Source organism: Podarcis melisellensis, assembly GCF_964234715.1.
Source record: "Podarcis melisellensis genome assembly, chromosome: 2".
In the NCBI taxonomy this organism is placed as follows: Eukaryota; Metazoa; Chordata; class Lepidosauria; order Squamata; family Lacertidae; genus Podarcis; species Podarcis melisellensis.
The window spans coordinates 98,273,433-98,345,521 of NC_138529.1; the positions used below are offsets into that span (position 1 = coordinate 98,273,433).

At 43.9% G+C, this 72,089-nt stretch overlaps 1 long non-coding RNA gene across 1 annotated transcript; it reads right to left on the bottom strand.

The window, feature by feature from the left end:
• Positions 1-5,053: 5,053 nt before the first annotated feature.
• LOC309365378 lies at positions 5,054-29,574 on the bottom strand. Its single transcript, XR_014166076.1, has 3 exons — positions 24,219-29,574; positions 19,564-19,674; positions 5,054-5,230 (listed from the first exon to the last, which is right to left on the bottom strand). It is a non-coding gene; the product is annotated as an uncharacterized lncRNA (long non-coding RNA).
• Positions 29,575-72,089: the final 42,515 nt, after the last annotated feature.

Here is a 72,089-nt window from a genome sequence, read left to right on the forward strand (position 1 = left end):
CCTTCACACAAATCGACAACTTTGTTGTAAAAATTTGACTTTGGGAGGGAGAGGCTGAAGAGTTTCCCAAATTCCTGCCCAAAAATACTCACTTTTTTGCACCTGTTTGCAGTTCGCTGTTCCACAGTTCAGCATCATTTTTTGTGTGTGCAGGGAAGAGTCTCTGTTGCCCAGTTTTGCCTCATCAACACATGGATGGCAATGTTATTTGCTACAGGAATGCAATGGAGAAGATGGGGCCAAGAGGCTTGTCCCTGCTCTGCTTGTCACGTGGTGTAATCATCGGTGGCAGAGAATACCTGATTAGCACTTGATTTGGAGGGCAGAGAGGAGAGAAGGGGCGTGCAATTTAATTGTTGAAGCAACTCATTTCATGCTCCCTAAGTTTCTGAGTTTTAAACTGAAGGGAGTCACATGATTTGAATACTATTCATTTAGAATCCATTTGAGTAAAACACCGCTCTTCCCGTTGTTCCGAACTGGCAACTAATACACACTGCCAGCATTCTTGAAGGCTGCCATGACACTGCTCTGGGTCACCGTTTCCCTTTGGAACCGTGATGAGACATGAAGGATGAATAGCCTTTCCTGCTATACCTCCTGATTTCCTACACAGCCCTCCCCACACCATTATAGCTAACTAGGTATCATTTTATTACAGAAACTCCTGCTCTGGCTTCTTCCTTGTGGACACCATCTCCTCTCCCCCCACACCCCCGCTTGTCCTTTCCTCTCCTCCATTTTGCGGTTCCCCTCCATCCTTTTACGAGACACAGCAACCTGAATGAGAAATGTTCTGCTGGCAGTGATGCCGAGCTTATCCCGAGAGGTTAACTCTTTTTAGAAAAAGCTCTTGGATTATTAATATAACATCCACTTTAAAAGAGCCACTGGCAAAAGATACCGAGAGGGATCTTGGTGTGGCGTTACAGTTGATGAAGAGGAAAGTTGAACAGTGCGAAAGCTCCTCCATTATAACTCTGCTGTGAGTTTGAGCACAGTTCGCAAGCTGCCTTTGAACTCTTTATGGCTTTTGAGTTCCGGGTCTGAGATGTTTGACGCTGCTCAGAATTATAATTGAAATCCTGTATCAAGCATTTCTGTTGCTTACCTTGGTGAGCTTTGGAGAGTTATAGTTCTGCCAGCTATGCCTTGGTGGAACTGGGGCAATGGATTCAGCCAATCATCTGGCAAGCAATATATTAAGGCAAGCTTGTCTCTGTGGAAACTAAAGAAGGCCCTGTAGCAAGGGGACGAGAGAGTATTTTGCATGTCTAGGTGTTTGGTACCTCTTTCCGTTCGTCTAGCAAGAGAATTCCATTCTGAAGCTGTCTGCTGTATTCGACTTAGCCAAACTGGAAAGCATTCAAGTGTTTGCTCAAAACTGAAACTGCCATGAGCTCACTTTGAGAGACACCCCTTTGCTCTTCTATCGATTGCCTCGCCTCAGCTTCAGTCTGAGGAGGAGGTGAAGAAAAAAGGAGGTGGATAAAGAAACATTTTTGTTTGTCAGTGTGGAACTTGGATGGGAATATGCAGAAGGTACATTAAAGGTTAGGCATGGAAAGGCATTGCCAAGGCTTTGCATCCCAACTCAGTTCTGCTGGTGAAATGGAGCTTCTGTTTCTCCTCTCACCAAATCTGCTCTGGAGGATTTGCCAACTCTCAGGGACTGATTTTGAGAGTGTGAGAGCGAGCGGAGGGAACAAGAGAGGAAGAAATTCCATTGCACGCATGCAAGTCTCTTGTGCCAACAGAGCTGAAGCCTTGGATGTGGCCCACTGTTGGTGGGTATGTTTTGTTTGCCTGGGTGGAAAATAGCCCTTAGAGCAGGTGTGGGAAACCTGTGGCCCTCCAGTGAGGCCAATGGTCATGCATGATGGGAGTTGTTGTCCAGCAACATCTGGAGGGGTCACGTTCCTCCTGCCCCCTGACATAGTGGATGATTGTCAGGTTTCTTTCAATATACGGTACTCCCGTGTGGCTGATTCAAGCTTGCAGGAAATGAGTCCTGCTAGCTAATGGAAGTGAAAGCTGGACCATAAAGAAGGTTGATCGCCGAAGAATTGATGCTTTTGAATTATGGTGCTGGAGGAGACTCTTGAGAGTCCCATGGACTGCAAGAAGATAAAACCTATCCATTCTTAAGGAAATCAGACCTGAGTGCTCACTGGAAGGACAGATCGTGAAGCTGAGGCTCCAATACTTTGGCCACCTCATGAGAAGAGAAGACTCCCTGGAAAAGACCCTGGTGTTGGGAAAGATGGGAGGGCACAAGGAGAAGGGGACGACAGAGGATGAGATGGTTGGACAGTGTTCTCGAAGCTACCAGTATGAGTTTGACCAAACTGCGGGAGGCAGTGGAAGACAGGAGTGCCTGGCGTCCTCTGGTCCATGGGGTCACGAAGAGTCGGACACGACTAAACGACTAAACAACAACAATTTATTGCCTATATTTATTGTCACACTCTTCAAGAAGCTCACTGTGGTGTGCATGGACTGCTGCCCCTACTCTTGCACTGCCCCATATGCCTTCAGACAGTCTGTTTTCCCCTAAGGGTCACTCAATAAACTCCATGGCTGAGTTTGTGATTTGAATGTTGGATGCGGGAGTCCCCACTACTGGCATGACACAATACTGTGCTACCATTATGCCCACCATTCTACTGATAACCAGCAACATGTTCATAAGCAAACAGCCTCCCCCCCCCCCCCAATTACATTAGATGTCTTCTGGATCCTTAACAGAAAAGTTCTCATTTGAAATCCTACCTATCCCCAAATCCTGGGCAGTTCTTCTTCACCAGCTGTACGAAAGCCCCCAATTCATACTGCCCAGGAGACCAAGGATTAAAAACACCCACTGCCTGGTGCATCCTTAAGCACAATGCAAAGATTGTTGTGAGAAAAAAGCATGAAAAGCAGTGGATTTGTGAAGTTTTGTTTGATGAAGAAAAGAGTCTATGGAACCACTGGTATGGAAGTGTTTTGAGAATGTGTGGGGTGTACCCCTCACGGCTAGCATCTACTCTCCTTTCCATTCCCTATTGAGCCTGCTAACTTGTTTGTTAATCTATCTGAAACATCTAATAGCCTGCTTATAGGCTTTTCTCTGGGCTCTTAAAGCCGGATGGTTAAACAGCCTTAAACTGGTATTCTGGCATGACTGCTTAGTGTGTGTCTAACCAAGTGGGATACAACGAAAGGAGCATTCTGTTATGTATGATTTTGGGGAAATGCCCAGCTGTGTGGGTCTTTCTGTGGCTGGCACAGATTGTGACAGAATGCTCCATTCTCTAGCCACCCTTTCTATTCTGAACCCACCCGCAGTGCTGTTCTCCTCAGAATAGCATAGGAGTTAACGTTGTCTTCTAAATTGTCTCTTTAGCTACATATGCATGGAATTATGACATTCAGGTGGTTGCCCACATTATGGACATTGTTATAAGTTTGGGAGGGAGACACCCCCCCAAACCCAATAAAATAATGAACGTCAGAATCTAGCTTATATTTTTTATATTGAAGGGAAAATACAGGCTGCAGCAGTAGACTAGGCCAGGCCACACTGGTTGATTGTAGGCCATTATGAAACAATGGCCAGGCATCCAAACATCAAAGAAGGTGTGTGAGTCTGGGCAAAACAGAGGTTGCCAAGACGATGGGAAGGAGTTGCTGAGAAGAAGAAGGGAGAACAAAGGTCCATGAGCTGCTGGACAGGTTAGAACTCCATGCGGAGGCTAGAGGGCCAGAACCACCTTATCTGCTGGCTGGAGAGACTGCGACCCAGAGACTAGGGAGCATGGCTAGCTGTTCTAGATGCAAGCTGGTTGATTCCATGAGGGAAGCAGAGAGGGACACTCTTGAGATGACAGTGCTTCAAGATCTGCAACTCCCCCCACCTACACTCAGGTTGTACATATGCACATAAAGTCACTAAAGTCTCTGTCCCATCTTGATTCACAATGGAAACATGACCTGGGTGAGCGCCTGGAACTCCCTGGAATTTGGCAGAGGTTGGGGGCTGGTGTGCCACTGCTGCAACAATATACTGCATTGGCCCGAATATAAGCCTCACCCAAATATAAGATGCACATTTAAAAGTCATGGGGGGGGGGAGAGAAAAAGACAATACCTGAATATAAGCCACTCCCTTCCCTGCTTTCTCCCTTCCTGGCCTTGGGGGAGAGGACGGGTGACTACGCGTGGGGCGGGCGCTGTTTGCCCCATGCTCCTGGCTGCATACTGGGTAATTTTTGTAAGGTCACAAATATAAGCCACACTTTAACTTTTCATGGTCGGATTTTTTTTGGGGGGGGGATGCGGCTTATATTCGGGCCAATGTGGTACTATAGGAGCTGCTGGGATCTGTGTGCAGCTGCCCCATGGAATACAGCTGGCTGCTTTGTGGTGAAGTACTTCAGGCCCTGGACTGCCTCCCCCCTTCCAGGCTGGCCTTTGGAGCCTACTAGACAGAAAGGAGTATGGGCAGTGCCTGAGCTCTGCCATGTTCCTATGTCTTTGGTTGTTCTTCAATCCTGAATTCGGACTTGCTCCTTCTCCTGTCTCCTTCGTCCTTTTGGTTCCAACTCCTGCCTCCCTTCTGCTTTCTCCTTGGGTTCTGACTTACTCTTGGGTCCTGAATACTGCTCTGCCCCACAGCCCCTGGTTCCCAGCTCCTGGCTCACCCAAGACCGCTCTCATAGTGGAGCCCTGAAAACTGGGATGTCAGATTCTTTGACAGCTGAAAACCTGCAGCTGAAAAATACAGTGTGCAAGGAGAAGGGACAGAAACCAGATCATAGCCTTAGATTTCAGTGCCCTCTGCAGCGGTCAAACATTTCCCAAAGCACACCAAGGATGCTGAAATGTTTTGATGCGCAGCAAGGTGACCAGGCAAATTGAGTTGGTGCAGTCCTGAATCTCTGCTAACTCCCACCCTAATCACTATTGCTAGGGCTGGTAAAAGAATCAACATTGCCAAGGAAATTCATAAATAAGTTTTGTGAGGTTTCCTTTATTCCTGGCTCTTGCTTTTTTTTTTTTAAAAAAAGCAGAGCTCCCCGCAGCGTTCCACTGGCCTTGAAGTACTTTTGAAGATAATGTCACTGGGTAGCCCTGCTGCAAAGCAATACTGTTGATGTGCAAATGCGCTTGGCTGCAGGGAAGCATACAGGCAACATAAAGCAAGTTTACCTGCTGTGCTGGACTCTTGGAACAATCTTGTTTCACCCTAAATTTAAAAAGGAGAAGAAAAGGAAAAATGGATCAGAGGAAGAGGCTGCTCGGTGCACCGAGAGATCTAACAGGCTTCTTCAAGTAGCTGAATTAGTTGGATGACATACTGTGAATACAGCTGTTAATTTATATTTGGAAAGCGGATACTAAATTAAAAGAATTTGTATGCTTTTGCAGCATGAATTGGTGTGTGTGCATGTGTGTGTTCAGCTACATCATCAGTAGGGAACCTCAGACCTGGTGACTGAATACAAGGAAGATGCAGGTCACCTAGGTGTGTGGGATGGGATTGTTAAACTACTCTGAGAATTGTAGTTCTGGGAGGGGAATAGGGGTCTGCTAACAACTCTCAGCACCCTTACCAAACTACAGTTTTTAGGATACTTCGGTGGAAGCCAAGACTGTTATAGTAGTACAACAGGGCTTTTAATGTAGGGTGCAGATCTGGATTAAGACCAAATTAATGCATGAAGGGGTTAAGACCACAGAGTAAGCTGTCCTGCCAGGCTTAGCTCACCTTGGCAGGAACTAGGTTTATCAAGCCTTTGTTCCTCCAGTCTCCTGATGAACTCAGCATGTGAAGAAGCTAAGCTGATTCCTTCAACTTAGCTGCATGGCTCTCACAAGCCACTCTTGAGTTTCTATACCCGTAATTTAGGAATTTTCTCCACTTTGGAACTAAACTAAGTGTTACTTCCTGTGCAACTTTTTATGAATGCTGTACGGAAAAGCACATGAATGTGACCATTGGAGAGTTGGTAAGTAAACCATTTTTAAATTACCAAATGCATGGTGTTTTTCTATGTTAGAGGGAAGTTTTTGGCACTCACAAGAGCATATTTAAAAGGTCTAACAGCCTATATTGGATCTTGGCATCCAGGAATTCTCCTTTCTATATTTTCCCTTGCACCAGCAGTTTGGTCACTGAAAGGACAAATAGATGAAATCTCTGTAGTGGTACCAGTCTGAGAGATTACCACACTCTTTCCAGCTCAGATTGGAAAAGCAAAGGTCTATCTAGTCTAACATCTTGCTCCCTAGAATGGTGAAGCCCACAATCTTGAAGATCATATTACCATAGGAGCAACAACCTGCCAGGAGACAGCAGGCAACTGAGCAGGTCAAATGAATTACTCAGGATCAGAAAGCATTATTTCATTTTACCTTTGCATGACATTTTCCCATTGCAATTAACTTCTTGGGATTGCCATTGGATGTTAAAAGATGAAAGAAAATATTCCCTTCAGTACATTGTCTCCAAGTTACTCTGCATCAAAGACAGCGCTGGCCATAAAACCAATACAATAGCCCAGTGTTTTATCACCATCTGAGCAAGCAAAGCTGCTTTCTCAAGTCTGTCTAGGATCAAAAACAAATTGTTTTGCTCCTTTCATTCACACCCCAAGGTAGGTGGGACTTCCAAGAAAGGTGTTATGCAGTCCAAGTTGCGGAGCAGCAGGAGAGAGTGCAAGGTTGTGGTTGTTGTTGATGCTGTTGTTCTAGCTAAAATAGGGGCACTATTTCCTTTCAACCTTTCCTAGTTTCTTAGAGGCTTGGAGTGGGAGAGGAATCCCATGAAGTAACTCCATGACTGAAGTGTCTGAAAGGTACCTTTCTCTCAGTTAAACCTAATAGCTATCAGCATGGAGAATCTTGCTAGGATGGTGTCGTCCTAGCATGAAGAGTCTCTGCTGCTGGGTGACCTTGGGCTAGTCACACTTCTCTGAAGTCTCTCAGCCTCACTCACCTCACAGAGTGTTTGTTGTGGGGAAGGAAGGGAAGGAGAAGGTTAGCCGCTTTGAGACTCCTTAAAGGGAGTGAAAGGCGGGGTATCAAATCCAAACTCTTCTTCTTCTATTTGATTAGTCTGGACGATATTAAAAAATGACTTTCAACATCACTTTGATGTCTCATCAAAGGAAATTTCAGCAGCCTCTATGGAAACCATATATTGATTTGGCCCTCAGTTGTTGTGGAGGCCTCAGTGGCGTAGCGTGGGGGGTGCAGGGGGGGCCGGGCGCACCGGGCGCAACATCTGGGGGTTAGGGAAATCCACGGGTTAGGGGGCGCAAATCCATGGGTTAGGGGGCGCAAATTACTTGCTTTGCCCCGGGTGCTGATAACCCACGCTACGCCACTGGGAGGCCTAGCTTCCCACATGGTAGCAAACACCAAGTGGAGCAAGTGAAGCGCCTGAGGCACAATTCAATGCATCAGTGTCACCACTGACAGTAGCCAAATGAAAGGATTTCAAAGATGCACCAACACCGCCTCCTTGTTTTAAACAAACCAGCTCTTGGTTGGATGGGTCTCGATTTTGACGGCGATCCCACCTTGTTTTGGGGTGAAAGTGGTCCCCCACTCTGCTCCCAGCATTGCACACTGGAATATGTAGCCAGGCTGTTAGTTGATTGCTTTATTTCTTAAGTGAAGCATTTTGATTTGAAAAATGTTTGCAGAGTCTTCTTTCTCCCAACAGCCTTGCCAGGGCAGTAGCTGTCAATGTCACAGATGGTGACCTGAGGAAATGTGGCTTGCCCGAGGCCACACGATAACTCGAGCCATGCACATCTGCTAGCGGGTGTGGATAGGATGGATATCCCTATCCAAATGGAAAAAAAACAAACCTCCAGTCAGATCAGGGGAGCCTTGGTGACCATTGCAGTACAGTCTGCAGGTACAGTCAAATCAGCTGCACGCATGGAAACCTGTTTTTGCAAATGTGTCTCCCTTGCTGGATTGGGGTTAAATGAGTCCACAGGAGAAGCATGACTTAATGATAGGTTCCTCAAGTTCATGTCAAACTCTTTAGCCATCCTTCTCCATGTGGACTTTTGACAGTCTACTCAGCCCTCTTTGGGGTTTCATTTTATTCATATATAAACCATCTGTCCACTGTGAATTGAACTATGACAGGCTGGCATTTGCTTGATTCCGTTGTCAGATGCAAGAGCAACGGCTGTCATTCCATGTCATGGAAGGATGTTGGGCCAAAGACAGATATGAAGCATGCTTTGCCCGAATGCTTAAATAAAATAGGAAAGGATTCTCTCATGAGCTGAAGTGGCTATATGTGCTAAGTGGGAAATGCATATGGAAATGGTGGTTCCGATAGGAATGTAAAGCAATACTGCTTTTTCATATATTACAGGTCTTTGGGTTTTGTTTGTTTTTCTGCTGGAAATAAGAAATATAGTGTTTATTGTTGCCCTACCTCCTATTTTTTGAGAGAAACATTGGGTCAAATAAGGGTGCAGGTCAGCTTTCCCTAAGCTGGGACCCTTCAAATTTTCCAGACAGCAATATAGACTACGATTCCCATCGGCCTAATTGCACAAAACTGTTTCTGCCATAGGTTTTTATTTTCCCATGGGCAAACCAATATTTACGTGTCCTGTTCAAACCCAGTTTTCCCGGGGAACTGCCAGTCCTGTCAGTGTTTTGCAGTGTTCCTTCCTACTGGCGTGGCTGGTTTCTCTCCACAAGAAATGGAGGGAAGGAAGAGGCGGGAAATAGTGCCAAATTATCTCTTCCTTTCTCAGCTCCCTGTCACCACTTTGATTCCCACGTTGGCCAGAAACTCTACATACCCGGTCGATAACAGTTCCTCGCCCCTTTGGCTGAGCACCCAGCCGCCTGCATAATTTGTCCTCAGCTGCTGCCGAATTCCTTGCTTGCCCTATTTTGTGCTTCGTGCGGTGCTGTGTTTTGCATCGCTTTCTGGAAACGTTATTCGGTGCTGAAATCCATGTGTGGTTTGCGAACGCAAACCAGCCCTGTCCTTTCGGTGGTGTTAATTATGTATGCAGCTCCTGACTGCGACGTCCAGGGGAGGACTGTAGCTTACAGAATATACTTGGTTACGTTTTGGAGCCCTGTAACAATGATGCCCTTTATATCACTGCCCAGCACCCTTTGCTTCCCCTGCATGTCACGTTCTGAACAGCTCTGTCTCTCATACACTATTTGGTAATATATGAGATAAAACAAATTGCAAATATGTTGCAGCTGCAGAGGGAGAGACAGAGAGACACAGAGAAAAAATCACAGGGAGTGGGGGAAATCAGAATCTGGAGCATTTGAAAACTACTATAAAAACGACACTCTCAGCTTTAGAGTCTAAAGCTTTGGTTTTTTCCTGCCCTAGTCATGAATGTCATCTGTGCTTCTCTGCATAGGGAGCAACCTAGAATAGAGCCCAGTTGGCTCCCTTAAATAAATAATCTTATTATAATTTTAAAAACGCATTGGAGCCAAGTTAACACAGTAATTCTAAAACATGAAACATTTTTGGCCAGAGTGTAAGATGGCACAAAAATAGCAGAATATTTTGTTTTGCATGAGAATATTGCAAAATATGAAATTTCTATAATGTCCTTAACCATAGCAGGTATCGCTAGCCTTTCTTGGCCCAGGGCCACATTTGGAAAGCTAAGGAACTGTTGCGGGTACCAAAAATATACCCATTTCACAGAGGGGAAAATGGTGATGCTTAGAACCCCCCCAGCCCAAACTCCTGTATGCACCCCAAAATAAACAAGATACAAACAAAAATAAAACTGGGCAACACCACCTCCAAACAAAAAAATCAATTTTTAAAAAATTAAGAATTGGGAGGAGCAAGGGAGAGTGACTGAGGGTGCTGTTGTGATGTCCTTTTAGTGACCCCATAACTATATTATTAGGATATGTGAATTGCTATGTTGAAACTGAGGATAGATGTTTGATAATAACACTGCCAGTTGTGGGGAGAATACAGATGGCTAAATACTGTAAACAGGATCAGTTGCCAACATTAGAAATATGGAAGAGAAAAAAACCAGGAATGTTATGCTAATGCACAAACTGAGCTATTTCAAACAGCTTTGGGACTGAAAACTTAGCTCAAGCGAACCTTTCAAAGACAGCGGGTTCTCTCTCTTTTTAGTCAACGTGGTGTTCTCCAGATGTTTCTGGGACTACAAGTCCCATCATCCATGACTATTGACCATGACAATATCTGGAGGTCATCACATTGGCGAACCTTGTATTAGATACGGGATTGGACTAAGCCACCTGAAAATGGAAGCTGCTACTTTGATCTATGAAGGATTTCATATAATTAGATCCCCCCCCCCTTGTGGCATACAATAGCACCTCGGGTTACGCAACCTTTGGGTTACGTAAGCTTCAGGTTGCAAAAGTGGCAAACCTGGAAGTATTGATCGGGTTTTGACACACATGTATGCTCCGAAGTGGTCTACCACTGCGCACATGCGTATAACACTGATCCCCGGGTTGCGAAAACCTATGATCCGGCCGGACCTCCGGAATGGATCCGATTCGCAATTGGAGGTACCACTGTATCTGGAATTTTCCATGGTTTTTTTAAAAAACAACAACACCTAATTTCTTTCAATGTACATTAAAATGTAAGGCTGTCACTGTGCAGCCTCATTTAAGAATTTGTAGTACCTCATAACTATCCTAAAGGTAAAGGGACCTCTGACCATTAGGTCCAGTTGTGACCGACTCTGGAGTTGCGGTGCTCATCTCATTTTACTGGCCGAGGGAACCGGTGTACAGCTTAATCATAGAGTCATAGAATCATAGAGTTGGAAGAGACCACAAGGGCCATCGAGTCCAACCCCCTGCCAAGCAGGAAACACCATCAGAGCACTCCTGACATATGGTTGTCAAGCCTCTGCTTAAAGACCTCCAAAGAAGGAGACTCCACCACACTCCCTGGCAGCAAATTCCACTGTCGAACAGCTTCCAGATCATGTGGCCAGCATGACTAAGCTACTTCTGGTGAACCAGAGCAGCGCATGGAAACGCCGTTTACCTTCCCACCAGAGTGGTACGTATTTATCTACTTGCACTTTGACGTGCTTTCGAACTGCTAGGTTGGCAGGAGCTGGGACCGAGCAACAGGAGCTCACCCCGTCGTGGGTATTCGAACCGCCGACCTTCTGATCTGCAAGTCCTAGGCTCTGTGGTTTAACCCACAGCGCCACCCGCATCCCCATAACAATCCTAGAATTACACAAAGTCAGGGTAGTGGAGGGGAGTACAAGAGTAGGCAGGTTGGACAAGAACAGTGGCCATGCCATGGGTGTGAGAAGGCTGGGGGAGGGAAACACTGAGAGGGGAAAAGTGGTAGTTTAAAACGATGACGGAAGTTTGAGTGAAGCAGGGATGGAGGCAACTGAGAGGAAAATTGTAGGTTTGTAGGTTTAAACCACAGCAGAAGTTTGAGTAAAGTACTAGAGAATGTTTGAGGACCCACATCCTTTATTTTTCTCACATGTGGCAGATGACGAATGGAAGAAAGACTCTCCTCCTGCAAAAGAGGGGAGTGGTTGTGGGCGGGAGCCGGTCTCTGCCTCAAACAGCGGGCGTTAGCCCCCTGCCTCCCACTCACCTGGCTGGCTCCACGCCCACGGGCAAGCAGCCAACCAGGTGCCTTCGAGGGGGCGTGGACGGCAGCGCAAATCACTGCTGTGCCAGCCATGCGGCCTCATTCTTTGTCATCCCGTCGCGAGTCACAACTTTCGTGGTATTGGTGGGTAGGTTAGGCATTGGAATAAAGTGTTGTGGTGTGTGGAAGAGCTAGCTAGGTGTGGCCCTTCGCCTACGCCTTCAATTTTTGGGTATTCCGTTAAAGGAATCTGGCGGTCGTGTATTCTGTCCGATGCCTGCGTGGCGGGGGGCCATGGCACGACCCTCGGTGACATCAGGGGAGAGCTTATAGTTGGATTAGCATCAACAGGCTCCACCTACTGGTGAATAAACCCCCCTTTTAGACTCACCCCTCTCCGAGTGGGTGGAGTCAACTGACGTAATCCAATGCCTAAGCCAATACCTTTTCACTTGCTGTAATCAATAAAGTTGTGGCCTTTTCTTGCCCATTAACCTTATATCACGTGTCCGTGTGTTTTCATTCCACTATGCGGGGATCGGGTCCTCGAACCACAAGCAGAGGTTTGAGTACAGCGAGAAAGGAAAGGACATGGGAAAGGGAGAAAAAATATGTTTTAAACAACAGCAGAGTTTTGTGTGGAGCTCCAGGGCATTAATGTCAGGGAATAGCAAGAGGGTTAGTGAGTGGAGCAATCAGTGGCTCAGCTCATAGTACTAAAATATCTTTCTAATAAACTTTGAGTTTGGGATAATCCCAGAAAATATGCATGAAATCAGCTTTATCAGTGCCATATATCCTACAATTTTTTATTTTTTGGTCCTAACTTTTCTTATCCTTTCAGGTGTGAAATGTCTCTGAAATATAAACTTTAAACATTTACACACATAAACACAGCTGAAGCAGTTATTTTCTCATTTTTCTTCAGATAATTGAGTTCCCAACACTTTCCCATCTTATTTCAAAATTACGATCCATGTGCTTTTTAGACTCCAGCAATCTCTTATGAATTCCAGATAATAATTTTTCCTAGTAAACCTTTGTCAGACATTTCATATTTAATATTAGACAATTATATAATGTTATTTTTTTAGAAGACTGAGAATGCTATAAATTAGTTGAAAATATTGGGATCACGAAGAGTTCTATCTCTTCGTATTATTACAAATTCCCTGGCGTGTTCTCACGTAGCTGCAACTCTATTGTATGCTTATATTGCCATCACACTCTTAAAGAAGATTAGTACACCAACTTTGGAGAATAGTTTGTTAAAAATCTTTCAGCTCAGAGGATCTACAAAACATGTAACCTGATTAACCAGATAAAAAGATAGTCTGGGCAGGGAGACTCTCTATTACTGGAGGGATAAAGTCCCTCTATACTCCTGGGCATGTTTACACTGGTACCTCAGGTTAAGTACTTAATTCGTTCCAGAGGTCCATTCTTAACCTGAAACTGTTCTTAACCTGAAGCACCACTTTAGCTAATGGGGCCTCCTGCTGCTGCCCGGCCACCACTGTGCAATTTCTGTTCTCATCCTGAAGCAAAGTTCTTAACCCGAGGTACTACTGTATTGGCATTGCCAGTGGCCTCAGAAAAAAAGGATTGTAAGGAATCCCACCTACTTGCTCTGAGCACCTGGGCATAAGAACTTGACAAGCACACTATGGCCCCATTGGGTCAGTGTGCATGCCAAATTTAAATGCACGCCCAGTAACCCCCGCCTCTGCCTCAGACGACTATCCCGCCAGCTCCTAACTTGTTTTTTCCACCTGGACTAACAGCCACAGGAGGCAATCAGTTCCAGCTAGTTCACCTCCTTCCCAAAACATCTTTATTGAATTAAAATACAAATACATATACTTACAGTGGTACCTTGGGTTACAGACGCTTCAGGTTACAGACGCTTCAGGTTACAGACTCTGCTAACCCTGAAATTGTACCTCGGGTTAAGAACTTTGGTTCAGGAGGAGAACAGAAATCGTGCGGCGGGAGCGGGAGGCCCCATAAGCTAAAGTGGCACCTCAGGTTAAGAACAGTTTCAGGTTAAGAACGGACCTCCAAAATGAATTAAGTTCTTAACCTGAGGTACCACTGTACATACATAAAGATAAAAAAGAAAAGATTAAGACAACAAACAAACGAAAGGGGGGGGGAGAACTGAAAGACTTTTATTTAGAAATTCAATGAGCGATTGTATAATAATGCAAATTCTTGTTTTGTATGTGTGTGTTTTCCCCCTTCCCAAAACAAACAATAGCTCAAAAAGAGCTCTCTAAGAAGAGGCTACAACCCATAACAGAGAAGTAGACACCCACCATCCCAGTAAAAGTGGGGAAGCTCGTAATGGATTGTCCCATGTGGCATGCATGCTCTCTGTGAGACAAAATAAAGGCTTTAACCAGGCTTTTTTGGGGGGCGGAGGGGGGTAGCCCCTATCCACCCTGGTGGGGTGCTCAACCACTTTCCATACATGTCACTCCAAGAGCACCAATGAGACCAACTACGTACCTGAACCCTGTGTCCGGATTCAACATGCTGGCAAGGATCTTGATTCCGGTCTGTTGGATGAAATCAGTCTCACCCAAGTGGATGACGAAATTGTGAGGCAAGGTTGCCTCCAGGCAATGAAAGCTGGGCAACAGTCCCTCCCAATGCAACCCCTGCCTTGTCACCCACTGACAAGTAGCCTGGGCCGAAAGGTATCCCTGTATCCCAATGGCCAGTGAAGCAGCTGTTCTGTATACCCAGAACAAGATGGAGTGTCCACACAACATGACTGACAGCATCCAGCAACATGCCTGGGCCAGAATGGCCCATAAAATGCTACCAAAGCAACAGCAGAAAACAACTGTGACTTGTATAAAGGAGAACAAAGGAACTAGAACTGAGGCAGAAGCAGCATTAAGACATCCGGTGTGATAGGTCTGCATTTGTCAGGGACAGGCAGGAACGCCTTGTCCCAACCTTCTAACGTCTTCTTAACACAGAAGTCACCAGTGAAGTTCTTCACCCCAGAAGCCTGGAACCAAAGAGCTAAAGCAGCAAGATGCCCTGCTATAGTAATGACTGCCCCACCCTTGTCTTTCAAGTGCACCACGAACTGCCTCAGATGGCAGGGATAATTTCTGAATTCACAGTCCATTTCCCCCCATTGCCCAGAAGCTTTCATCATACTCTTTGGATGATGTGACAAGTACTAATCGGAGTCTTGGCCTAACCTATTATTAGAACCTTGAGAAAGGAAGTCCACTTATTTTTATTTATGTGCTGGGTCTTAACAACATGGTAACAAATTCAATCTGTCTGTGTAATTAATGCAGAGGCAGTACAGAAGCCTAATGCTAGCAAATGTGGCATTTGACTCAACAAATTGAAAAGTAATGATAAAAGGTGATTAATGTTATAAAAATGCAATTACTGCTTGACATTAGGAAGGTTTTTCAGGGCTTCCCCTAGTTTGGGAAGATGTGAGCTGTATACAAATGGCACTTTACATTGATTGCTAGCACCAAAGAAACTGTAAATGTTTTATGATATGTCTCACCCCAGGAAGAAAAATGGCAGGCAAGGTGTGACTTCTAATTCATTTACTCCTTGGCTTCCTCTTCATTGTTGATTGAATCTATGCCTCTGAAGCCTTTGACATTAAACAATTGGGATGGGTGAGATGGTTTCTAACTAATTTCAGGTTCTCTTGAGCATTTATGTGTTTGGAGGCTCATCTCTGACCTTTCATTCCACCCTCCTGTCTTCTCACCTGGGGGTCAGAGGAAAGGCAAGCATGAGGGGCACTCTGCTGTGTGAGGTGGACCATGGGCAAAGTCCTTCAAGGTCATCCAGGTTGTGCCTACTATGGAACTCTTGGGAAGTTCATTGGCTGGCTTTTGGAAATGCTCTCCACTTTCTCCATTGATGAAATGGAGACGCGCCACCCACTTGGGACGTGGCTGGTGCTGTGGGTTAAACCACAGAGCCTAGGACTTGCCAATCAGAAGGTCTGTGGTTCGAATCCCTACAACGGGGTGAGCTCCCGTTGCTCTGTCCCTGCTCCTGCCAACCTAGCAGTTCGAAAGCACGTCAAAATGCAAGTAGATAAATAGGTACCGCTCCGGTGGGAAGGTAAACAGCGTTTCCATGCACTGCTCTGGTTCGCCAGAAGCGGCTTAGTCATGCTGGCCACATGACCCAGAAGCTCCCTTGGCCAACAAAGCGAGATGAGCACCGCAACCCCACAGTGGACCACGACTGGACCTAATGATCAGGGGTCCTTTACCTTTTACCTTCTCCATTGATGCGGTACCAAGGTTGATGCACCTGCAAGTTCTTAATGCCCTGGTCCTATCAGACTAAAGGTTCAGATCCAAGAGGTGTCTATCAAGGTGTAATGAAGAAAACAGAACCTACAGCAGTGTAGAACTGTAGCAGGCAGCCAAAAAGGTGGGGGAAGTAAATTGGCATAGATGGCAGTTGCACACAGAGTGCTTTTAACTAAAGAAGCCTTTAAACAAAGAAGTAAGAATTGTTCAGATTTAAGAGCAAAGTAAGTTTCCGTAGAAACCTGAAAACCCACTAGTGATGAGGAAACAGCTCAATCAGCCTGGGCCACATCATGTAGCAGGTGGCAGTATTTTCTTCTGGCTAGATGCCTTGCAGGTGCGCAAGAGGAGAACTTAAGAGGCATAAGGCTTCAGTAGCTCCCTTTTATGGCAAAATGCTACCAACCAAATGCAGGGCTTCTGGATCTCAAGGTTTGGGACCCGTGGGGATCTGACATTTTGGGAACAAATAATCCTGTGGATCTGCCTGAGATGTTAGACATGAATGCGTCAATCAAACACCCATCCTTCCAAGGAAAGGAGCACTTCACCTTTGCCAATCCTAAGAACTGTTGCGTGTGCAAGTCCCTAGGATGGGCTATGTGCTTCACTTCATAATTTGTTTTTTGTATGCATGCATGTATATGTGTTAAAGGTACACAGAACTCTTGCCAGCTTGGGAGAATATGGGACATCAGAGCTGTATGCAGTGTTTCTGTAGCAAAGGATAAATCAAATATTCTCTGTGTACAAGCCTCTCTGTGTGTATGAAATGAATATTTGCCTGTGGTTGAGCTTTCCCCTATATGCTTTCTCTGTTCCTTTCCTCAATACTTTACAGGCCTTCGACAAAACAAAACAAAATAGCAATGCTGTTCATTCGAGAGAAGGTAATAATATGCTATTCAGTATCTCTTGCCTCGTAGGAACTCCCCCAGCACAATCTCCTTTTCATCAGAATTTGAAATATGAATACTTAGCTTGATGGAGCACATCTGGGTGGGTGACAATGCATAATAGAGGTCAAGAAGGATTGTATTGCCTGGTCCACTTCAGTGGCCAGGAGCAACCTGTCTATGGAGGAGGCATACTTATGAGATTATAATGGCAATTTGTAAAGCTTTTGCTTTTAAGCATCACAATTGAATCTGTTGTACAGGCAAAGCCGGTGGCTGCTATCCAAAACTTTGATAAATCACTTTATTGCTGACCTAATGAGTTCTTCATGACAGGAAGATTTCTGCAGTGGCTCACTCAACAACCTATTTTCTGAACCAGCAGTCATGACTGGAGAGCGAGAGAGTGAGCAAGGGAGAAACGTGCTGCTTTGCAGAGATTAATCTGAGACCTGATTGGTGTAGCTCTTGAATGCCAGATGTTCCTCCCCCTGTAAAAGATCTGTCAGGCCGGGGCTTAATTTATCTCCACCTCATTAGCTGTGAGTATCACTGTGGAAACAACCGTATTTCTCGAAATAATTGCAATTAATGTTTCGGTCCTTTCCAGATAAGGCTCATTTTTATTTTTAGGTATTTTTTCTTTTTTCTAAAACTGCTGCTGCATTGTATTCAGAATTTTAGAAATCTCTTGCTATAGATTGCTGGTTTTAACCTTTAAAGCCCTATACGGCCTAGGACCCTCGTACCTATGGGACAGCCTCTCCTGGTATGTCCCACAGAGGACCTTACAGTGATCAAACAAAAACTTCTTGGAGGTCCCAGGCCACAGAGTGGTTAGGCTGGCCTCAACCAGAGCCAGGGCTTTTTCGGCTTTGGAACGCTCTGTCACAAGAGACTAGGGTCCTGTGGGACTTGACACCTTTCTGCAGGGCCTGCAAGACAGAACTGTTCCACCAAGCCTTTGGCCAAGGCACAGCCTGACCCCCACCCCCTTTGGTAACCCTCACAGAACTCTAGCCCAATGGTTGCCATCAATTTGATTTGAACTGATTTTATAATGAATTGATTTTAGAATGCTGTATTATTTTACTGTTGTTAACCACTCTGAGCCCAGCTTTGGTTGGGGTGGACGGGATATAAATAAAATTTATTATTATTGTTAGATGAACTTCTGTGGAGGTCCAGAAATATCATAAACAAGGACAGGGATAAACTTCCCATCGCCTCATAATTATATTAACTGAAATGAGCTTTAAAGTTAGGGGATAGAATATCCCTTTGGGGTGGCATTGGCTCCTTTCAGGGGACAATTAGAAGCCCAGCCCAATCCATTACAGACACAGGTCTTATGAAAGGGTTTAGGGAGCCTCGGTTAATACATTGTGCTATCCCCAATTCCTCTCACTTAATCTCCCTATGAGTTGGCTTGCTTTCACTGGTTCCACTCAATTCTGAATACTGGTTCTACTGGTTTGACATTTTGTACAGGCTGAAGCATCATACCTCCCTCGGTTTGAATCCCTTTGTGCAACTTACATTGTTTGTTGACCCCCTTATCCTTCAGTCAGTTGAATGGGGTGAAGATGAGCATCGTTAGCCCCCACAGTGGCTCTGTGTGACGAAGGCTGCTTCTGTGTACGGACCTCGCTTGCTGGATATCTGATCGTTGCTGCCTGTTTTATGATTATTTAAGAATATGATTGACTCTTGATTATGTGCTCCTTTGAAGACTGTGCGTATTGTGTGCTGGCAGCTTGAAATATCGGGTAGTTTTATTACAGAGAATGTGCGTAGCGGGTTGAATTATGCCCTGGCCTATGGCTTGTGCACTCATAAGTCAACTGAAATTTATCCTGTTTACCTATTTCTCAGCCATAGCTTCATGTTTCAAGGACTAATACTCATTTTATCGCTGCCTCCTCCGATATGTATCTTCCTCCACCTGCCTCCTGTATCTCATCACAGCTTGATGCTCATCCTCCTGTTGTTTAGTCGTTTAGTTGTGTCCGACTCTTCGTGACCCCTTGGACCAGAGCATGCCAGGCACTCCTGTCTTCCACTGCCTCCCACAGTTTGGTCAAACTCATGCTGGTAGCTTCGAGAACACTGTCCAACCATCTCGTCCTCTGTCGTCCCCTTCTCCTTGTGCTCTCCATCTTTCCCAACATCAGGGTCTTTTCCAGGGAGTCATCTCTTCTCATGAGGTGGCCAAAGTATTGCTCATCCTCCTGGAGGACTACAATTCCCACCAGCCGCAACCAGGATGCCCAGTAGTCAGGGATGATGGGTGTTGTAGTCCAACAATGCATGGATTGTCTTCGTTGGTGTTGTTGTCTCTCACTTTTTTGAGAGAGAGACTTCTCTTGTTTGAACCATGCCTGCCTGCACACCCTTCCTCTGGCATCCACCTGGAAGAAATTCACACGACAGTCGCATACATTAGATCCCTGCTTGATTTAAAAATATCCCCCTCTCTCCAGACACCAGTGAGTGTGCAGATGCTAGGCTGATGTTGCTGTTCTCTCCCCCCATCTCCTGCTGCATGCTGTAATAGATGGTACTCAGTGGGTTATAAATATTTTATACGAGCTGCCACATTAGCAAGGTTGTTCCACAAACCAGTCACAGCAACACATTCATTTGGGCCTCTTTTACGTTTTCATTGTTATGTGAAGAATGTTTATAAAGACTTGTCTAAACAAAAGCTTACAGATGCTGCAAGCTGCCCTGGAGATGCTACCAGGATATACCTCTTTGGAGCGATAGCACCACATAAGATCAGGCTGTGGAAAATTGTGCATTCTTTTTTCCACCTGCAAAACTGAGCCAGAAAATGCATTTTCTTTAACTTCTGTGCAAAATGATATATGCCTACCTCTGCGGGTTCGGTACACACACAAAGACACATTTCCTTTTCCATGCCAAGTAAGGCTGAGATCTGTACTCTAAATAGCTTGTGCAAATTAGATGCATTCTAGTTTGGCTAATTGTTGAGAAGAGTTTCACCCCTTCTGCCCTGGAAGCACTATTCAGCCTCTCTTCTTCCTCAAGGCATTGTCTATCTTTCCTCAAACCCCATTTCTGAGAAAGTATAGAAATATACTTTGAAAGATAGAAATAATGAATTTAAGACTGCTGCTTTTTGTGTGTGAGGTTATTGTTGGTGCTTTCAGAACTTGAACAGAACAGAGCACCCAATCCTTGTTGGAGGAGCACTTTACCATCAGAATGTGATTAGTAAATAAAAAAGACATATTTATTTATTGCAGAAAGCACATACTTGATAAGATCCCAGTTCTATGTAACTAAGATGCAAAGAGCCACACTTGCTCTTTCATCTCAGCAGGAGAAACACACAAAGATGCTTCCTTTCCCAAGGTAAGGAAGAAGAAGCAGGACGTAGAAAAGCTAGCAACTCTGAGAGTATCAGTCTAACACTGAAGGAAGAGCAAGAGGTCAGCACAAGTGGGATAGTCTAGGAGGTTTGGAGGTTCTTCTGTATCTACTCTTCCCATGCAGATATGTCAGCCTACAGCGCAAGCTGAGTTGTATCCCAACACATCCCACAGTTGTTGCAAAAGCACAGAATGCTAACATATTGTATGTAAGATTCCTGCCAACACACTTGCACTGACCACACTCCTAGCTGGCATCTGATTGCCTCATTCTGCTTAGCCAGGATTCCTATCCATCCCATGGATGAAACTATACATATGTTGAGGTAGCTCCTTTCAGATTGTGTCAATCCTACATCAGCTGGCGGACATTGCTGGTGTTTTGCTGAGGGGATTGTGCTAGCTGGACTGTCACCATGGGACAGAAACAAATACCTGAATAGGGCTTTGATAAATGGAGTGAGAATTCAAATGATGGTGTTTCACTTGTCATTTTGTTGTCAAGTTAGAAGAAGTCCATAGGGCAGCAAGACGGGGCAGATAAGAATGAGCAGTGTCATGGAGACCATTCAGAGTAGATTTTTGGAGCAGCTATGAATCACCGTACCTGCAGAGACAGGAGGCCCCTCCATGTAACAAAATGAGCCACTGAGGAACCGAGCATGTGGAGGCAGCCAGGAAAGTTGCCCTTCATTTTTAGCTGTTCCTCTTAACGAAGGCAAAGAGCCCGGTAATTGTTAATGCAGAATGGGATTGTTTAAGTGAGGCTGGTAATGTGGTGTCTGAAGAATGGAAACTTGTTACAGAATAAAAGAAGCCCTGAAGTGGAATGTGCAAAAAGCTTTTGAAGGCTCTTTCTTATTACCCAAATCATGTTCTTATATGTCACGAAAAAGACTTGTTTTTTTAGAGCCTGAAAGGAAGGGAAACATTATCTGATTGTCAAACGGAGCAGGGCAGGCAATCAGTCAATGGGCCAATCTTCAATATGATATCTTGGGATATGGGAATGAGAGTAACCCTGTGAAGATAAGCATGACAAAAATGTACTCCCCACTATGCTAAATTAGGAGATTTCTCATCCCATCCTTGGAGGAAAATGGGCACAACTAGGCCAGTATTGATGGGACTTATTTCTTAGTAGATACAGATAGGAGATTTCAATTAAACACCAGAGAGAACTTTCCGATGGTAAGAGCTGTTCAACAGTGGAGACCTTCGCCTGTCCCTCCTCAGTAAGGGTATCCTGTTAAAGGGATCTGGGGTGCGAATCCTGTCTGAAGCCTGAACTATGGGGACCCTTGGGGTGTCCCTATTTGATGTAAGTCATAGGGTGCCCCCATGGGTGGTTTACCCTTAAGTGGACTCTCTGCAGACGGGCAGGAGTCAAGATATAGCCTGGCTTCACCCCAATGCCTAAGCCAAACCACTCACATCTGTAACCAATAAAGTTGTGGCCTATTTGAACCCATAAACCAAAATACTCAATGTCAGTGTGATTTATTGTTCTCCTGGGAACTTTGTGGCTCGGGTGCCTTGGTGTGCAATAAGAACTGTTCACCAGACTCCCCTGGGAGACAGTGGATCTCCATCATCAGAGACATTTTAGCAATGGTTAGATGGTCATCTGTTGTGTATGATCTAGTTAAAATTCCTGCATTGAAGTGGGCTGGACTAGATGAACCCCTGGAGTTCCTTCCAACACTACAATTTTGTGATTCTATGGAAGACTCTTTGCTGGTACCTGCAAATTTGCCTGTATTCTTCTTATACAAGGTGATATCTGGTAATATACCCAGAGCAGACCTCACTTAAGTCACTGGATTTCATTGGATCTTCTCTGAGCATGACTAACACTGGATTTCATCCACAGTTTTCAGTATGATAATAAATTATGAATAATTTAAATATTAGCTCCCTTCCACCTGAATGAAAGTAATTGCTGTTCTGAGTAATTAAACTGTAGTAGTCAATCATCACCAAAAGTAGTTTGGCTAGGCAGTTTGAACTATTGTTCATAAATCAATTCTAATTACCATCTAACTATATGAAAAGGTGTTTAACTAGCCATTCAGCTATTTTTTGTTTGATTACTTAGTCATTGAACTACTTCTTGCCACTGTGCTGGTTGTGTACACACCACATATTCAGTCCCATTGATTTCTGTGGTAAAAACTGAAGCATGGAATTAACTCCTCCAGTGAAGTCAATGGGACTTTTTAAAGTGTTGGAGTTTGGTTCTATCATAGCATATATTTTTCATATTGAACTCAGCCAAGTCCTTCAGAAATTATTGCAACTGAATGCTGCAATTTTTTGATCAGCATTTTGTTAGTAGGTTACTGTTGCTATTGATGACTCTGATTATTTTTATAGGGGTGTGTGGTTTTAGTATTACATGATAATTGTTGTAGGCCATTGGTTTGCTTTTAAATTTCTGCATGTTTTAAATGCTCTCTGTGCTGCCTCGAGTCTTGTTTTGAAAAATGCTTCTAAAAAGCCTAATAAGATACAACATTATTATTTTTAAAAATACTATTAACTCGTTCTCAACATATACACATATCCTTTCTAGCAAGTTCATAAATCCAGAAGAAAAACTAATTCAAATAAGCAAAGATAAACTATCCAATGAATAACAAGGAAATAGATTTAAAATTTGATGTGGAAGATACATGAACCCTTTCTCTGGAATTTCCATTATTAAGTAGACCCCACATTATGTTCCTGCCATGTGCTTGTGCTAGGGTTTCCTAGGTTGTCTGCGTGAATTTTATAGAGATGGGTTTGTTACTTTAAACACATTTAGTAGCCTTGGCCTGAGTTGGCATCCACGCTTACAGCCTATTGTAGCATTCAAGCAACTATCTACTGCAACGCAACCACTAAAAGCTTTGCGTCTGGCCTTGAACATTACTGGATGTGTACTAGTGGGCCCTGACCTCTAGCACTCACACCAAACTCTTAGTCACTCACTCAAAACAATTCCCACCCACCCTGCCAAACAAAGACAAAACCTTTTACGTGTATGAACATTGCCGTATCAGAACAAGCCCAGCTTCCTACTTCCCTGGTTATTTCATAAAGTGCCTAGTAGGATATGAAGTCAATAGAGAGCTCCCACTGTTTGTCCGCAGCAGCTGGTATTCCCATGAAGATTATTTATTTATTATATATTTTAACGATTGATAGTAATTTATAGACCACTAATGCAAAGGGTTTCCAAGCGGTCTGCATCTTATTAAAAGCAACTACGTCATTGCCCAAGTGGAAGTCAGTGCAACGATTTCCCTTAGCACAATGGGACTGTCCCATCTCCTCCTTCTGCATGTCCCCATGCTCCCCACCCAGATCTGTTCTAGAGGGTCAGGAGAACCGCCAGTAAGACACATGGAAGAAGAAGACAGAAGATCGTTCTGTCGGACAAGCAAAAATGCTTGTGCTGATGGAACAATCTCCTCAGCACTACTGGGAATACAATGCAAAATACAAAGTATAACATAAAGATAAATATAAAGTAACTGAAGGACCTACAAAATCAGAATAAAAGGAAGCATCGCCACTCCCAAAGGCTTGCCTGAACAAAAGCGATTTAAACGTGCGCTAAAAACAATCAACTGTTGGCACATGCATATATCAGAAGGGAGTGTGTTCCATAAAGTAGGTTCCATCTCACTGAATACCGTCTTCCAAGTAGCTGCCACACAAAATCTTGCAGGCATGTGGCATCACCAGGTGGGTGTCTCTCTATGACCTCAGTGATTGAACCTCCCTACCCCTGCTTTAAAGCCATTCTAGCTTGCGACTGTCACTGCATCATGTGGATGTGAATTCCACAAACCATTTATGAGTTGTGCGAATAAGTACTTTCCTTTGTTTGTCCCCCAAAGTCCTGTGAGCCAATTTTATTGGATGAACCTGAATTTCAGCATGGAAGTGTGATGAGGCGAGGCTGAGTTTTCATTCTTACTTTGAGGTGTTCAGGTAACGCTCCCCTTACACACTGCCTGAGCCCTCAGTTTAGGGAAAACTGTTGTAACTGTCATTTCAACTGTCACACAAGTTGAAAATTCCACCCTCTCAACTCCCTCTCCACAGAACCATATGCAAATGAGCCTGCTGGCTGCATACAGACCCTTACATTATACATTTCCCACTTTCCTTCTCTCATCCTTCTGTGGAAACCTTGACATCCATGATGAGCTGTTGCAAACCACCGTGGAAAGATGGGAAGGCGGGGGCGGGTGAGGGGAAAAGCTCCCAGTTTAATAATTTAAATATTCTCTTTTGGTAGATATTTTCTTAGTTTTCAGTTTGTCCCAAACACCACCCATGTGACATTTGATGGGTGTTCTGTGTATCCTTCAGACTAGTCAAAAGAAGAAGAAGAAGAAGAGTTTGGATTTGATATCCTGCTTTATCACTATCCCAGGGAGTCTCAAAGCGGCTAACAATCTCCTTTCCCTTCCTTCCCCACAACAAACACTCTGTGAGGTGAGTGGGGCTGAGAGACTTCAGAGAAGTGTGACTGGCCCAAGGTCACCCAGCAGCTGCATGTGGAGGAGCAGCGATGGGAACCCGGTTCACCAGATTACGAGACTACCTCTCTTAACCACTACTTCACACTGGCTCTCCAAAAGACCTACCTAATATTTTTTTTCAAAGTGAGAATTTGCATTCTCCAAAAGCCTAGATTCTAATCAACCTGAGAGAAAGGATTGCCAAGCCAGGGTGGTGCCATGGTAGGTTAAAAAAATGAATGCAAATATGAGATACCCCCATACATGAGGTGATTTGAGAGGAAACAGTTTATACTAAGAGAGTAACAAATTTTCTGTAATGTGTGAAACAAGACAGCCAAATAAAAGGGAAGGCTCACTGATTCCTCCCTTAGTTGGGGAAGGAGCATAGCTCAGTGATAGTACATCTGCCTTTCATGCAGAAGATGGTCCCAGAGTCCATCCCAAACATCTCCAGGCAGGGCTAGGAATGTACCTTGTCTGAAACCCTTAACAGCCACTTCCACTCAGTATACCACATAGATGGACCACTGGTCTAAGCCAGTATAATGCAGTTTCCAGTGTTCAGTAGAGAGAATAATTTAATGGTTTTAATTGGAGGGGGAAACTACACTTAACGTTTCATGTTGTAAATTGCAAATTCAATTTCCATCTCTGTTTGTTTAGATTTATGTGATTTGCTTGTGCTTTACTTTAAAAGGAATTATATTGAATTGAGGATCTTCCCCACCCGCCCTGAGGCCGTTTCCCGGTTAAAACCATATCAGTGCTACTCAAGACATCAGGTGCTTAAATATGGTTCAGCAAACCCTCGTCTTCCTATGTCTGCTTTACATGCCAGGTGGAAAAAGTGTGTTTCCTAACAAGCCATCCTTCATGAAATCTACAATAAAAGGAGGCATAGAGGGAAGGCATCAGATGTAGCTGCAGGCAGAAAGCAAAGTGGGTTTGGTGACCTTGATGTGCAGGCTGCAGTTGTTATGGCAACAGGAGAGCAAAATCACTGTTGCTAAGGCACACAGAAGTAAGGCAATTTCCCCCTTACTTAATGGTCATTCGTCTACAATAAGTTAATTCCAAATTTGCTGCATGCAAAAATGATTTAAAGATCATAGTAATGATGATAAAAAGTCCTAATGAGTCAGCAAAAGACATTTTTATGCCTTTAAGCAAAGTAGGGTTGTCTAGAGGATGTTCCAAAGTAACACATGATAGCAATGGATAGGGCTGAGCTGTAATCCAAAACAACAGATATGGTAAATCTGAACTATGTGATCAAGCACAGCTTGGGTGCTTTGCTGCCTGGAGAGGCACTGGTGATTAAAAAGCTCACCTTTGAACCTCATGTGGCTCTCCCGCCTTGCCCACGCTCTGAGAAAGGAATATTTTCTCGATGGCCCATATTATTTCCAGTTTAAGGCACCAGACATTTCATCTGTGGAGCTGCATTTGGCCACTGAGCACAAAGAGCCACAACTTGCTCTTCAGACTCTGCTCGTTCTCACTTGCTGTCATACTTGTCAATTCTTGACCTGAAGGTGACCGTCATGACATTCATAACTGTGTGGCAGATAAAGATTTCTCACAGTTTAGGTAGGTTGGGAGGGAGAAATCCCTACGTGCTTCATCAGAGGGAAAGGTGAACAAGTGAGGACCTCTTCACCAGCCTAACTGCCCCTGTAACTGCCTCATGCAGTGGTTTGCATATGCTCCTCTTCTTCCTGAAAGGTCCTGTCCCCTCTTTTGTTATGTGTCCCTACTGTCCTGACAACTGGGAAACACTGGTCTGCAAGCGATCCAATTGGAGAACAGCCTTTACCAAAGGTGTCATGGGCTTTGAAGACCCTCAAACTCACGACGGAAGGGAGTAACGTGCTAAGAGGAAGGCACGCTTGGTAAACCTGCACCATGATCAACCTCTGCCTGGAAACCAATGTCCCCACTGTGGAAGGACATGTGGATCTAGAACTGGCCTCCACAGTCACTTATGGACTCATTGTTCAAACCATGTTTATGGAAAACAATCTTACTTGGTTATGAGTGATTGCCAAAGAGAAGAGTTCTTTATTACTCAATGGCTTTTGAATGTCTGAATAGGGTATGGGTCTTTGCGTTTTTTATGTAAGATCCAAGAGAGGAAGCCATGAGGGAGTTATTTCAAGTTCTTCCCCACCATCCCCTCAAAACTGGAAACCTGCAAAAACAGATTCACAATTCACTTCTGATATCTGAAGCAATCTTTAACAGCTGAAAGTGGCTGGAACATCTAAGACAAGTGAGTGGGTCTAAATTTTCTGTGTTGAGAAATGGTCTTTTAATTTCCATGTGATGCTCCATGCTTTGATTTCTGAGAACCTTCCAGCATTCCATTTAGGAAACTTCCTGCTATCATTTGATTCACTGGCTTTGCAGTCACTATGCGGTTTTTCTTCAAGGTGAGTCTGAACCTGCATCTTGGCAATCCTGAGCATCCCACTTTTAAAAAAAAAACCAACAACAAACAAACACATCAACAGCAGCACAGTCTTGGCCACACACTTGCTTATGATGCAGGTTGCTACCTTTGTTTAGTATTACAGTTTGCAATTAAAGTATTCCTTAAAGGAATTGATCACTTAAATTAACGGTCATTGAAAATGCAATTGTGGTGTTTTTTTTTTACAGTGCCCAATAGATCATTAAGTAAAGATTTACAGGAATAGCCCAAATAAGTGTGATAGCATGCTTATCTCTGCTAATTGATGGATTTCATCCTGATCCAAGTGCAGCCATTAAAGAATGTTTATGCAATATGACAAAGGTTGCAGGATCCTAAAGCTCAAGCTATAACTAGGAGTGAAGTACTTTTGGGGTTGGTTAACGCCCACCCCCTACCCCAGCCTCTTGTAAATGTTAAGACTGCATTGGTTAGATAACGGGCAGTGGTGCCAAAGTGCTCCATCAATTCTAAGATGCTGGTTTTAGCTTCAGAAAAAGAAGAAATTGCTAAGTTGCCAGCCACTAAGTGCTCACTGTCCTTGCTATCAGGGACAAAGTCATAGCTTGCAACCTGAGATAACAAACTTGTTGGAAACTTCAGCTTGTGAACTGACTTCAGCTTGCATCTGATTGGCCACTGTGAGAACAGGATGCTGGGCTCAATGGGCCATTGACCTGATCCATATAAATAAAACATCATTATCATTGTCCATCAGGCTCCTTTGCTGAGAAGCAAAGTTTTCAAATTGTTAAACAGAAGTTACTTCAAAACCAAGTTCAGCTCTGTTGATCTATGTGGCGTTTGCCTCCTAGGATGGGTCATAAGGAAAGGATTAAAATAGGTGTGATGTGATTGGCCAGTGAGAATGCAAGGGGGGAATAAAAGTTAGAGTGGGAGGTTTTGAAAGTCAGTTGAGTTGAGTTGAGTTGAGGTTTGGGAGTTGAAGTTGATGTTTGGGAGTTGAAGAAGGAAGAGGGAGGTTTAGGTGTGGGTTGGTAGAGTTGTATTGTGAGAAAGTGAGAGGAATTGTTAGGTGGAGTCAGACAGATAGTTGGAATAATCAGTTTGGAGTTGTTAGGAACTAAGAATAAGAAACTGACAAGAGAAAAATTAACTGTAACCATAAGCTTGTTCCTGCATTTAAAAATAAACTTGATTATTTGTTTATGTTAACAACTGACTGGACTCCGTATGTCCCTGTGAGATACGGAGTGGTGGCAGCGGAAAAAGCAATCGCAGTGGTGGCACAGGGTCAATAGACCGTCAAACGTCCGGGGGCCCTGTGTGTGATCGTCACAATCTACTTCATTATCACAGCATAGGCCCTTTCCTTTCTTGTAACTTAAAGTCATTGGTTTGGGTCCTACCATCCAGAGCAGAAAAAAACAAGCTTGCTCCATCTTCAATGTGACAGCCCTTTAAATATTTGAAGATGGCTATCATATCTCCCCACAGTCAATGTATTGCTAAATAATAATTGTATGGGTGCATAGCCCAATGGTACAACTTTGGGTGGGTGGGAGGAACACGAAAGTGGAAGCATTCACGTGCAGGAAATGCAGGGGTATTTGTACTGGGACAGGAATGGATAAAATGTGCTAAACCATTATGAATTGCATCAGTTCCCTCCCTGCGCACACATGAGGATGGTGGTGCAATGAATGTATGCCTCACAATGCATTTTTAGCTACAATAACAAGTTTTCTCATTTTCATATATTTGAGAATGTGGGAAAATTATGCCAGCTGGATGCTAGATGTTAATTACATAGTGACAAAAAATACACTTTTGAATTTTTTTAACATGCCCCCACACCCATAGAGAGATGTATATATTACATATACTTCTGGAATAGGCTCTGAGTGTAATGGGCAAATGAAATGACTACTTTGGAAACAACTTTCCACATTTTCTGAAACAGACCACACCACATATGAGCTGAACAAGTTGTCCGAATCACAAGTAGAAGTCACAATTCTGGCACGGCATCTCAAACTTTCCTGATGTGGGTTGAATTGCACAGCAAAATGTTCACTCTGTTCATCGTCTCCACCTCCATCATTCTGCCCGGACATTGAGGTCCAGCGCCAAGGGCCTTCTGGCAGTTCCCTCGCTGCGAGAAGCCAAGTTACAGGGAACCAGGCAGAGGGCCTTCTCGGTAGTGGCACCCACCCTGTGGAATGCCCTCCCACCAGATGTCAAAGAGAAAAACAACTACCAGACTCTTAGAAGACATCTGAAGGCAGCCCTGTTTAGGGAAGCTTTTAATGTTTAATTGGTTATTGTATTTTAGTGTTTTGTTGGAAGCCGCCCAGAGTGGCTGGGGAAACCCAGCCAGATGGGCGGGGTATAAATAATACATTATTATTATTATTATATCGTCAGCACATTTCAGACTACCTGTCTGCCATGCTCGCTGTGTGATTGGCTTTCCAAAAAAGGGAAAGAAAAATGCCAGCAACGAACAGAGTGGCCATATGTGAACTGGCCCTATGTCATCATTCAACTGCAAGTCAAATGACACAGTTGGAAAAGCTAATACAGTGTTTCTGTGGCCAGCTAGGTTATATTTTAATTAACTGCTGGCCATCTCACTTTGACTGAGAGTCAACGGTTCTTGAAACACAATGCCTCTGTACTGGCTGGATAATGTATGGCAAACTGAATTGTCTGAGACTCTTCAGCCCTTCGTTAATCTGAATGGAGTTTGCGGGCTCCAGTTAGAATTCTGTCTGCCGATCTTGTTTATATACATTCTATATGGGTATTGAAAGGAAATCACAAGAGGAAGTTGATTGCAATTTGTGGTTAAAAAGAGATAATGCCATCCTTGGAGCTACAGAGGCTGGTGTTTCACTGCACAGTTAGTAAAGACAATGCTGGCTTCTGAGAGCAGATATGCAAAATAGGTAAGATCATTTCCCCCTAGGACAGTTTCTTGCTATTGTATGAATGTACAAGCTTTTGAGCTACGGAGAGCTATTCCAAAGTGATCCTGTTCCCGAGTTATAACTACTGGGCAGGCAGGATCACATTTTAAACCCCTTAGAGCCAATCCATCATAATGCTTTGCTGGCAAAGGTGGGGAACATGGCAGTACAGTAATAATGACTTCATTAGCACAAGGAAGAAAACTGTGCAGAATTGAGAGCAGAGCTGGAATAAAAGTGGGGAATACTATAAGGGATTATTTTTAGTCTCATATTTCACCTGCAAAGCAGACGATAAAAGTTAAAACACTCCCACTCATGTCATGAGAAGGCCCCTAGACAACTTCCCTACTACAGTGGTACCTCGGGTTAATTCGTTCCGGAGGTCCGTACTTAACCTGAAATTGTTCTTAACCTGAAGCACCACTTAAGCTAATGGGGCCTCCCGCTGCTGCCGCGCCACCAGAGCATGATTTCTGTTCTCATCCTGAAGCAAAGTTCTTAACCCGAGGTACTACTTCCAGGTTAGCGGAGTCTGTAATCTGAAGTGTCTGTAACCCGAGGTACCACTGCAGTCGAACCCTAATGGGTTAGCGGAGTCTGTAACGTGAAGCGTATCTAACCTGAAGTATGTAACCTGACTAACTCTGCAGCCAATCACCACACAGCCCCAGAGAACTATAAACCCCTCTCAGGGGTACAGCCTAGGGCTACATCGTTCTACTCCCCTGGTCAGAAAACCAGGAAGCCACAAGAAAAGAACTTGGTAGTGAACCTTTGGGTTCTAGACATTTTGAACTGAGGAAATACTTTGTTCAAAAACCAAATGCCCAATTGCCAGGGTGAACGATTTATTTTTATGAAGAAATAAATTTGCTTTGCCAGAACCTGTATAGACACCTTTTATCTCAACACTATCACTTAGGGTAAATAATATTACTTAGGCTGCAATTTTCTACACCAGAGGCGGCGAATCTGTGGCCCTCCAGGAATAAGCAGTAATACCGACGGCACAGCAAAGACGTGACAGGGAGAAGAGAAAAGTTTGCCTGATGCAGAGAAGACGTGGGCACTGGGAATTTCTATAACCAAACGTTCCTCCTAGATTCACCCATATCACCAAATATTCTAGTATAATACCTATAGCTTTCACATATGTCTACCCAAATCAGGAGTTAATAATACAAATCCCAATGACTGATGTATATTGCATCTCAGTGCACAAATACAGAACCAAGTAAATAATTCACGGGATACTGTCACAGCTGCACTGTCACACTGCCATCTACTTCTCTCTTGTAACTCACCACAATCCCTATCCCCTGGTTAGACTCAAGAGAAAGTGGGAAGGATTGCTTCTATCTTCCAGCAAAGGCCAAACCTATGTTGGCACAGCAGCACCCTTGCCGAAGACAAAACTGTTACAACTGTAGGGAAGTAACAAGGAGGGAAATGTGGGGTTGTGATGGAAAAGAAGCATAGCTTAGTAGGAGTGCCAATAGTCCGTCTGTACCAATTTTTACTGTCCATGCCCACCTTCACCCTGGCATAATGCCTGGCATACTTCAACACTTCAGTTGAAGTTAACGCAGGTCCGAACTGCACCACAGCTCCCCTCTTTGCTGCCAGAGAGGTTGTGAACCAACCTGAGATCTGCGGATGAAGGGCAGTATGCACATTTAATTAAAATAGCTATTATTCTGCAGGCTCATCCGGACTTTCCCCCACTGAACCCCAATCTTTACCACTGAAACAGACCAAACATAATAGGGTTTTCTCCTATTTATTGATAAAGAGCTGGTTTTCCCAGGGAAAATGACAGAGCAAGGGCAAAAATAACTTGGACCCATACACATTTTCTAGGTAGGGGACAAGCACAAGTCTGGATGAGCCCTGACTCACACTGCAGACAATCATTGTACAGTGGTAACTTGGTTTACAACAATAATCCGTTTCGGAGGTCTGGTTGTAAACCAAAACAGGTTGTAACCCAAGGCGCGCTTTTGCCAATGTGGCCTCAAAAAAAAAGGGGGGGGTTATAATCCAAAAAAAGGGACACACACTTCCATGTTTGACATGGTTGTAATCTGAAATGGTTGTAATCTGAAAAGGTTGCAAACCAAGGTACCACTGTATTACAGTAGGAATATACAAGATCTGCCTTATATGTCAGCAAGAGGCATGAGACTACAAAACTCTGCCCTCTTAACTAGAAAATTTAAAACATTGGATGATGGGGATCTTTGCAGAAAGGGAACACTGTGTGTTCAGGCATGTGTACACAACAAAAACAACAACCAGGGCTGACTGTTCAACCTGGGATGAAAAGGGCATCTTCTTGGGAGCCTTACTGCTATCCTACCAATGCCCACTAGGAACCTCTGTTCCCTTTGGCAACTGAGGCTGCAGTGAAAAGGCAATACCCCCAAGTAAACAAGGGAGGGAGGCTCATTGAAGAAGTCAAGACCATATGTCAATTCAGGTTTCTTGTCCATCCTCCATCACCCCCCCGCCGACCCCCATTGCTCAGAAGGTTGTAGTAGTAACTGCTACACAGGCCTTACCAATGGATAATGCAGAAAGACAACCCCTATTTGTCAACAGCCCCAGTAATCCTCATGGTTGGATACGCACAGAAACATGTGATGTGAGTGATTCGAATAGAATTTCTGAGACAGCCATCTCATCCATTTCAGGAAGAATTCTAGAGCTTTGGAGTTCATGAGTTTAGGAGCGAATTGCAAATTTGCCGCTTCCGTGTGAGTTTCAGAAGATCTTGCTGGATTAGGCCAATGGCCCATCGAGTTCAGAATGCTGTCCTCACAGCGACGGACAAGATGCCTGAGAGAAGCTGGCAAACTGGACATCAGCGCCACCGCACTCTGCCCACTTGCGATTCCCAGCCACTAGTATTCAGAGGCACAATGTTTCTGACAGTGGAGGTAGAACATCGCCATTGTAGCTAGTTGCTCATACTGAAGCTACCCTGTTCCCGGAAACGTTTTTCATTTTTTTTTTGGGGGGGGGGAAGCATTAATTTTGACTAGAGACACACAGAGAAAAGTGTTTGCTAATGCTGCTGCTTTCAACTAAATCACCCCTGGAGGAAAGAGACCCTTGGCTCAGTTTTATTTGCATATTTGTACCAGCCACTCCTCCCCACCAAACGGAGCGGTTTGCAAGCATCTTTCCTGGGCTTGCCAATCCATCACACAAAGACCTTCAGGGAAGGTAAGACAATGCAGATTTATTCTCCCAGGCATTAATAGTTTGCTGTGCTGGGTTTCTAACTGAATTTTGCCATGCTCATGTTGTTGGAAAGATACTGCGGGTGGCGGAGAGAAAGAGAGAAAAGAGACTCCCTCCTTCTTTTGGAATGAAGCCCAGAAAATCCGAGATTCCTGCAGTTAAATATTTGTCCATCTTTTTTTTTTGCCAACCCAGTTCTATGCAAAGATGTTTACACTTCCTCTACCTCTAGGGTGGTTTCCATAATTGGATTAGTACTGTGTGGATTTCAGATTGCTGCATTAGGGTATCTATTGAAGCTGGTATGTTGCGCTTCGTAGCTAATGCCACAACTTCCCTAGAAATTCTGTCTGGATTGCAAGGTGAATAGAATAGATAAGAGTACCCCGATGGCCACTGCCACATCCAAATAATCTTGGTTAGAAGGTTGGGTGGTCACCTATCAGGGTTGATGTAGCAATGGATTTCTTGGTATGGGTTGGACTTGATGGCCTTTGAGATGCCTTCCATGATTTAATTATTCTAAATTTTGTTCAGCTGCTGCTCATCATGTTGTTTCACAGATACCAGGCCTGTTAAGAAAATGCAAATTCCAACTCAAAACCTCACCAAAGTGTAATCTGAGGAAATGCCAGTAGAGGCTAGCAGAACAGACCCTTATGTCACTCGGTTTATATACCGTATTTTTCGCTCTATAGGACACACCCGACCATAGGACGCACCTTGTTTTAGAGGGGGAGAACAAGAAAAAAAAATTCTCCCCCTCTCTGCTCAGCGCCCCTTCAGCAAAGCGGCAGGAGAAACAGAACCCCTTCCATTTCTCCTCCTACTTCGCTCTCCCTCTCTGCTGAAGCCGGGAGAGTCTTGCTCTCCCGGCTTCAGCAAAAGGAACCTGAAGCCTTTGGAGCACAGCGCGAGTTCCCGCTGTGCTCCAAAGGCTTCAGGCGGCTATCCCTGAAGCCTGGAGAGCGCACCGACACCTCTCGCTCCAAAGGCTTCAGCTAAAACAACGTTTAGCCTCTGGAGTTGCTATCGCTGAAGCCAAGGAGCCTGCATTCGCTCCATAGGACGCACACACATTTCCCCTTAATTTTTGGAGGGGAAAAAGTGTGTCCTATAGAGTGAAAAATATGGTATTTCAGGAGATGAAGTGTCAATTCAACATTCTTGCAATCTGTGCAATATGGGTGGCAGGCATGCTTCCAACCTGTTTGAGAGTGCCAAAGGATCAAGTCATTTTTGCAGCAGTTTCCCTGGCGCCCATTACTTTGAAGCCTAATTCATGCTCTTGGGCTCATATGGCCGTGATGAGAGCCACAGCAAGAGGTACTTCCCTTTCTTTCGTTTTAGTTAAGCTTGGTGAGATGGATTTCGTTGGGTGACAAGGCAACAGCACCCCAGCAGATGCAGGGCCAAAATGATGGCAGAGGAAAGGCTGTCATGTCAATACAGGAGGCCAACCTCACCTTTTCATCTTCAGATATGTCATAGTGATAGCCTCTACAGTGGATTGGGCACTGGCAGCTATGAACTCTTACTCTAAAGCTTGCCTGTTTTGCAGCTTTAGCTGTTTTGCCTATGATGGCTATTCCTAGACGGGGATAGTCTGGCCCACAGCAAGTCATGCTCTGGTAATCTCCTGACTGGATTACTGTAATGCGCTGTCTATATGGAACGCCCTCCCACCAGATGTCAAAGAGAACAACAACTACCAGACTTTTAGAAGACATCTGAAGGCAGCCCTGTGTAGGGAAGCTTTTAATGTTTGATGCATTACTGTATTTTAATATTTTGTTGGAAGCCGCACAGAGTGGCTGGGGAAGCCCAGCCAGACGGGCAGGGTATAAATAATATATTATTATTATTATTATTATTATTATTATTATTATTATTATTATTTAGGGCTGTCCTAGAAGATGACCTAGTGATGTATGGAAGTGAGAGCTGGACCATAAAGAAGGCTGGTCGCCGAAGAATTGATGCTTTTGAATTAGGGTGCTGGAGGAGACTCTGGAGAGTCCCCTGGACTGCAAGAAGATCAAACCTCTCCATTCTTAAGGAAGTCAGCCCTGAGTGCTCACTGGAAGGACAGATCCTGAAGCTGAGGCTCCAGTACTTTGGCCACCTCATGAGAAGAGAAGACTCCCGGGAAAAGACCCTGATGATGGGAAAGATGGAGGGCACAAGGAGAAGGGGACGACAGAGGACGAGAGGGTTGGACAGTGTTCTCGAAGCTACAAACATGAGTCTGACCAAACTGCGGGAGGCAGTGGAAGACAGGAGTGCCTGGCGTGCCCTGGTCCACAGGGTCACTACAAGTCGGACATGACTAAACGACTAAACAACAACAACAGAAGATGACCAGGAAATGGGCAGCCAGCAAAAGACTGCAATGTCACCAGCATCTGATAATTTGCACAACGATATAATGTAGGAAGGAGTATTTAGAGTGTGGAGAGGTTCTGCTCATGTTCAAGCCCCCATGCAGACCTCTCCTGCTCAACACACTCAGGGATGGTGAGGCTTGCATGCAGAACCTTATTGTCACTTTCTTAAACATTGTGTGATGAAGTAAATGTATCTGAACATGGCTACAGTCAGCCACAGTTGTACCGACTCTTAATTTCTCTCTCTTGGCCCTTTCCCCCTCTTGCTTTTATCTACAGGTGGCCTCCTTTAAAATCAGACAAATGTTGTTGGCATGCATTCAGCATAACTCCATCTTCCTGCTGTCACTTCTTCACCCTTTGACCAGATGCCTGCCTTCTGCCATAACTCTCCCTTTGTTACATCCACCGCCTAGAAATTCTGTATAATTCTCTGCCGATCGTTGTTTGGAAATGTCTCTTGCGTGTGTGATCTTAGCTGTCAAATCCAGCAGGCTCTTCACATTGCTGTTATCTCGGCGCAATTCATTTTTCAGTCTGAGTTGATTTGGGATGTAGGCTTGTGGGTGGCTGTGTCACTCCATTGTGCCTCTTGATTGCTGCCTTGCTATGTTTACTGAATACATATGGCACAAATGCAGGCAGCTCACAGGCTTTGTGGACGGGTCTCTGCTTCTTATTGAGTATTTGGAGAGAACATCATCCCAAGGTGAAGGCACCTTTGAAAGTTCGTGACTTGCACATCAGGATTGTCACTTCAGGCCTTCCATTAATTGACCCAGGGGCAGGATGAAAATATGCTTTCTGTTGTCCTGGTAACCAAGGAAGTTGTGAACACAGATATTTTAGGCAAGGATTGTTTTGAAATTTCCTAAATTTTTGAGTTTGATTTTTGGTCACAGGAAATTGCTAGATATATGCTTTGTTTGAATCTGGGGTCTGCTGCAGTTCATTCAGAATCTGAAGTAAATGTGTTACTCATTCCAAGGCAGTTGTAAGTTGTGCTCTCGTAACCTGAGCAGCCTGACGGTCATCTGTGCCAATTGTTTTCTACTTGCATTCTTTAGACCCCTGGGACTCTTCTAAAGATTCCTCAGCATTTGTTTTTGGCAGAATCCAATGTTGTGTGAGTAGATTCTGCTCATGCAGTGGAACGTCGCCTTCTTCTCATCCCTCACATGCTCCACAAATCTGCTCTGAGGGGTCCCTGCAAATATTTTGAGGGTGTGCGGAGGGCAGCAGAGGGGAAGAGAGGAAGGTGAAATCCTGTTGTGTGAGCTAAAGACTGTTCTGCAAGTGAACAATCAGCATTGCATGCAACACCTTATTTTTTAAAAAGTATTTCTAGGCCACCATTCTTTAAAAAAATACTCAGTGGCTAACTGTATACATCAGTCATATAAACAGGTGTGGAAAGGTAATAACATAAATAAAGCAACCAGAAATGTAAAGCAGAAATACAACACTGCTGATCATCTTGAAAAATGTCCAATTGCAAGGGAGAGTAGGATGTGTGCTAGAACTTGTGTGGAAGAGTGGTGAGGTCCATTAGGTGAACCTAGGGTTCACCTTTTGTGAACTAAGTGTACACCCTGAAACATTTCCCCGAATCCTCTGAAACCTGGGGAAATAATTCTTCCATTGCAGATGTGCAAGAATTTATTGACAGGGAGGGTGCTGTTCTCTGCTGTGTGGACCAAAACTCACACATTTGCTGCTGCGAGTTAGTGCTTGCATTATAGCAATTGCTTTGTGGATTGTCAGCACAATTAAGCTAGCCTTTTAAAAAGTATTGTTGTGTTCTATATACGTATAAGCTGCCCAACCTCAAATCTTCCATTCAGTGGGCTCACCATTTGGTCTTCTACTTACACTTTATGAAATTGGATTGAGGTCATATAATCGACCCTGTGTACATTTGGGTAAATCAATCATTCCACTACCTTCCTGCCTCGAACTGGCTGTCAACTGGTATTAATCAATTCCTGTCATTCCCCGCTTCCAAAAGTCATTTGCATGCTTAGCCTTATGGTAAATTCCCTGACACAGAAAGAACACATTGTCAATTGCAGTTTTGCTACGAACAACTGTGGAATGCTGACTTCCCCCACTATCAAAAGATATATTTTTCTTTCCCTGAGCACATTTGGCATTTTCTAAATTTGTACGGTTGTACAGAAGGACTTCAGTGTTTTGTTACTCAGCGATTGTGATGTTTAAATTAAGATCACCCCAAATCTGGCACAAATGCTGTAAGCAAATGAACATGCCCAAAGCATTTGGCTGTTAGAATACTAGTTAGAAATGATAAATGAGACTTTAAAGTGTTGAAGTTGGCAAAGAAGTCATTGTCACTATTGTCACATTTTAAAACTACTTCAACAGTGGCAGTGAGGCTGCTTGGCTGGCAAGTCTAAATGAGCTCCCACATTGTTGGGCTCTGCTGATGGATTATTTTTCTTGCAGCAGAAAACAATTAGTTGGCAGATGCGATTGGCTTACAGGAAAAAGACATTAAGTATTTAGATAGTATCTGTAGCCACAGATTCCAGGAAGTTTTCTTACATGCCATTCCTTAGCTTGTCATTCCAGAATAACTTGGTTGTCTAAACTGAATTTTACTTGATTTATTGTTAATTGCCTAGTGCTATAATACTGATAGTCTACCGCCTTATGAAATATTATGCAATCCTTAATGTCACTTATCCTATCCTCATTTTTTTATACATTGGATAAATCTGTCTATTACTGGTCCATGTTACTTTGGCATGTGTTCCCTCATAATTCTATCCCATCGTATTTCTGGATTTATCTGCAATTTTAAACAATCAGCACATTTTTGCATTTAAATATGTATTTAAATGCTACAACTGTACAAAAAGAACCTCTCTCTCTTTGCACAGCTCCATTTTGTTGCTTCATTTCATTCTTGATCTGTAGGATCTTTCCCCCCCCCCCATATTTTCGACTAATTAAAAGAGAAAATGAGATACGACTTTTTTATTGTTAGCAGAATTGATTGACGTTTCTATGGATGGTTGTCCCCTTTGAGGGGCTGAGGCTTGCCAAATATAAGACAAACGGGTTCAGGAGTCTTTGTGTTGGATATCTTTAAAGTTGGAGTGTTGCTGTTTTGTTTTTGTTTTTTAAAAAAGACATGTCATTTGGGTTTTTTTGTACCACATATTTGCATGAAACTCACAAAGAATGTATACATGACCATTGGTAAGATTCCCTGCAAATTTTTTTCATGGATATGTGTTGGGGTTCAGAAGTTATCCAATATACACTAAAAATAAGCATCTGAAGCTATTTGTTAATACTATTCAATTATCAAAACTAAAAAACCCTTTTATCTATCATCTCCTGCACTTCTCCTAATTTATTTTCCATGTGCAATTCACTTTGTTTAAATTCCTCCTTAATTTTTAGCCATAAAATATCTAGATCTTTAATTTCTTTTTGTCGGGATGACTTCCTTTCCCCAGGAGTCCCTCCCACCTTTTCCCCATTTTCCCCCAACATTGTGCCCTTATTTTCACTCTTTATCTGTTTAACAACCAAGTCTCTCCCTTAAAGGGCTCACAATCTCTTTCTTAGTTTTCAAAAAAATCCCTTTTTATAAAGCTCAAAAGTCCCTTCTACGAAAATTATTAAATCGTGCTTTTCAATCACATCCAACGAGAAGGAAAAAAAAAAAAAGATCTAGAATCTAGAGTCTTTCAAAATGTCTAAGTCTATTGCCTGAAGAGTATAACCTCCTAACTTAGACCGTTGCACTTTCAATTATTCATCAGTCCTTTGTAAGAAAGGAGACTGGTAGTATCATTAACTGGACCCTTTAAATCCTTCCAATCCCTCAGTCCCAAAATTAAATTCAAGCCTTCAGGTTCAGAAGTTATCCAATATACACGAAAAATAAGCATTTGAAGCTATTTGTTAATACTATTCAATTATCAAAACTAAAAAAACCCTGCTCATTTATAATCAGTGTTAAGATTTGCCTCAAATTCCATAAAGCCAGAAAATTAGAAGTTTATGTGCCCCATGATCAGCAATGGTGTTGTGTTGTGCCATAAATTGTGCTTGCTTATAACTTACCCTCCACACACTCACACTTTTTCTTGGTCTTTCAGGCCCCAATCCAGATGGAGTGGGTGGAGAATGTGGGATCAGCAGAGATGTCCCGTGCTGTCCTGGTTCTGTGTTCCATTTTGAAGCATCTGGGCCTTGCGGCATTGCTGGAGCAATCTTCTTCAAGTTGACCTATGCCTATTTGTTGCCTCCATCAGTAGTTGGCAAAATGGCAATTGGGAGCTGGGAATCTCTTCAGTTGCACTAAGAGAAAGAATGGTACTGCTGTTATCGACTTTGGGGTGTGGCACGTATAGCCGTGTTTCCTAGCACTGCTGTGATTGATTATGGTGCTATTAATGAAAAATGTCAAAGCGAGCTTGAAAAAAATCCACCTGCTTCATAGAATTTTCGGAGGCAGCAAGGAAAGGCCGAGGTGGGGAAGATGCTGATTTTCAGCAGGTATTGGTTCCCTAAATGTTAATATTTCAGTACCCTCTTCCCAGCTAAAGGTGTTTACAAGGGCTTACACAGAATATCAAGTTAGACCATTGAGCTCACAAACCTTAGCCCATGTATCTTTTCTGTTCTGATGTGATCTTGGGAGGATGCAATTTGAAGCAAATCTATTGTGTGCTGAGAGAGAGTGATTAACCCTTCCACTTTTTTTCTAGCACCAACATGCTTTATCTCCACCTCAGGGTCCTAAGATACCTCAGATACCTTTACCACCAATGCCTGGTGGTAAAAATACCAACATTTCCCTTGTCTGTCATGTTGCAAGTCTGCATCAGAATAATTGCCGAATCCTATACAGTGGTACCTCGGGTTACATATGCTTCAGGTTACATACGCTTCAGGTTACACACTCCACTAAGCCAGAAATAGTGCTTCAGGTTAAGAACTTTGCTTCAGGATGAGAACAGAAATCGGCGTGGCAGCAGCAGGAGGCCCCATTAGCTAAAGTGGTGCTTCAGGTTAAGAACAGTTTCACATTAAGAATGGACCTCTGGAACGAATTAAGTACTTAACCCGAGGTACCACTGTATATATGCTTGAAGCCAGCAAGGAGTATACTGGCTTAATTTAAGAACCAAACTATGAGTCACAATGAGAGGGAGACTGAGGTAGTCCGAGAGTAGGAGCTGAAAAAGGCACCGTCTGCTGACAACCTTTGTTAGAGCAAGTTGCTTCTCAGAGCTATCTGTGGTCCTGCAACAGCTGCCCAGCCCTGCCTCCAACCTAGCTCAGCCTAGTCCTGTGTCCAACCCAGCTTTGCAGCCTCCTCTGTGGAATGCGCTACCAGACTAGACAGAGCTTGACAGTAAGCAACAAACAAGGCATGGGCAACTCACAGGATGATGCCAATTAAACACATGCCACACCTCACAGGAATACATGGAAGACAGTCATGAACACAGCCAAGAGTTCCAGGGCAGGCAGATAATAAGTAATAATAATAATAATAATAATAATAATAATAATAACCTTTATTGTCACTACACCGCCTGTGTGCAGTGAAATTAAATGAGCCCCCCCATACACTCAGTCTTGTTCGCACTCTGTGTGCTTGTCGAAAGTGAATTACGCCACTAATTTTTTTTCCCATTCAGCAGCCCAACAGCCCACAGATAAAAACTGTTCTTTAACCTGTTGGTGCAGCTGACTATACTTCTGTATCTCCTGCCCCAAGGTAGGAGATTGAAGAGGTGCTGGCCAAGGTGCGAGTCGTCCCTAAGAATTTTCCTCGCTCTCCTGAGGCAGCAGTCTCCCGTGAAGTCATCTAGCGAACTCAAAGGACAGCCCATGATATAATGGGCTGTATTCACCCCCCCTGTTGGATCTTCCTGTCCATGGCAGTCAAACCAGCGTACCACACTGTAATACAGTATGAAAGGACACTTTCTATTGTGGACCAGTAGAAGGAGAACATCATTTTTTGTTTGACATTGTTCTTTTGCATGACCCTGAGGAAATGGAGTCCCTGTTGGGCCTTCCTAACCACCTGGGTTGTATTGATTTTCCAAGTGAGTTCTTCACTAAGGTAAACTCCCAGGAATTTAAAGGAAGAGACTCTCTCCACACACACCCCCTGATATACAACGGGGCTAGTTCCCCTCTCTTCCTCCCGAAGTCCAACACCATCTCCTTTGTCTTAATGATATTTAGGTGCAAGTGGTTCTCTAGTCACCATGTCAAGACTTTTTGAACCTCCTCCCTATACACTGATTCATCTCCACCTGTAATTAGACCTATTGTGGTATCATCTGCAAACTTAATAATTACAGTAGATGGATCGGATGAGATACAGTCATCTGTATACAACAAGTACAGGTAGGGACTCAGCATGCATCCCTGTGGGGTGCCAGTGCTGAGCTTCAGAGAAGTAGATGTAACAGGCCCAATCCTCACAATATGTGTGTGATCCCTCAGTGCAATCCCTGTATATTCAAACCTCAGCTCCCGAATACCTCTGTTTTGGAAAGTTTCAGCTCCCGAATGCCAAAAACCCGGAAGTAGGTGTTCCAGTTTTCAAACGTTTTTCAGAAGCCGAACGTCCGACACGGCTTCCACTTGAGTGCAGGAAGCACCTGCAACCAATTGGAAGCCACACCTTGGTTGTCGATCATTTTGGAAGCCGAACGGGCTTCCAGAACAGATTACGTTCGACAACCATGGTTTGACTGTACCACAATCCTCTTTACTTTCTGTAGTTGACTAACAGAGCAAAGAGCTCCAGCAACGTAGAAAAGTCTGTACCTTGAAAACAGGCATTGTGCATAGCACCCACTAGGTGGCTCCCCCTGCAAACATTGCGGTACTGGTTTAATTCTCACTTCAATATTTTAACTGTGCATGCACCATCTTATTTTGCCAGCAGTTGCTGCCCTTAGTTTAATGCCCTCAGTTTAACGAGGCTGGGAAACCTTGATAACTTTTGAACTACTGCTAAGAATTTCACCAAGTCAATGAAAGATTGCCTTCCTTCGTCATCTTGAATAAAGTACATCAATAGTTTTCACCAACATGGGAAAGAAATATATAACATTTCTGTTCAAAAATTGGCCAATTTCTAGGAGTTTTAAACTTATTTTATCTGGGACAATTTTTATTGTAGAGGTATGAGATTTGGCACATTCATAGATCTCATCAGATAGTTCACATATGATGGGTTTCAAGTTATTAGCTCACTGGGTGTCTTTTTATAAGATAGAATTTTGAGGCTTAAAATGGCGGAAGCATTTTCTTTCTGACTAAACGTTTAATTTTTGTCGAACTGTCATAAAGTCACTAAAACTGTTGACTTACTAACACAAAGATGGGTTGATAGAGAGGCCAGAAGCTCCCCCAAAGTCTCTACCCAATCACTTCATTGGAAGAAGAACAAGACATGAAAGAGGTAGAACCAATTAACAGGAACCTTTAGAACTGCAAGCCAAGAGGCAGAGGCAGCCATTATTCCATTAAGAGATAGATTTGTCCAATTACAGTACTGGCTTCCTCTCAGTCACTCTTCCTTCCCTCACAGCCTCTTTCTTGTAAAGAAAAGTCTCTAGGGTCAGCTGGAAACCACCCAAAAAGAAAGCATAGGAAAGGGGAGGGGGAACAGCTTCTACAAGGCAAACATTTTTTTTATTAATCATGAAACATTTATTTCCAAAAAGTTTGGTTCTAGCTGCTTTGTCCCTCTTTGGTTTGTCTCTTGGTCAGTGTGGTGTAGTGGTTAAGAGCAGTGGACTCGTAATCTGGTGAACCGGGTTCGATTCCCCGCTCCTCCACATGGCTGACCTTGGGCTAGTCACACTTCTCTGAAGTCTCTCAGCCTCATTCACCTCACAGAGTGTTTGTTATTGGGGAGAAAGGGAAAAGAGATTGTTAACCGCTTTGGGATTCCTTAGGGTAGTGATAAAGCGGGATATCAAATCCAAACTCCTCCCCCTCCTCCTCCTCCTCCTCCTCCTCCTCTTCTTCTTCTTCTTCCAAATGAACTACAAAGCATCCCTAGTTAATTCTAGATTGCAATAAGTTGCACAGTGCTATCTTCCTATATACATAAAAATGTAAGGCTGTTGTCATGCTGCAGGTTGTGTGGCTGCCATCTCCAGAGTGAGGACAGAGCAGTATGCAGGCTGATGAGCAAGCAAGCAGTGCAGGGGGACAGACAGTCCAGGTGTGCTGTTTAACAGAGGGAGAACTGCTTCACAAAGTGGTTTCATTAAAAAAAACAAACCCCACTTTCCCCCCATTTCATTTCTATGCCAATTTATATTTTTAAGGGAAAAAAATCTCAAAGTGATTTACAACACATTAGAACATTAGAAAGTCATCTGTAAAGTATGCTTTCAAAGCAATGTACAGTGGTACCTCGGATTACATACGCTTCAGGTTACATACGCTTCAGGTTACACACTCAGCTAACCCAGAAATAGTGCTTCAGGTTAAGAACTTTGCTTCAGGATAAGAACAGAAATCGGGCTCTGGCGGCACGGTGGCAGCAGGAGGCCCCATTAGCTAAAGTGGTGCTTCAGGTTAAGAACAGTTTCAGGTTAAGAACGGACCTCCGGAACGAATTGAATACTTAACCCGAGGTACCACTGTAATTAACAGGAAACTAAAATATTATCTTAAAATATTTCAAAATAAAACATTACAAAGGGAGTCAAGTACAGAATGCACATTTAATGCAGCAAAGTTAATTGGGGGGGGGAACTTAAACATTTTAAAGGAAAACATTATTAAAGGAAGTCAAATATAAAACACACAGTTCAAACAGCATAATTAACAAGAGAATAAAATATTGGCATATGCACAGAACATATCTGCTGCTGTTGCTGCCAGTCCTGCCAACGGTGGTTCACGGTGGGCAGCAAATGTAGAAGCCCAGGCTCAATTACGGTACCTACGTTTGCACTGAGAGGCAGCCAACCCACACCTTGACCCCCCCCTTTAGCAAAAAAATGTGTCACAATGGCAGAAGAATGTCAAGATCCAAGGGATAGCTCCATTCCAATCCACATATTAACCTGGGATGTACAGATATAAATTCAATATATATATATATCTCACAGCAGAATTCACAAAAATGGAATTCAATAAACGTTATCATTTTCAAAAATGTTTTTGAGACATATTGTACAAAAACCACTTCCTGCCCCCTTCTCTTTCTCATGGAGAAAGGTAGGTCAAAAGTTGCAAGACCACTGATAGTAGCTCCAAGTGAACAACTTGTGTTGACAAAGGTGGAGAGCGGACTGAGCATTATAAAGCCTCTGCCCTCAGACTACCCCCACCAGGCCTCATCTGCTTGTGGAGAACTTCCCTGTCTTAAAGGGCCAACCTGCTTGCCTGAAGACACACACTCCTCCTCTGTTCCATAGCCTCTCTCCTGTTGTATTCCTTGTGATGCTGTGGGAAGCATTGAGTTCCTCAGACTTAGAGGAAAGTGCCTGTGAGGACTTGCAGACCTTGGTGGTAGGGGAAGTTGCCCTGTAGGTTCCTGTTTATCAGCCTCCGTGCTCCCTCCAGTCTCCAGGAGCAGGCTCAGAGCCTGGCTCCATAGCTAGGGACGCTGCAGCCTCTGCCTCCGAACCTGGATTGCTGCTGGATTCTGGGATTACGACCCCAGCTCTCTGTCTGCTTCTTCTTGCCATACCCATTCATACATGTCATTGTCTTAGAGCCTTTGTATGCCTTTTTGATTTCTGCCTTGTGAGGACAGACTTCTTGCAAGCTGTACCAAAAATATGTAAGTTGTCTGAATCCACAAGCATGTAGCAAGCATGCTACTGGTGTGTGTGTGTGTGTGTGTGTGTGTGTGTGTGTGTGTGTGAGAGAGAGAGAGAGAGAGAGAGAGAGAGAGAGAGAGAGAGTCCAAGAGATCAAGTCTCCTCTGGATCAAGTCTAATAATCTGGCCACTGTAGTGAGGTCACTCTCTGGGTAGATTTGATTTCATGTAAGCTGCTCTGGAAGCCTTTTTTGTGTGCGCTCTGAAGAGTGGGGTAATAATAATAATAATAATAATAATAATAATATATTTATACCCCACCCATCTGGCTGGTCTCCTCAGAATATTAAAATACAATAGTCTATTAAACATTAAAAGCTTCCCTAATGAGGGCTGCCTTCAGATGTCTTCTAAAAGTTTGGTAGTTGTTTTTCTCTTTGACGTCTGGTGGGAGGACGTTCCACAGGGCGGGTGCCACTACCAAGAAGGCCCTCTGCCTGGTTCCCTGTAACTTGGCTTCTCACAGCAAGGGAACCAGCAGAAGGCCCTCTGCACTGGACCTTAGTATCTGGGCAAAACGATGGGGGTGGAGACGCTCTTTCTGGGTCACCTTCAAAGGTAGCCCCACGTAGAGCGCATTGCAGTAGTCCAAGCGGGAGATAACCAGAGCATTCATCACCCTGGCGAGACAGTCTGCGGGCAGGTAGGGTCTCAGCCTGCGTACCAGATGGAGCTGGTAAACAGCTGCCCTGGACACAGAATTGACCTGCGCCTCCATGGACTGCTGTGAGTCCAAAATGGGGTAACAATGCTCTAAATAAATAAATATTGCTCAAGTTCAGTCATGAATAATAAAACTGTTGAATGTTCTTTCACTGACATCTTTCTCCAGGGTGCCATAATTAAAATTATATCTTCTGGTGAAATGCAGAGCAAAACACATCTATATGATCTTTGGTCTCAGCATGTGACTGTAAAATGAAATTCACAAGGATGGGGCTGGTTTTTTTTAAAAAAGCAACCCACAGCAAGCAAATATCGTAGGGGAGAGAGAGTGTCCCAGTTGCCTTATTATGTGTTAAGTAGGGTGCCGTGCGTATGTTATGGAAGAAGGAAACCTTCCTGACACACATCCAATGTATGTGAGATTCTAGAATACTGAAGTGAAGTGACGCTTCAAACCTCAAGGCAGTGTCTGCTGCTGCAGCTGTGTCACTGCTTCCGCACGATGGACTGCCTTATGACATAATGTCCCTATTTAAAGAAAAATTGGATGCTGATTGATTCGTGGTGTAGCACCTCTGCTTGTGGTTAACGCTTAGCTGGAATGAAATATTCAACGCAGCAATAGAGAAATTAAAATAATAATTTATTTGTCAGACAAATAAATGAGAGGCACAGTGGTATATGGTTACCAAGCTCTGGCCTGGCCTCCTGCCATCCTGGCCAGCACTTATATTCCCTTAATCCAGCCCCCTTTGCTCCTCCTGTGGCTGCCTCTGTCCAATCAGCCTGGTTGGAATTCCTATTGGCTGTTTGGTAGAACCAATCACAAAAGATACACCCACAAAAGATACACCCATTTCCTTGCCCTTATAAGGGAGACAAAGAGCTATATATATGACAAATAAGTAATAATATATCTTACATGGAATCTTAATTACCAGCTCACCTCTTGCCCTCCTTGCCCTATTGCCTTCTAAAACAAATGTTTAATCTTACATTTTTATGTTCAACAGATGTCAAGGATCTTGAGTTCACATCAACATTGAAAGATTTCCTTCATTTAAGGTTTCTAAACAAATGCCTGACAACTATATATCAAGAGTGCTTGGATGGCGTCCTCTGTCTGGCAGGGGGGCTAGGCTGGTGGCTGACTTAATTTCAGGATAAATACAACTCTTACAACCATATGAAATAAGAATCTAGCATTCCTTAAATCCTTTGCATAATTACATTTAAGCCAATATATTTAAGCTATTATATTTCATACATTATCATAGGTAGCCTCTTAAAAGAATAAAGCTTCTCAAAGTAGAAAGGAAGGAACTCAGTAAAACACAGCTTTTAAAAGAAGCCTCTTTAGTTTACACCCCTCCTTTCACCCCCCTTTCCAGCCTAAAAATAAAGTAGAAAGAAGCTTCTTCTCCAGCCAAGCCAGTTGCCTTTCCCCAACATTTATTGCCCTTTTTAACTCTCTCAGTTTAAGAAAGAAACAGCTTTAGAAGATTTCCTAAAAATGTTCTCTTTTTTCTGTCAGCTAAATGTTTTTCCCATTTGCTTCTGGCCTTAGAAAATTCAGCTCAAGGTTTAACATGAGGCCCATTGGTATCATTTTACTTATTTACCCATTCCTAATTGTGTTTTTTCAGCCTGTAAGGGCAGCATATGTAATTTCCCCTTTTTATGACTTTGAGAATTGTTTTTTCTACTATAAATCAATGGGGCCCTCTTGTCTTAGGAGAAAAGCCAAGGTTTTTTCTCTGCCTGGCATGGAACATTTGAAAATCCTTTTTTTTTAAAGCTCATTTTTAAATACAAGCAAGCCTTAATAAAATATATAAGCTTTGATAAAAATGCAGGCTTATCATTAGATGCCTCATTCCCCCCTTTCAAGCTCAAGGACCTTCATCCCAAGTGTCCTTGATAGCTTGACCTTCATCATATTCCTGAGGTAAAGCTCTGTATAGGGCCATGATATGAGGTAGAGTTTCATTTGAAACCATCTTGCTAATTGTACTTCTAAAACATGAAATTATACATGGCATCATACATAAAACCATTACTACTACTGTCAAGAAAAACAAGCAAGACAATAGTATCCCTTTAAGTCCTGTGACATTAGGTAACCAATTGGTGAGCCATCCCATATCCCATCCTTCCCATGTTTGTACTGGGACATGTGCTATATTCTCCATCTTTGTGGCCAACACACGGATTGCCTCACCATTATCTGAAATGTTAAAGCAACAGGCATTCCCTGTCAAGTTCAAGACTCCACATAAGCCTCCCTGCCTGGCAAGTACATAATCCATTCCCATTTTCAGCTGCAAAATGGCGGCTCTACTTTCATCCAACTGTTGTGCAATAAGTCTCAAACTCTGGGCCGTTGCATTGGTTACAAGTTCCACTACTGCTTGCAATCGAATTATTCTATTTAGATTATAAATAGGATCCCGTGCCCCTTGTATGAGCTCACCAGGATTCCAGAAGGCAGGATCATAATAGGCTATAATGCGCTCTGGTGGCCAATCATCAGTACCGCTCCAACTTTGGGTACTTCCTCCTGCTATATGAGAAATATCAGCGTTTCTTCGTGTACGCTTGACCGAACTAGTGGGCATAATCCACATTGGTGGTAATACCCAACCCAAGAAACAAGTCCCACTCCATTTGGAAGGGAGTTTCTTGTATGCCCATTCTCCACATATCCACCACAACCATCGGGTCTGAGGTTTTTGGTACGTGGAGTGCATAAGGCGAAATATCAAAAGGGGTAGAGAGTTCACAGTGCAGTATGTTAGATTGCCTTTTTCTGTCACAGTTATGTTCCACACCACTTTCCATGCATGAATAAAAGGAGGTGCACAGGGCAAGGTATTCCGAGTTCGATACGTAGTACCGTTTGCCCAGGTTTGACTATTCTTAATATAATCCCAAGTATAGTGGCAATGAGAAGAGCCTATCATGGTAGGATCAGCTGCATCTGATGATTTATGCACACAGATTTCCCCTTGCACAGGTATAACTCGTATTGGTTTAGTTGAGTTCCAACCGGGGAAATTCTGTACTTCTGTTTGGTGTGGCATTTCGCTTACCATACCAATGGCACTTAATGGTATTGGTAATAAGGGCATACCTCCCTCTGAATCATCTGGCCCAAGAGAGCAAACAAGGCAATTAGTCCTATTTGCAACATTGGCTACCATCTCAGCTAAGCCTACCCACATATTGTGGTCATGGCGGAATCCATATTTAGCAAATTTGGTCAGATTCATGGACCCTTCCCCTTCCCAAGGGATCAGGATTAATAATGAAATCATGTTGATGTCTAGCATATGCATTCCTTCCACAAAAGATTACCTTATTGTGATAGCAAATAATTATTAGCCCCAATATAATTCCCCCAATGACAGAAATGGGGAACCACCAAGACCAAAACATATATCCCGAGGATCCCCAATGAGTAATATCACTTATAATTGTTCCACAAGGGGGCAGTCAATCGATTGTATAAGAGAATCTTCCCGTTCACAGTCGCTGGTTCAGACGCTCCTCAAGCTTCAGGCGTGCGCAGGTCAGCCAGCTTCCAGGTTGTGGCTGCAGCAGGCCGGTCGTCAAATGTTGCCCGTGACCTAGCCCGTTCCCGGTAGGGCTAGATACAGGGGTTTTTGGAGAGAGTCAGTTTTAAAGGATTAGAGGGGTCACCTTTGCATGTCCAACTGCCTTCAGACTTCTTCAAACGAGAGTGATGAATCCAGGGGGTCACCTCAGCTACCTTCACCGCTGTTGGAGTAGAGAGCAAGACGGTGTAAGGTCCACGCCATTTAGGTGCAAGTGGATCGCGTTTCCACTCTTTCACCCATACGCTATCGCCAGCCTGGAACTGATGAATCGGCTCGGCAATGCTGCACGGCGTGCGTTCGAGGGCCCACCTGTTAAGAGAAACAAAAACACGGGAGAGAGATTGCACTTGTCCCTGTGTCACATGATCTCCTATTTGTTTAAGGTCAGCTGGAATATCCTGAACAAAGGAGGGCGGTCTCCCATACAGGAGCTCAAAAGGTGACAACTTAAGTCTTTTTGTGGGTGCACACCTAACACGAAACAGTGTTATGGGTAACACATCTACCCATCCCAATCCCGTTTCCTGGGTTAATTTTGCCAATTGGGTTTTCAGAGTCCGATTCATTCTTTCAGTTTTCCCTGAACTCTGAGGCCTATATGCTGCATGCAGTCTCCATTTTACTTGTAGGACTCGACATACATCTTGTACTACTTGATCAATGAACGCTGGCCCATTATCACTTCCAATGCATCTAGGTAATCCAAACCTCGGGATCAATTCAGTGAGGAGTCTCTTAGTTACCTCTCGTGCCTTTTCAGTTCGGGTGGGAAAAGCTTCAACCCATCCGGTAAGAGTATCTACAAACACAAGGAGATACTTGAATCCCTTAGAAGGGACCAGCTCTGTGAAGTCCACAATTAGGCTTTCCATGGGGACGTATCCCACATGCTGAATTCCAGGAGGTTGTACCGGTCCCTGCCTGGGGTTGTTTTTAGCACAAAGAACACATTTCTGTGAAATGCAAGTTGCTAATTGTGATAGATTAATAATATACAACTTCCGACTGAGACTCTCTCTGGTTGCAGTACCGCCAAGGTGAGTAGATTCATGATAATTTCTTACAATTGTGCCTGCTAGATGATGAGGTACATAAATCCTATTGTCCGGCAGGATCATCCAACCGTCCTTCACAACCGCTCCTTCCTGTTCAGCCCACTTCCTCTCTTCTGGGGTATAGTGAGGTTTAACTTCTTCTGGAACTACCTCTGGTATGAGGGCTGCTATAAATCCTCCCACAGGCTTTTGGGCTGCCTCTCGGGCTGCTTTGTCAGCAGCATGATTTCCTCTGGTTATTGGATCCCTTCCTCGTCCATGACCTTTGCAGTGCATTACAGCAATCTGTTCTGGAGCCCATACTGCTTCTAACAGGATTTCTACTTCAGGTCCATATTTCAAGGCCTTCCCGTGGGCTCCGATTAGACCTCTTTCTTTCCATAGAGCTCCATGTGCATGCAGGGTTAAGAAGGCATATTTAGAATCAGTATAGATGTTTGCCTTACATCCAGCTGCCAACTGCAGAGCTCTAGTTAAGCCTATAAGTTCAGCTTTTTGTGCTGAGGTGCCAGCAGGCAAAGCTTCAGCTTCCACAACTTCCTCATTGGTGACCACAGCATATCCTGCTCGTCTGGCACCTTCATGCAGGTAACTGCTACCATCCGTATAATATACAACATCTGGATTTTTCAATGGCTCATCTTTCAGATCAGGTCTACTGGAATAAACTTCATCCATTATTTGGAGACAATCATGTGATTCTTCATCATCTACCTCTGGTAGGGGCAGCAAAGTCGCTGGATTGAGCATATTCACTACTCGTAGATGAATCCTGGGATTTTCACACAATAGGCCTTGGTATCTAGCCATCCTTGGGTTCGTTAGCCAATAACTACCCTTATATTCCATGAGTGTCAGAACAGCATGAGGTACATTCACATACATCGTCTGGCCAAAGGTAAATTTATCAGCTTCTTTGACAAGGCTTGCAGTGGCCGCTACTGCCCTTAGGCATGGAGGCCATCCTTTTGCTACTGAGTCCAATTGTTTGGACAAATAAGCTACTGGACGGTTCCAACTTCCTAGTCTCTGGGTCAGGACTGCCGCTGCAATCCCATTCTGTTCATGTACATACAGCTGAAAGGGTTTTTCCGAATTAGGCAATCCAAGGGCTGGTGCCTCCATAAGTCGTTGTTTGATAACTAAAAAGGCTTGTTTCTGCTCAGGTCCCCATACGAATGGGTCCTTTTCTGCACCTCGAGTGCTTTCATGTAAGGGCTTGGCCAGACTGCTGAAATCAGGTATCCATAGTCTACAAAACCCTGCTGTTCCCAGGAATCCTCTAAGTTGTTTTCTTGTGGTAGGTTCCTTGATAAGGCAAATAGCTTCTTTCCTCTCTGGTCTCAATGCTCGTTGTTGGTGTGAGATGTCAAAGCCCAAATATTTGACCTTTTCTAAACATAACTGTGCCTTTTTCTGGGAAACTCGGTAGCCAGCTTCCCAGAGCAAGTGGAGCAGTTCCTCTGTCCCTTCTTTACAGGTATCAAAATCCTTTGCCGCTAATATAAGGTCACCTACATATTGCAGAACCACCTTTTCTCCCGGTATTGAGGGGTAACTTGTTAGATCCCTCGCCAAGGCAGTGCCAAATAAAGTTGGGGAATTTTTGAATCCTTGGGGCAATCTTGTCCAGGTTAGCTGGCCTTTTGTTCCTGTCAAAGGGTCTTCCCACTGGAAGGCAAATATAGGTTGGCTCTGTGGTGCCAGCCGGCAACAGAAGAATGCATCTTTCAAGTCCAATACAGTAAAAAATGTTGCTTCTGGTGGGATCAAACTCAGCAAGGTATATGGGTTTGGTACATTTGGGTGCAAGGTCTCGATAGCCTGGTTTACGAGCCTCAAGTCCTGCACTGGCCTGTATTCATCTGTCCCAGGTTTTCGAACAGGCAAAAGGGGTGTGTTCCATTCTGATTGGCAAGGCTTAAGCAGACCATATTTTAATAGGCGGTCCAAATGTTTCTGGATGCCCTCTGCTGCTCGCCGGGGTAAGGGATATTGCCTTACAGATACAGGGGTAGCCATAGGTTTTAGGGTTACTACAATTGGAGCTATATTCTTAGCCATTCCTGGTGGGCTATTTTCGGCCCATACTCCTGGTGGCACCTGTAGAGTTCGGAGGAGCTTGTTTAATTCTGTATCCAATGTGGGTTGGACTTGCAAGGCTGACATTAGGCGCCATGATTGTTCCTTAGGTACTGAGAGGGTAATTATTCCTGCTGCTTTTGATGGCAGTTTCATTTCTGGACCTCGAGGAGTGAAGGTGATTTGGGCCTGCAATTTGGACAGCATATCTCTGCCTAAGAGAGGTATTGGACACTCAGGTATATACAAAAACTGATGGGTTAAACGATGTCCCCCAATCTGGCATTCCAAAGGTTGGAGGAAAGACCTCTTAGCTGACTGTCCAGTGGCACTTTTAATGACTACACTTTTGGATGCCTTTTTCTGCAATAGTTCTGGGAGTACTGAGTATTCAGCCCCAGTATCAATCATAAAGTCTATTAAATGGCTCCCTAATTGAATCGTGACCGTGGGCTCCTGGAAGCCTAACTTTATGGAGTCCGGTCGTTCCTAGTCTTGAGTAAAATCCTCTTCTGCCAGTCCAATAAAATTGTCTCTACTCCGTCCCTGTCCTGGTCTCTGATATCTTCCATCTCGGATCATTCCCCGTCCCCGTCCCTGGTTTCTTGGGCCGGAGCCTGGGCCTGGGCCTGGGCCTGGGCGTACTTCTTCCAACCTCAAGGGTTCAGGACACTCCCGCTTCCAGTGACCCTCCTTCTTGCAATTTGCACATTGATTCCTTCCCAATGGTGGATTCCTTCCTCGCCCTCTCCCTCCATTTAAGGGGCGGTGGTCTTGCTTCACTGCTGTGGCTAGCATCACCATCTTTTCCTTCTGCCACTTCTTCTTCTCTTGTTTCTCAGCCTCATCCCTATTCCGATAAACTCGGCGTGCAATGGCCATAATTTGGCTCATCAGCATCCCTTCCCATCCTTCTGATTTCTGAATTTTCTTACGAATATCAGAAGCACACTGGGCCACAAATGTAGCAGTAATCATTCTGCTGTTTTCAGGGGCTTCAGGGTCAAAAGGAGTCCATATACGATAGGCTTCCTGCAGCCTCTCTAAAAAGTCTCCCGGACTCTCATTTGGTTTCTGTTCTACTTCTGAAACTTTAGACATATTAGTGGGCTTCTGACATGCCCTGCGGATACCTTGCACAAGCGTCTGGCGGTAGGTGGTAAGTCTGGTCAGGTGAATTGCATTGTTTGGATCCCAATTAGGATCTTCCAAGGGAAAGTTGTCTTGGAGATGACGGTCAATATTAAAAATATTTCCCACTCTGGCCTGCTCACGCAAATATATCTGTGCCTTTTCAATTATGTCTCTCCTTTCCTCAGTGGTGAAAAGAGTATTTAGGAGCTGGCGACAATCTGTCCAAGTAGGGCTATGAGTATTTACTATTGAAGTCACCAAGTCCATCATAGCCTGAGGTTTTTCTGCAAAAGATGGGGTGTGTGTTTTCCAATTCATCAGATCTGTAGTTGTGAATGGAATGTACTGCAGGGTCGAAGTTCGAGGTGGCCGTGGTCCGGGTTGCCCGTTAACCAGCGCAGGCTCCTCAAGTGCATCAAATACTCTTCTAAGAGGGGCTACTACGTGACCTTTCTCTTCACTTTGCTCTAGGGGCCTCAAATCATAAGGGATGGTATCTGTTCCAAGGCGTTCTTTTAGCAGCTTTATACGCCTGGCTGTATTGCTTGCTGACCGATTAAGGTCTCCCTGTAACTTCTGTAATATTTCTCTGGGACTTGGATGTACAGGGGTTTGGGGTGGGCAATCAGTTGTTCCACTAAAGGAGACTGTAGATGGAGGTCTATTAGGAGTCACAGGTGGAATAACCACTTCTGCTTGGGCTTTATTATAGGACTCCAATGCCTCCTGAAGATATTTATCATAATCTATCAAGGAATCAAGCTCTGTGACTCCACCCCCATTATTCATTCCACTTTCTTGCCTCGGGGTTACAACTGGTGGAGTGTTTGGATTAGGCTCCCTTCGATGTGGAGCATAGGGGGGAGGTGGAAGCACCTCTTCCTCTGGTCCCTCAAAAATGGGTTTAAGTTTATTTGGCAAGATTCCTTTCCTAGCTTCAGCTTTTACAGCCAATAATTTGCATCGTTGGACTTTGCATTCCCTTATCCATGGAGGATTTTTATTTAATGTGCTCAGCCAGGAATCTATATATGGAAATTGTTCTGGGCACCCTCCAGTTTCTTTGGCGATATCAGTCCAAAGTTTGCTTACTAAATTTATATCAAAGGTTCCCTGGGATGGCCATCCAGTACTTTGTTTTGGCCATTCTAGTTCACATAACGTTCTCAAGCGCTCTGGCGTCATTTTGACTCCATATGCCCCTGAGAAGGCTTTCTTAAAATTATTTAACATACACTCAAGAGGTGTATTTTCCCCCTTTGAACCCCCAACTCCCATTGTATGGCCCTGTGAAGTATCCACTCAGTCACTCACAGACGCGCTTTGTGGGTTTCCTTGCCTAGATGGAGTCGCCTCACTAGGAACCGAAGTACTGCCCACTCCACACTCAGGTCAGCTACAGATTGCTCTGTACTTTCTCACACATACAATGCGCTGGATACTTCACCACACTCTACCTCCCAGTTTTCCCTTTTCCTCCACCAGACCACCATCTGATGTACCCAACCACCTAGCGTACTCAGTTTCCCCTTACTGAGACGCAGAAGTTTGATCAAGACTTCTCTTCCTCCTAATTAATTGGAGGGCCAAAAATCCCTTTGTGCACTTACCCTTGGTTGGTTCCCTGTTTCCCCCGGTCCGTCGCCGCCAGTGAGCAGGGTATCAGACAGACGAGTCTTCTGCGTTCCCCCTGGAAAAATTTACCAGTGCGCGCTTTGGGTAAGCAGTTGTCCTCTCTCTTGTACCCTGCCCAGTAGGGCGAAGGGGCTGCGTTCCAGCAGACCACTTATCCGAGTCACAGGGCACCATAAAATGTAGCACCTCTGCTTGTGGTTAACGCTTAGCTGGAATGAAATATTCAACGCAGCAATAGAGAAATTAAAATAATAATTTATTTGTCAGACAAATAAATGAGAGGCACAGTGGTATATGGTTACCAAGCTCTGGCCTGGCCTCCTGCCATCCTGGCCAGCACTTATATTCCCTTAATCCAGCCCCCTTTGCTCCTCCTGTGGCTGCCTCTGTCCAATCAGCCTGGTTGGAATTCCTATTGGCTGTTTGGTAGAACCAATCACAAAAGATACACCCACAAAAGATACACCCATTTCCTTGCCCTTATAAGGGAGACAAAGAGCTATATATATGACAAATAAGTAATAATATATCTTACATGGAATCTTAATTACCAGCTCACCTCTTGCCCTCCTTGCCCTATTGCCTTCTAAAACAAATGTTTAATCTTACATTTTTATGTTCAACAGATGTCAAGGATCTTGAGTTCACATCAACATTGAAAGATTTCCTTCATTTAAGGTTTCTAAACAAATGCCTGACAACTATATATCAAGAGTGCTTGGATGGCGTCCTCTGTCTGGCAGGGGGGCTAGGCTGGTGGCTGACTTAATTTCAGGATAAATACAACTCTTACAACCATATGAAATAAGAATCTAGCATTCCTTAAATCCTTTGCATAATTACATTTAAGCCAATATATTTAAGCTATTATATTTCATACATTATCATAGGTAGCCTCTTAAAAGAATAAAGCTTCTCAAAGTAGAAAGGAAGGAACTCAGTAAAACACAGCTTTTAAAAGAAGCCTCTTTAGTTTACACCCCTCCTTTCACCCCCCTTTCCAGCCTAAAAATAAAGTAGAAAGAAGCTTCTTCTCCAGCCAAGCCAGTTGCCTTTCCCCAACATTTATTGCCCTTTTTAACTCTCTCAGTTTAAGAAAGAAACAGCTTTAGAAGATTTCCTAAAAATGTTCTCTTTTTTCTGTCAGCTAAATGTTTTTCCCATTTGCTTCTGGCCTTAGAAAATTCAGCTCAAGGTTTAACATGAGGCCCATTGGTATCATTTTACTTATTTACCCATTCCTAATTGTGTTTTTTCAGCCTGTAAGGGCAGCATATGTAATTTCCCCTTTTTATGACTTTGAGAATTGTTTTTTCTACTATAAATCAATGGGGCCCTCTTGTCTTAGGAGAAAAGCCAAGGTTTTTTCTCTGCCTGGCATGGAACATTTGAAAATCCTTTTTTTTTAAAGCTCATTTTTAAATACAAGCAAGCCTTAATAAAATATATAAGCTTTGATAAAAATGCAGGCTTATCATTAGATGCCTCAGTGGGGGAGCAGGGATGCAACCATCCACAGCACGTTGCGTGGCTGGTGCATGTCTGCAGGGCTGACCCAAAGACAAGTTGCTGTCTGAAGTGGAATAGCTAATGGCACCCCCCACCCCACAAGTAAAAGTGCATACTATCCTAGGTTGGCAAAGTTATTTTGGCACCCGAGAGAGAGAGAAAAGCCTATTAGTGCTTCTCCGAGGCAGTAAAAATACAAAGATAATGAATAAAATCAATTGCAATTTGCTGCCCTGTCATGGCTATCTGTGGCAGCCGCCCCACTCCGTCTAACGACAGGGCCAGCACCGTTTGTTTGTATGTGTGGTTTTTGCAAGTTGACTTTGAATATATCCAGGTGTGGACTTTTGAACTTGGCTGTGAATCTCCCTGCTCCCTCTGAAATGGTGTCTCCAAGGAGCTTCTGCATATATATATATATATATAGAGAGAGAGAGAGAGAGAGAGCGAGAGCGCGAGCACGCATGAATTTGGCATATCTCAAATTAGAAGTGTGAAGCATCCATTTTCCTGTGGCCAGGCACCGAATCTGATGTGTAACGCTAAAAACATCAGCTGTATTCCATTGACATTTTTGCTTGTGTTTGGATGCCTCTGAAATGTTCCTCAGGTTAATAGGGCAAAACATGTTGGAGCTCAAGCTCAGACACTGGCTGCCTTTTCTTCCTATGCATCCAAGCACAACGGAATACTTAGGTGTGCTGGAAAATGTGGATTGGGTATCTAGACCTGTACATGGACTTAATACGTTCCAGTCCCCATAATCCATGGGCCAAATAGGCCTGGTTTAATGGCTGAAGATCCTGATAGATTGTGGCGTGTAGACCGAGTCACGACTTTGCATGCAGACCAGTGCACATGGGAAATAATAGGTAGCACAAATACACCCATGTATGTGCAATGTATGTGCATTGTGCTTGATTCAGCGACATGCCTCTCTCTGGGTCACATGTTATCAGGATCTTCACTGTCTGCACTGGTTGGATTTCTGTGGTTTCCTAAAAGGGATGTGTCTACATTACCGATACCTTGCCCTGTAGCAATCCAGGAGAAGGAAAAAGCTATTCCTTCCCAGCTACTTCTAATTGCTATGCCCCCTCCAATATCTCAGTGGATTTATTCTGATATTAACTATTCCCCCTTCCTTTCCTTCCTTCCTTCCCCTCTCCTCTAGGCTTCTGCTATAACAGAGTAGTATAATCAAAACCCCAATTACATGCTCTGTATGTACATACATATCTGAGCTAATATTTCTTTCTTTTTTTTTGTTTTTATTGGAAATTGCTTAGTGCACCAAGGGAAAAAGGTGTTTATTTGCAGCTCTGGCCATTCTATCTCTCTCTCTTGGTAGAATGAACATTAATCATTGTTGATTTCTTTCTCCTTTTTCGGCACGTGGGTAGAATATGTGATTCCCAACAACAAGGTTCCATCCAAGCATTCATTAATGTACAATTTGTAATATCTGGTCTCCGAAAGGCAGTAAAAGTATACCCGGCCTTTCCCATTAGCCTTCTTTTTGCAGTGGGCATATTTATTATTTTCAACCTATGGATGGTACTCTCTGCTCCAAGGAGCCCAGGAGAGTACCCATAGTTTCTCCCTTCTCTATAATCACAAAAACATGAGGCTGAGACATAGAAAGTGATCTGGGGGCACCTCATAAGCTTCACCCAGGTTTCCTCAGTCATTGACCACACTAGGGTTTGTCTTGACTAATGCTGCAGTCCAAAGAACAAAGGAAGCTTGGTTGTACAGAGTCCATCTAACTCTACTTTCTACACTGATTGGCAAGAGTTCTCTGGGGTTTCACACATGGACTCTGTCTCAGCCCTATCTGGGGATTGAAGCTGAGATTTTCTGCATGCAAGGCAGATGATCCATTGCTGAGCTATGCCCCCTCCCACACCTAATTACTTGGGATCAAGTCTCACTGAATTCAATGGCACTTGTTTCTGAGTACTCATATACAGTGGAACCTCAGGTTACAGACGTTTCAGGTTACAGACGCTTCAGGTTACAGACTCCTCTAACCCAGAAGTAGTACCTCGGGTTAAGAACTTTGCTTCAGGATGAGAACAGAAATTGCGTGGCGGCGGCAGCAGGAGGCCCCATTAGCTAAAGTGGTACCTCAGGTTAAGAACAGTTTCAGGTTAAGAACGGACCTCCAGAACGAATTACGTTCTTAACCCGAGGTACCACTGTATTTGGTTGTGCTGTAAGTCCCACTGAAAGCATGACTTAAACTGTTCTGTTTGCTTCACCTAATTTTAGCTAGACTGGGTTCCAGACCTTTCTCTTCTCAAGTTGCCCATTGAGGTTCAAAACCTAAACTACCAAAATTGCCCAGGAATGGAAAATATGAGAAAATGCCACCAATATTTATTATTATGCACACATGCAAACACACACACCCCTCTTTGATTTTAAGCCAGCTTTAAGCCGGGAAAGCCTCTAATGAGAAGAGGCACAAGAGGGCAGTGTTACGTCGAATTAGGCATCGTAAGATGCCATTAGCGCTGGCGTACTCTATGGCAGATTACAGCAATCAAAATAATTTGAAATAAAATTGTCGCACTGGTCGTACGACAGGGAAGTTGACTTATTTTGGAGTATGTACAATGGGAGGTAGGGGACAATTTCCAATTGCTGCCATTGCTTTTTGTGGTAGAACACAGCGTGATTATTACTGAACTTATTTGGGTTCTTCCTGGCCTTGCAGACTGTTGTTTCTGTAGCTGGAGAGGAATATCATGGGAGCCAGAGACAGATAAAGATAGCACAAACATAACTGGTAAGACTGATGGCATTATCATTGGAATGGCATGCCAGGATCATTCCATTCAAAATTAGACAGAAGAAATGAGTACTTCTTAAGCCAATTTAAGCCGTTATGCGTCAGCCAAAGAGATGCGGCTTGCAAATTTGCTTGAGTATTGGGTTACATACCTGAAATGAGCACTCAATGTGGACAAGAAGATATTGGATGAAAGTATAATGCCATCTTTGTGCTATGATCACAAGCCATTAATTTTGCGTCATCCTTGCTGGGGCGGACGGACTGGGTAGAATAAAGATAGCTTCATTTAGCACTCTTGAACAGAATTCCATTGTCTGAAATTTACCAGTAGTAGATACTTCAGGGGACGACACTTGTTACATATGATCAAAATGAAAACTAGAGACGCTGCTCCTATATACTGGTTAGGGAAGGTATCCCTGCAGGCCTACCCTAAGCTGCCAGTAAAGGATTGGGAAGCAGAAGACTATGCTGTGCCCTCTGGCAGCTTATTTTGGCAAAAGGCAATTGCTACAGGCTTTCTCTTTGCTTTGCTTTGATTGATGGTCTTGTATTTTATTAGGCGAATTAACCTTTGCACACCATCAATGAGTGGCATATAAATAAAATCTTTCTTACTTAGGTAGTTTCTTTCTTCCTCCTCTGGCTTTAGTGCTTCTCTTAGCCAAAACTTAAGTGCCATAAAATCCCCCACTTTCTGCAATCTCCTGCTGCTTCTACTCCTCCCCACACCCCACACTTATTCTTTAGCTTCAGAGCAGAAGTAGGATGTAGTTTCATCAGCACACACAATGTGATACCAGTTCTCTGTCGATACATTCAGGCAACAGCTTTGCAGTTCCAAATATTTCGGAGTGCTGGTGTTCTATTGCAACATAGTTCAGCAGCCTTCTGATGTGTACATGGAGCTCTGGATGAATAAATGGATGAAGAAGTGCATCCCATTTAGTCCCACTTCCAGAAGAAAGAGACAAAGCACAGGTGCTGGGTAGACTTGGCCTATAACGTTATTTAAACATTAAGCTCTGCAGTGAAACTCTAGCTGTCCAACATCTGGAGGGCTACAAGCTCCCTGTTCTAGAAGTTGGCTCAGAAGACTTGAGAGACATCTGCTCCATCAGGTGACTTGGGTACCAATAACACAGCATTTTGCTCTGTAACTTCCTGGATGACCTCAGATCTCCAGCCTTGGCAAGATATGATGAACTGCTGACTTGGCTGCTAGATCATCTTGATACCTCTTCTCTGGATTTTTACACGTCCCTCCAGTCTTTCATCCTTCCCTAAAGCTTTGCCCTTGGTCTGTCACCTATGGCCTGTTTTCTGAACTCCACTAGTTCTGATTGTCCCTTCATCTGCTTCCTGGAGCATGCTCCTTGTGCTCCTAATCAAACTGCCCACCATCACCACTTGATATTTTCTCAGTTACTTTCAGGCTACAGACGTTTGTGTTGCTTCCACAGACCTGCGGAGTTGGGCAGATCAGCAACTCAACTTCTTTGATGAATTCTGTGCTGTAAACCACCATTCTGGTGGAAGAGAACTGCTTCCTAAATGACTTATAAATAAGGAGAATTCTAGATCTGACATGGATTCCAACCTTTTGGCTGGACTGTGACTCTACAGATGCTCTGGTACTTAAGGAAGATCAGCTGGAGTTATATGATTTGGGTAAATAACATTTCCCCTCGAAGCAGTATATGTTGATAAGAACCAAACATTGTACTTAATCAAATATCTCAGCCTCCCATTTGCTATTTATTTATTTATTTATTTATTTATTTATTTATTTATTTATTTATTTGTGTGTGTGTGTGTGTGTGTGTGTGTGTGTGTTTAAGTTCCCATTGTGACTATAGCAACTTTGGGGTTGATTTGGGTTGATCTCCTAAGGTGTTTCATTAAGTTTCTTCAGCATTCACAGCAGGAAATAATCAATGCAGGTTTAACAAGAATACAAATGCATGTCACTGCAACCCTCTTGTTCAGAGATTGGCTTGGCTTGGTCAAAGAGCCATGATCTCCAGCAGGAGGCCAAGACTTACAATTGCACATCATGAGTCTTCCTCTAAAATAAACTGGGCAGTGGTGGTCTACACAGAAGAATCATGATTGGTGACATGATTCACTTCACCAAAATTTTGTTCATTGATTGCTTCTCTTTTCAAATTTGCTTCTCTCTTCTCTGTCGCCAAAAGATCAGGCTAGAGTGCTGTGACAGGTATTGCAACCAGTTCATCATGTTTGCAAGCATGATCAGCAAAAGTATGAGCTTTCTCCTCCAAAGGCTCTGTAATCTTTCAGCTGAACCACACCAACAATACACGGCCATAGTTTGCCAGCCAATATTGCATGGTCTGGCCTACCCTTGCAAGAGCTCACGTGATTTCATCTTAGATGCAGGTTCCCCACCTGCAATAAAAAAATAGGTGTGGACTGAAGCCTTGACATGAGAGGAGGGCTGACTTCCTTGCTCTGGTTCCAATCTGGACTGCCATGCCTCCTATTTGCATGGGATAAAAGCTCCAATTGAAGCTAACAGGAGCTTCTTTGTTAGTCAGATAGCAGGAGTGGAGTTCCTAATTTGGACTAAGTCCTTGCAGGACTAGCCCAAGACACTTTATTGCCTGAGGTGAAGGGCAAGATGGCATCCCTCCTATCCTATGTATGGAAGCTGACTGGAGTGGCGATTGGGCAGCATCTGTACCAGAGAGCAGCAAAGTTGGCTGTGACACATAGAGAGCTATCTTCCAGCACCTCACTGCCACTCCCCATCTGCTGCCTAAGATGACTGCTTCATTCTACCTAATGGTAGAGCCAGTCCTGAGTCCTTGGTGTTCAGGATGATTGTCCGAGGGAATCTCAGTATCTACACCAAGTTCATTGAATCCAGGGCAACCATTCCAACATGGAAGGGGTCCAACACAGGTAGCAGGACACACATTTGTTTTGGTTTTCTATACTGGACAGAAGGAATGTGCTCTGGAATTGGAGGCTAGTCTTCCCTTGTTGTGGTCAGATCATTTGATGTTGATATTTAGAATCACAATTGCCACTTCCCTTTGCAAGGGCTCTGTGGGATCTTCTAAGGCCATTGGAGTTTATCAGGATCCATTAGCTTCTAGGGTGGACAACACTGATTGATCTGTGGAATGCATAAATAACCCAGAGGGTTGACATAACCACTCCTGAGTAATCTTCCCCCCCCCAACAAAGTCTGGACAGCTCCTTGGCGCATATCAGAATTGAGGCTAATGAAGCAAACAGATAGATGTCTACAGCACAGGTGGAAGGAAACTAATTATGAATCCAACCAAACATTAATATGAGCCCATCGCATTTACTCTGTGGTTGTGATCATCTTTAAGGGAGGGAGTGGTCTCGGTATTCTCAAAGGGGCAGCAGTGTGACCATTCCTGAAGAAATCTTATTTAGACACAGAAGATCTTAAATCGGAGAACTATACGTTGGTAGCAAAGGTCCTCTTCCAGTATAAGATTCTTGAATGAATAGTGTCAAAGCAAGTCCAATCACTCTTGAATGGGACTGATTATCTGGATCTATTTCTATTGGAGTTTAGGCCTACTTATATGAATGAAGCTGCTTTGTATCATGTTTGTCTGGAGAAAGACAGAGGGAGTGCAACCCTATTGATTCTCCTCAATCACTCAGCAACTTTTGATGCTGTTGCCCATTGCATCCTTCTGGATTGGACATGGGTGGCACTGCTCTTTGGTTGTTCTACTCAAACCTGGATTTTGAGTAGGTAGGTTGACTACTGTGGAATTTTTGGGTCATGGGATTTATGGTTCAGGGCTCCATCTCATCTCCCACAATATGAAATATCTACATGAAACAGGACATCCAGGGATTTGGAGTGTTTTGCCATCAGTATGCAGATGACATGAAGCTCTCCCTCCCCATTTCATATATCACCACCACCACATAAATCAGATGTGGTGGTGGGAGAGCTAGATCATTGTCTGGCCATGGTAAGGGATTGGCTGAAGTCCAACAAACTGATGCGCCTTCCAGGCAAGATGGAGGTGGTTTCTCTACACAGATGAGTGATGTTCAACCTGTTCAGGGAGGCATTTTGTTTTGAATTTTGGAGGTACACAACGTGGAGCCAATTTGAAGTGTTGCTACAAACATGGGTCCTCCAAACCTAACTCCTATTTTCCACCCATACCTTAAGATCACCCACTAAAGCCCATTTCCAAGTACAGTGATACCTCGGGTTAAGTACTTAATTCGTTCCGGAGGTCCGTACTTAACCTGAAACTGTTCTTAACCTGAAGCACCACTTTAGCTAATGGGGTCTCCTGCGGCTGCCGGAGCACGATTTCTGATCTCATCCTGAAGCAAAGTTCTTAACCTGAAGCACTATTTCTGGGTTAGCGGAGTCTGTAACCTGAAGCATATGTAACCTGAAACGCATGTAACCCGAGGTACCACTGTATCTCCTCCATCTCAAGTACAAAGGATGGCAGCTATGTAGGGTTTACAGTAACACCTTTTCAGTACCAGGTAAATGCCTTCTTGTTCATCCAGGCCTTTTAATAACATTCAGCTTTTATTGTACCATCTGCAATATGTTTTTCTGACCAGATGTACTCTTTTAAAACTTTGATATCAATGTTATTTCGGTCTTCACTTTTACAGCATTTTTTTTAACCTGGTGGGATAGCCATCACTCTGTGTGTGTGTGTGTGTGTGTGTGTGTGTGTGTTTATTGATGTCACGATTTAGAATGTTAGCTTATTGTGCTGCTTGCATTTTTGTATTCATTCTTGCTTGAACTGCTTGTCTGTAACATTGCCTAGAAGGCCAGGTTGATAGGCAACTAATAAATGTGAGTAATAAACAAATTAAGCCTGGGGACCACCAGTTATCCATCTCTACCATAGAGACAAGTCAGACACTTTTACGGTTCTCAGCTGACAAGCAAAAAAGAGAAAGGAGGGAGTATGAATTGACATTTTTTCATGTTGTATTCAAACTGCTGCCTGAATATAATGTTGTGTAACGTTGGGAAAGGTACTGGGGCAGCATGGGGTCGGCTGAAGTTGTGTTGTCGGAGGCACTTGTGTGTTAACTGTTTTGTTTTTCGCAGCTGGAGAGGGCAAAAATAACAGCTGTTAATTAGACTTGGGAAAGGAGCCAGTTCTTGATTATTATTTTTTATTTAAAAAATGGAGAGGGAAAAGGGGGTATGCGGAAAGCAACTCTCCTGAAGCCACCAACAAAATTTCCATTCAGCTGTTTTGCTAGTGAAGCAACTTTTTTCGCTAGCACAAGCTGAACTCTTTCTCTTTTGGGTCATGTGCTCGCATGCGCACACACCAATTCCCCCTGGACAGTAACTGATGGAGAAAATCTCTGTTGTGCCAGTTTCGATCCAGAGGCAAGATGAATAAGTCATGCGGATTTTATCTGCAAACAGCTGGAGGAGGGCTCTAAATATTTTCGTGATTCTTTGCCTTCCAAACGGTACCACCTCTGCATGTGTGTAGATCGAGAAATTATTTATTTATTTGGCAGCGGTGCTTAAAATAAAATAAAATCACCCCTTCTGAATATCTCCTTGAAGGTTTCTTCTTCTTCCTGAACTGCTTGTTTCTGTAGCAGCACCAATGCAATAGGGATCTGCTATTCTTCCTAACTTGATGTCTGGACTAATAATTAATTAATTGATTAAGTAATTATACTGTCCTTCAGCTGAGGACCACAGAGCGGTTTACAATACAAAAACACAAAATTGCATAACATAATAACAAATGAAACAATACACCCCACCATGAGTTTAAAGGCCACAGATTAGCTGAAGGCCTGGAAGAAGATGGAATGAAGGTTCCAGGTGAGTCTCCCTGGGGAGAGCATTCCACAAATGGGGAGCCACCACAGAAAAGGCCCATTTGTGTGCTGTCAACCTCCAGACCTCTCATGGAGGGGACACATCAATAAGGGCGTCAGATGATGATCGCAGGTTCCAGGTCAGTTGCAGATTACAGCTTTAACAAAGGCGGCATTTGTTCATCTCCACCAAGCTAAGCAGTTGGCTCCTTACCTCTCTCGCCCTGACCTAGCCACTGTGATCCATGTGATGGTCACCTCTAGACTTGATTATTGTAACTCAGTCTATGTGGGGCTGCCCTTGAGACTGACCCAGAAACTCCAGCGGGTGCAGAATGCCGCAGCGAGACTCTTTACGGGGTCCTCGCCATGGGATCACATTCACCTGGTGCTATACCAGCTGCACTGGCTCCCGATGGAGTACAGGATCAGGTTTAAGATGCTGGTTTTAACCTTTAAAGCCCTATACAGCCTAGGACCCTCGTACCTACGGGACCGTCTCTCCTGGTATGGCCCACAGAGGACCTTACGGTCTTCAAACAAAACATCTTGGAGGTCCTGGGCCATAGGGAGGTTAGGCTGACCTCAACCAGAGCCAGGGCTTTTTCGGCTGTGGCCCCGATCTGGTGGAACCCTCTGTCACAAGAGACCAGGGCCCTGAGGGACTTGACATCTTTCTGCAGGGCCTGCAAGACAGAGCTGTTCCACCAAGCCTTTGGCCAGGGCACAGCCTGACCCCCTCCTTCTGTAATCCTCATAGAACTCTAGCCCAATGGTTGCCATTCGTTTGATTTTGAATTGATTTTAAAATGAATTGATTTTAGAATGCTGTGTTACTTTTATTGCTGTTAGTCGCTCTGAGCCTGGCTTTTGGCTGGGGAGGGCGGGATATAAATAAAATTTTATTATTTATTATTCTTATTATATGGGAAGAGGAGGTCCTTGAGGTACTGTGGTCCTGAGCCGTTAAGGATTTATGGGTCAAAACTAGCAGTTTGAAATAGGCCCGGAAACTAATTGTCAGCCAGTGCAGTCAGGGCAGGAGTGTTGCAATATGCCCAAATCCTCTTGCCCTTGCAAGCAACCTGGCTGCCAAATTCTGCACCAACTGAATTTCAAACCATCTTCAGGGGCAGCCTCACATATAACGCATTGCAGCAATCTAGCCTAAAGGTTACCAGAGCATAGTTTTCTTATTTGTGTAGCTTATTCTTCTTTAGCAATGTGCACCGGCCCATATGTGTACTGATTAGATCACGGCATGAAAATAAGTCTTTCTGCGATAACAAAATCACCGCTCTGTTGCTGCACTTCCCCTTGACCCCTCTCCCGAACCCCATCTTCTTCTTCCTCCTCGATCTCTTATTTCATCTTCTATATTTAGGGCTAAACCACATGTGATTCAGGAGATTATGACCAGACCTTTTCCAGTTTTTCAATCCTTTTAAAATAGTTGCTGTGATCAGAGTAGCATCAGGGTTGGGTAAAGGGTCGGCTAACCCTTCTTTCTGTGTAGTATTCCCAGTCTAAATTCACCCCTAGTAGTGAATTAGTCCTATAACAGAAAAAAAGGCACCTGTACTTTATGGCAGTATTCCCTGCCCCACCCCCCAGTTAGGCTGATACCAGCTCTGTGCATGTGTGTGATTCAGATGGGGCAAACAGCAAAAGGTTAAAGGTAAAGGTAAAGGTACGACTCTGGGGTTGCGGCGCTCATCTCGCTCTATAGGCCGAGGGAGCCGGCGTTTGTCTGCAGACAGCTCCCGGGTCATGTGGCCAGCATGACAAAGCTGCTTCTGGTGAACCCGAGCAGTGCACAGAAACGTCATTTACCTTCCCGCCGGAACGGTACCTATTTATCTACTTGCACTTTGATGTGCTTTTGAACTGCTAGGTTGGCAGGAGCAGGGACCAAGCAATGGGAGCTCACCCCGTCGCGGGGATTCGAACCGCCGACCTTCTGATCGGCAAGTCCTAAGTTCTGTGGTTTAGACCACAGTGCCACCTTATACCCACACCATTCTTCCACTGAAAATCTGAGTCCGTATGGCTACTTTAATATAAAACAAAACAATCCCATCTGGACGTCCGATCAGAGATCTCCTGCACCGCATGTGGTTTGTCGCTTAGCCTTTTCATCTTATCTCTTACTTTATCTGGATGCTTTTCTTCTGGTAGCCTACTGCCTTTTATGTTTCTCTTTCCTCCTTTTGGCTGGGCTAAGGTGAGGAAGTGAGACAGGACTGGAGTTGTCTCATTTCTGTTTGTTTCTATGATTTTATTAGGAAGACCAATGAAAAACACGTCATGTGCTCTGAGCAGCACAACCATTTCCCCACCGCCAATCCCAGTTCCATGCCATTGGTCCACCCTACTTAACTGTCACGATTCTTCAGCACAAGGGTTGCTCGCCAACCTCTGAGAGCCTGTGGGCACAACTGCAAATGAAACATGCCCTGAAATATAATATATTTCAAACCTGAGTTCAGATTGGTGGGGTGTGGGGGTGGCAGAGAGGCTATGGGTGTGGGCGAAGGCCTCTGTGGGCACATGTGGGGCTGTGGATGCCACACTGGCAACCCCTGCACTAGGAACTTACAGGTGCACGTTCACTCAAAAGAACATCCCTTTGTGTGCCCTAGGGCATTTTCTCATGCTTCGTATTGGAGTCTAAGAATCACCGTACCCGTCTATTTCTTCATGTATTCAAGAATGCCACCCCTCATGGTTTTATCTAATGTTTTCAGTAATACAAGTAATGTATCCCTCTGTATGTTATCCCCCCCCCTGCCTTTGATGTCTCTCATCGCTTCATCTAAAGACCACTGAGAAGGCAAACCGAACTTACTAAATTAAAGATTTCATAGATCCAGAGCAAGCACTTTTCCGGCTTCACTAATGGGGCCTTGTATGTATTAGTTATTAGGTTGTTTGGGGTGTTTGATGTGTCTAATACCAAAGTAGTGCTGGAAGGAGATAAAGCACAAAGTTTCGTGTACCTGATTGCAACATGCCTTTGTGGAGAAATTAGATCAATGATCATTTTCATTGTACTTGTCAGTTAGAAAGGGCTGCAGTAGTTCATTATGGCGTATTTACAATTCCACACAGTTGGAGCATCCCAGTGTTGGAGTCCTGCCAGAATGCAAAGTAAACACTGCAGCTGTCTGCCAGTGTCCTGAATTGCTGGCGGTTTTTGGAGCACACTTAGAAAATCTAGTCATATGGATTGACAGCTTGGGGGTGCTGAGAGAGCTTTTAAAATCAAAATGAAAGGTGGTTGTCCTGAGAGTTGTGTCCAAAAGGATGAGTCACTTTCAGAATAAAAAAATCAGGGTGCACTTGTGTTTCTCCAGTGCCTTAGAACCTTTAGTAAGAGCTGTTTCACACATACGGAGCAAACCCAGATTTGGCAATGAGTGCACATGGCAGCCAATCAAACAGTGCACCTAATACAATAGGCACATAAATAATGTAATATACAATGTAATCACGTAATTATATAATATCTACAGGTCAGGGACTGCTTGGACACAGAGGAATGTGACACTTGCTGGTTCCACTTGCTGGTCATTTGGGGTGGGTGTGTTGGGGTGCTCCTAACTGGTGAAGACTGCCCACCAGCAGAGTCTGGTGGAGCTGGGCAGAGGGACACTAGCACAATGAGTTTGGGGTTTTCCATTGCTCTGCCAGTCAGGTTCATGCCTCAGAATTCAATGTTTGATTTAGTAATTAATGTAGCCAGTATGGTTACGTTTTGAAGAGCATTCTACTATGAAAGACAAATATCTTACACTTACGTACTTACCTGTTTAGAAAAAGTAATCTATGCACATTTTCAGCATCTGTCTATGGATATATATTTCCCATTTGCATTACATCTGATGCACATCTGAGCTGTGGTGAATGGGTTTTATGTGTCTTTTCATCCGGACAACGTATGTCTACATCTTGGACCACCAAGTACTGTACATGATTAGTTGCCCGGGATTACATCTGACTCAAAGACATACAAACTCTTCCTATAAAATACATCTTCAGTATAAAAACAATTGTCTTTGCATATTTAGTGGCAAGAAAGGGAATCAGCTCTCCGTATTGGCTTGCTATGTGAGATGGATGTTTGTAAACTTCAAAACTCCACAATGCCTTCGCAACCAGAGAACATTACTGCAAAGCAAATTGATCACTCGAAAATTATAAAGAGCGGCTCTAAGCGTTTATAATTAGTACTGTGTTTGTATCACGTAGGGTAGGTGTTAATCTTCGACAAACACATTTTAAGGAATCAATTTGCATTTAAATAAATACACATGTAGCATCAGTCTTAATATGTCTCAAATGCTTGTATACAAACCTCTACCGTGCTTTGCTGGTGCAGGCTGAGTTTGATGAAGCACAGCAATTGTGTGTTTGAAATGGAATTCGCTTTTGGGTACTTTCCCTAAGGCTTTCTCTTTCTCTATGACTGCAATCCCCTATACAATTATTTGTGAGTAAGTCACATTAAAGGCAATGGAGCTTGCTTCTGAGTATATGTAATGATCCACTGAAATTGGTGGGACTCATTCCTGAAGGCCTGCTCTTAATTTGGCAGGCCACGTGTACTGAAGACTATACCTACAGAGGTATGGAATGGAAGAAGTCATTGCTTAAGAACTCTGCCCAAGGGAAGATGAGCGCCAATGCCACAAGCTGGAATACCTCCCTCTCACCGGCAAGAGAAGGACAGTCTAGTGGGGACAGAAGCAATGGAGTGGGTAGGGCACCACCTCTTGTATTTCTGCCGCCTGAGGTAGGTGTTTCACTCCACCTCATCATTGGGCTGGCTCTCACTGTGCCTCATAAACAGCCCGGATTGGCAGTTTCCTGTTGGAAAGGAAGGCAGAGATTTTTATTTTTATTTTTTTAGCCACTGGATTCTGAAATGAGGGGAAAGATAGATAAATGGTTGCTATGGTGACTAGGCCTTGTCCTAGCTGTGCCACAATGAACCGTAGCGGAAAGAAGATACGAAGTTAAATAGTCTTTCAGTGACCTTGGGCTCAGAGTGCCTCCCCTGATAAAGGGACCCATATCAGTTTCCCCAAAAGTAAGTGGTGCAAGTGTAAAGTGATATGATGAACTTTTCCCTCCTGATATGGCATTTACCAACATGGAACCAAATTTTAGTTGTGAGCAAAGGGGGAATAGAAGGAACCATCAATGTGCAAAAGAAGTTCAAGGAGGTTTCGGAAGCTTGTGGATCAGAAAGAAGTTTCACATTCTTCACTGGATTCTGTCTTAGATCATGAACCCTGCATCTAAGACCACAGCAGCCCCGAGATGCCACTCTGAATTTGTACCCATGTTCTTCTCTTAAACAAAAACGTGCAGTTAGGACAGTTGGGAACATACTGAGATTTAACTAGAGGGCCAATGTTTAGGTGGGCCAGTCTGTGATTTGGCAATGGCTAAAGTTGTAGTTAGTTTTAATCTTCTACATTATAATACTTGCATGCAATAGCCACTTTCCCTTAACTTTTTTTTGTTTTGTTTTTAGCTTGTTTTCAGCTTTTTATGCTTTTAATGTATGTACCAGTGTGTCTTGGGCCTAAAGGTGATGTTGCACAGCTGGAAGGTACACAAGATGAAGTCCCTGATTTAGGAGGCTTCTCCCTTCCCTGTGCCCTCAGACTTCAGAAGCAGAGTTTGGGGGAGACGCAGGACTACAGCAGGAAAAAAACCAAACACCTATATTGAGGTGCGCCACCCCTGTGGATCCTAGTGCCTGAGGCAGTCGCCTCATGTGTGGGCCGGCCCTGACTTGTATGCATGTAGTCTTTGTGTGCGATGAATCGTGGACATATGTAAGTCAGGGATGGGGACTGCAGGTGTGCCCTGTGTGTGATCATTGGACCCCATTTCCAAATGCGTCAGAATGGTTGCATCAAAAATGGAGCATAGGAAGCTGCCTCATACCGAGTCAGAGCATTGGGTCCATCCAGCTCAGTACTGTCTACACCAGTGTTTCTTAAGCTGTGGGTCCCCAGATGTTGTTGGACTACAACTCCCTTCAT